Raw genomic sequence first — 72089 nt, forward strand, 5'->3', positions numbered from 1 at the left:
TAATAACCTGTTCAAGTTTTTTGCCGGTTTTTTTAAGTGGGTTAACATATTATGAATTAGAGGTTCTATTCTATTTTATGTTGAATTCAACAAGGTTCATGTATTTTGTATTGTTCACTGTGTAGTGTGTAGTGAATGGTCTTGTATTTAATTCTGTAGATAAATTTACTAAAATGTATTTTGTATTGTTCACTGTGTACTGTGTAGTGAATGGTCTTGTTTTTAATTCTGTAGATAAATTTACTAAAATGTATTTTGTATTGTTCACTGTGTACTGTGTAGTGAATGGTCTTGTATTTAATTCTGTAGATAAATTTACTAAAATGTATTATTATTATTATCAGACAGAGTTAAAGTTTATTGGCTAGCATTTTAGTTCTTCAAAAATCAGACAAAAAAATCTATTTTGATTTTTGAAAAGAGCTTTATCCCCCCACCCCTTTGCTCTCCATTTTAACCTGTATTTAGATAAATCAAAATGCTATTTATGACGACAAAATTTGCAAGACATTTACAGTGATGTAGCATTCACTAAAATCTTACAACCGTTTTCAAATAATTCACATTTACACTAAGCAATGCACAGAAAATATAATAGGAATGTACATGATATGTTTTTAATAATATTGTGTACATTTTAATTATAAACTTTAATAATTTTAAAAATAATTCCCAACGCTTACAATACGGAAACTTTAAGGTTATCAAACACATTCATATCGCAAGAAAAAAAGATCGTAATTTTAATTACACCTTCAATTGAAGAGTGACATAAACAACATAAAGACTGTGAATTGTTTATGGCATTCCTTTTGTACAGATGTACTTAAAGTAACAGTAATAATTCCCTTTAATAAAAATTAAATGTTTACAGTAAAGTCAAGTCTATTCAAAATCTGAATTATGTTGTTAACAATTAATCATTCCATTTAATGCAAATTTTTATTTTAGTTATTACTTTTCTCGCTTCAAGAATGCAATGGAAAATAAATATTTTTTTTTAAAACCCAGCTTATTTTGCAATTGCATCCATGTCTAAAGTAATTGACTTATCATATTGCTTATTAATAAAAGAAAATACTCATCATTTCTTAACTTTTGTATTACTATTTTATTTGATAAAGAATGTTGCTAAACATGTATTTTGTTCTTAATATTGTTTAAATCTGTGTTCATTTCTCAAATAATCGCTTTATCATTAATGCTTTTAACCTTTTATTGTATATTCTAGGGCACAAAAATCTCAAAGGCTTCTCTGTAATGTAATTTATAAATTGGAATTAAAATTTAAATCAAAACTTTAAAAATGCTGCTTGAAAAGTCAAGAACCTAAAGATTAAATGATCAATAAAAGAAAAATTGGGAATTACCTTATTAATTCTTTTGGAGAGAAAAATTGCGCAATTATCTTGAACAGTTTCAATTAGTTCGCGCATTAACTATCAAATGAGACCTAACTCAAGTTATTAACATTCAATTATATCAATATGCACACTGTTCCTGGCTCTGATCAGAATTTTTGTTCTGATCTTTAATTCTGGTTTTGTGACATTATGTAAATTGTAAACCCATCGCTATATTAATATAATAAGTTGGAATTTTCTAAACCTTGAATCTTAAAATCCACCTCAATAATCAGGTTAACGCATATCAAAAATGTACTGAATTTAATTCCGATTTTACTGTTTCAAGGTTTTCTAAAAAAAATCCAACCACGCTTTTTAATCTTATCATTCTTGTTAATAATAATTATATCAATATTTTCTACAGCACACGACAATATGAAAGAAAATAATCTTCTCTCTATCTATCTCTCTATCTTGAATATTTCAGACCTGAATATAATGATTATCCCTATCAGATGCTTCACCTGTGGAAAGGTAAGAACTTCAGTGGGAGAAGAGGGGGGGGGGGGGTCAGTTTTGGCCGTAAAAATGACAGAATTTAAATGGTTTCTAGACCGAAGTTTTCATTGTATCTGCAAGGCTTTTAGAGGACTAAAGATGTGATTTCAAATGGTCCTATATTTACAGAATGACCGAGATATTAGTCGTTTTCTGTAAAAAAAATGATTATTTTAGTTGTTTTCTGTGTTTCAAGGACTTGCATTTATGCTAAGTACGTTGGTAAACAGATAAAGGTTTAAATGTAAATTTAAATCACTCCCAAAATGGAGGGACACTTGAAGTTGCATCTTCAATGATATAATGATGTTAAAGCGTACTTGGTAATTTAAGTACTTTAGAAACTAGTAAAGAGAGTAAGTTTTTTTCATGTGGGAGGGGGATAATTTGTCCAGAAAATATATACCCGGACAATGTAATATATCAGGTTATCGGGAACAAATGGGAAGCATATCTGGGACTCCTGCAGGCTGAATACCAGGAGGGGGACGCACTTGATGCGTTGGGACTCAAGAGGTTAGTATGTCTAGTTGAATATATGAGTAGGACGCACTAGATGGTCTAGAACTTGAGAGGTTAGTATGTCTAGTTAAATATATGAGTAGGACGCACTAGATGGTGAAGAACTTGAGAGGTTAGTATGACTAGTTGAATATATGAGTAGGATGCACTATAGATGGTCTAGAACTTGAGAGGTTAGTATGACTAGTTGAATATATGAGTAGGACGTACTAGATGGTGTAGAACTTGAGAGGTTAGTATGTCTAGTTAAATGTATGAGAAGGACGCACTAGATGGCCTAGAACTTGAAGGATGGTATGTCTGGTTGAATATATGAGTAGAACGCACTAGGTGGCCTAGAACTTGAGAGAATGGTATGTCTAGTTAAATATATAAGTAGGACGCACTAGATGGTTTAGAACTTGAGAGGATAGTATGTCTAGTTTAATATATAAGTAGGACGCAATAGATGGTCTAGAGCTTGAGAGGATTGTATGTCCAGTTTAATATATAAGTACAAGTTTTTGTATTGTTTTCGTATAAATATGAGTTTTTGCTTTAAACAATCAACGATATTTAAAGGCAAGCTTTCTCATTTCATCCTGGCGTGACGTTTAATTATTACACCCAGTGTTGGTAGTTTTGCACCTCTGAATAATTATGACACTTTCCATACACGAATGCATTGATAAACACCTGCTAAACTTTAATATATAGTTAGATACGTTCTTAATTTAGCAATATTAGAAAAGAATCAAAAACTGAATTTTCAAAACTTTATTATTTAAAATATTTTAAAACTCAAGATTTAAGACCGACATACAGTAACCCCGGCCCCTGCAGTATCTCAATCCCGATGTCATGCATGGAGCGGACTCATGCATGGGGCGGACTCCCCATAAAGTTGTTTTAGCCATTTCAACACAACGTTCGACAAAAAAAGCAATGTTATGACATTTCCGATATTTATTAATGTATTTTGATTTGAAAAGCACACTACAAATTATCTATGTCTCGAGTAAATTTTAATGGTTTGATAAATTGAAAGGAAGACCACATTCAAGAGTAAATAATCTTTTTTGCCTTTACCTCCTTTAAAATACATTTAAGAACTAAATGTGTATTTAATAAAAGTCAAATAATAATTTGTAATGTTTAACATTGCTTTTTATGTCTAACATTGTGTTAAAATGGTTAAAACTTCAGGAGTCGAGTCCGCCCCATGCGATATTCCAACCATGCAGGACACTGGACACTTTTTAACTTGACACCGCGCCGGCTTAAAACTTCATTGGGTCATGTAGGTCCCATAATACAATCGGCTCAGTCTGTTCAATTTTCATTATATTTAGCAAGGATCACAAATATATATATATGAATAAAATGTTATAAGAAGATTGTTGCGTTTCAACTGATATATATATACCCCGGAGCGAGCCAAGCAACGTGCAGTACCGTCAAGCGGGGTGCAATTATACTCGGGCTTAAGCTTCCGTACATTCTGCCTCCTCCATCGTACGTAAACCTGGGGGTCGCGGGGTGCAATTCAAACTGCCCTTAAATATATATATATATTTATTGTCTCACATTTTATTGGGGAACTCGGGAAACCCACGGGAATGTTATTAGCTAAGGTTTGAGATCCAAAGTTGAGTAATTCAACTGTTAACGAGAAAAAATCGTAATTTACGACAAGGGGCGGGTAAACGGTTGGATTAACTATGACCCCCGTGGGTTCCCAAGCTAGTAAAAATATTAAAATGTTTAGATATTGCTGCAGACGAATGTTGCTGGGTCACGTTGATCTCATCGAGAAGCTTCTCAATTATTCACCTCTAGAGAAGAACGAGAAATAATTTAGGATTTCTCAAAATTCATTCAGATTCATTTTTTCTAATTTTTTCTTAATAAATACTTTAAATATCAACTAACACATTTCTTATTGAATTGTTTTTTAATTTGTGATTCTTTATGTTAAATTCTAAAGGTAAGTTGTAAAATTCATTTATTTATCTTGGTATTTCTTGCCAATAGAAACATTTCAAGTATTTTCCTAACAAAATGAATCAGTTATTTAGTTTGAGTTTTGCGTGAATGGCGACAATGTGTATAATTTTGAAATTTTTCATTGATTATTCGATTTGCTATTAAGAACGTAAACGTTCCAAGCAAAGTAGGGTTCGCTACCGCTGCCTTACTACGAATTATTATTTTTAACAATAGAAATTTATTGAAATTTAACTGAAAATAAACAGTCTTCTCTACACTGTATTAAATTACGGTTAACAGTGTATATAAAAGGATTAATGAGTGTCTTGTGGGTCTTATTGTAACTCTTTCCTGACAAACCAAACCAAAAAAAATAAAAAATATCATAGCTTAAATAATTAACTTTTTAAGGAACAGCCGACGTATATCCCTAGTTAAATAATTAACTTTTTAAGGAACAGCCGACGTATATCCCTAGTTAAATAATTAACTTTTTAAGGAACAGCCGACGTATACCCCTAGTTAAAAATGTACATTCCCGAGTCGAGTCCCGGTTTACCCTGTAAACCTTAGTTTGAGTAATAATTAGGAAGATAAAGTCATTTTTCTTTCTAAAAATTGTTCAAGTTTTATAAAGAAATTAAAATTTTTGTTAGTTCAGATAGAAGGAAGTGGATATCTTCTACCTTTTTTACTAGAAAAGTTTGGTGCTTTTGGTAATCATGCATGCCCCTCATAACTGGAACATAGCATGCACACTACACACTACACTACACACTACACTACACTACACACAACGAAAGGATTCATTTTCATTGTCTTGATAAAAAAATTTAAAGTTATTTTGATTTTTTTTAATATTATTGATTGATCAAGATTTTAGAAACTAATTTTGGTTGGTTTCCTGTGTTTCATCCTTTGTTCAGTTCTAGCATTTTCTGTAGCTTTCCAGTCAATATTTACTTTCTCCGTGGGCGTATCACCTGAACAAAAAAAGAGGGTTTATTTATGAAAAGGCAAAGTTTTTAAATAAATATTTGTTACAAAAATTAATTAAAGGGGTGTGACCGGTAATGTATGGTAGTTGAACGGAGAATGTATAGTATTGTGGAGAAATTTTTCAGGTATCATTTTAGACCCATGAGACGTTTTTACGGTGCATATTTGTTCAGCAAGAGTGCAAATTCTATCCTAAAAATCCTCGTAGTTTCTTCATTTTTGAGGGATGATTTTGAAAATCGGTTTTTAAAAAATTATTTAATAACGCAACGAAAATTGTAGTAAACATTCTACAGTAAACAAATTGGTTTTTTAGGAACAGGTTGATAAAAAACATTTACTTTCATCAAAAATAAAAGTAATATTATTCAGTTATTGGTTTCTGTAATGTCTCATTGTTCACAACCATTTTCTGTAGATTTCCTCGAATTTATTGAAAAGACTTTTGAAGAATTTGAAGAAATCTGCCATCAAATTCTTAACAAGAAAATTCAATTTAAGGATGAAAATGAAATGATTTATTCCAACTTTGATTTGTTGAGAAAAGAACCTGTCAAATCATTCGTTGGGATGTTTAGAAAGATGAAAATTTCAAAGCAATATTTATTAATACTTATTTTGACTCAAACTCTTAACTAAATGAATACAGAAAAAATATCCCGGTTTAAGAAAGTTTTAGATAGATATTTGCAATCATCCAGAACAAAAAGTTTTATCAAAAATTAAACTTAAAAAGTTTTAAAGAAGTTTTAAAAAATATGCAAAAAAAAATCATTCTGACACCCCTAGGCTTTGTACGCCAATATAATTCACCAAAACCATACTGCAGTCCTTCAATTATCATACAGGGAAATTTTCATCTTTCTAAACATCCCAACGAATGATTTGACAGGTTCTTTTATTTGAAAAATATGTTCCTAAACATCTAATTAGTTTACTTTAGAATTTTTTAAACATTTTTTGTCGTCAATATTTAATAATTTAATTAAATAATTGATTCTCATAACGTAACCACCAAAATGGGTAATATTGAAAGTCGACTTTGCTCTCAAACTCAGTAATTATACATCATGAAAACATTATATATGTCTCAAATAAATCCTTCTCCACAATACTACGTTCTTAGTACAACTATCATACATTGCGGGTCACTCCCTTTAAGTATGAAATTAAGTATATAGATAGTTAAGAATTTGTCTCAATACAAAACTTTCCTGTTGATCTTCAATAAATAAGAGTGTTTTCTTATAAGAACAAGACTCTGAAGAAAACTATTCAATTGTATCTTTTAAATATAATGCAAGGAAAGTTATTTCAGAGGTGTACGCATCTTTTGTACTGTCTCTGGGGGGGGTAATGTAAACTCTCAAGACGGATGTCACAGCCTGACATGGGATCCATCTTTCATATAAAAAATCAATAAAATACACTGGTCAAAGGAAACTATTATGTTAATTATCAAAATCATCAAATATAAATGCTTTTATCCTCCATGGATACTTAAAAAAACTGATACATCTATTCTCGTTTACAATTTCCGCCAAGAGAGAACTGGTTTTAATGTGTATGCTGAGTATACACAACTGCAATTAACTTTCCTTACATTATAACCTTGAGCTAGACCACAGTAAATTTTGTGAGCTTTAACACCTCTGTTGTTTAAGTCTCATTCTTTGTAAATTAACAATAAGATTACCATATCCGCTGGAGCTGGCAATACTCTCTCTTCTAGAGTATATATCATCAGAATCCAGGCTTTCTAGGTCCAGCCCTTCAATCAATTAATTCTTTATTATGCTGAAGATACAATTCTCCTAATCAATTTTTCAGACTTTCGAGATAATAGTCTTCAATCAATCAATTAAAAAAACTAGCCTAATCTTCAATCTACTGATAATTTTTTGACTTAAGATACAATTCTTCAAATAAAATTTTCAGACTTTCAAGATGACATTTTTTGATTAATAAATCAATTTTTCAGACTTACCAAGTACAGCCCTTCAATCAATTGATAAATTCTTTTTTCAGACTTTCAAGATATAATCCTTTAATCAATTAATCAATTTTTCAGACTTTCTAAGTACAAATCAATTAATATACAGATACATAAGATACAATCCTTTAATTAATTAATAAATTGGTTTTTCAGACTTTCAAGGTATAATCCTTTAATCAATTAAACAATCTTTCAGACTTTCTAAGTACAAATCAATTAATATACAGATACATAAGATACAATCCTTTATTTAATTAATAAATTGGTTTTTCAAACTTTCAAGATACAATCGTTCAATCAATCAATATATTTTACAGAAACAAGATAATATCCTTTAATAAGTTATCAGTTTTTCAGACTTTCAAAATACAACCCTTCAATCAATCAAACAGTTAAACCAACCTTTTATGGTCCAGTCCTTCAATCAATTAGTTAAAAGTTCAGAGTTTTAATATTTATTCCTTCAATCAATAGATTAATTTAAAAGTCCATTTAATCAATTAATCACTTAGTCTAGAGTATCAGGTTTAGTCTTTCAATCAATTTATCAAATAAAACTTGCTTTTAAGGATTAGTTCTTCAATTAATGAATCAGTTAAACCAGAGTTTCAAGGTTTAGTACTTTAATTTACATATTAAACAATTTTATCAATTTTTTAAGGTCCTTTAATTGATCAATTTAAGTATTGAACATTTACCTCCAGTGGCGATGAGATTACAGAACCCTCGGTCCTTTCCATATTTAGCATATATTCTAGGCTCACTAACCATTCTTACAGGTTTATCAACTATAATTATCATATTATCAAGGCGATAAGCCTAGTTTTCAAAAGACAATAATTTTTCTAGATTTTTGAAGATCTGGGGGAAAAAAGAAAAGTTATACATAAAAAGGCAGGTTATTTTATCCTTCTTCACAGTTCAGAATTTTTTTGTTTTCCTCCAAAAATGTTTTTTTTCCCCAATTCAGTGAAATGTTAACTTTATATAACACTATTATTTTGGTTCGCAGTGTTATAAAGTTTTTGGACAGAAATGTTGTCCCTCGCTGAGGGACAACATACGATCTAAAAGGGCGCGAGCCTTCAAGATATAGAGAAAATTTAGGTCCAAAAACTTTTTAGCATGTTTTGCCAAAATAATAGTGTTATAAGTAATTTTATGAAACATTTGTGTACTTGTCTTATTTCAATAGCTAATTCTAGATCAAACAAGCTTTGAAACAAAGCAAAAGTCAAAATACAAAGTTGATTTCAATTTAATTTTTATTTTAATTGAAAAAAATATTTTGGAAATATCTTAAAAATTTTTGGAGAAAATCCGGTAACCAAATAAAACTTTATAGGACATGTGCTATAATGTACAGCTAATTTAACATTTTAGCACGATGATTACTTTCCAGCACATTTATTATGAAATTCACAATGAAGTGGTTAATAATGATAAAACCCCTGACAATTTTGGCGCTCAATTAACATAACTAACTTTAAGAGAAAAATTGATTTTAATGAGGGGGGGTTATTTTTCAGAAAATAAACACCCCTGCCTAGTATTAAATTGAAAATGTACCTAGGCACACAGTGCACCATCCATTGACTTCTTTCATCTCGTAGTTTAACATCTTCCACTCCTTGGTGGTAGGGTTGTACACCTCTATAGTTGATAGGTCAGAATCCACACCCATGCCACCCACCACATAGATTCTAGGAAAGACAACTTTACCACAAATTTTGTATTCAAGTTAAGTATTCAGTTAAGTATTCTATATAGATGTTAACTTAATGACACATGTCTTTGTAATTAACTACTCCAGGACTCCTATTTGGAATGTTTGTAGGTGGAACATTACTCCAAGTGCACCTGTCTTATATAGTTAACCACTTCAGAACTCCTTCTTGTGATGTTCATAGGTGACACAAAACTCCTAGTCTACCTATCTAGTCTCTATATAGTTAACCACTCAAGGACTCATTCTTGTGATGTTCATAGGTGACACAGTACCACTCCAGGACTTCTTGTGATTTTTATAGGTTACACAGTACTACTAGTCTACGGTCTATATAGTTAACCACTCCAGGAGTCCTTTTTTTGTGATGTTCATAGTTGACACAGTACTTCTAGTCTACCTGTCTTTATAGGTAACCACTCCAGGACTCCTTCTTGGGATGTTCATAGGGGGGATAGTACTCCAGGAATCTGTACTTGGAGTGTATTTCTCCACACTGAAAGTATAAAGCAATTATGAAGATAAAATTATCAATACAATTGGTCTATGACAAGTGACCACCTCTATTTGGTTTAAATACAAGTTCAGTATATTCTGGCATTCTCTAATTCATTTAAACATTTTGTGGAATATCACACTTTTTAAATGTTTTTTTTTCAAAAGATTAGATTTGAATTTCAGTTTTCATGTTTATTGGAAAGCAATTTAGACAGTATGAAATATGAATATGAGATTCAAACTGACCTCATTAAAATTTATTCATTTTCCCAAATTTCTGGATTATATTTGACAAATTTTAGAGATAGGGGAAATCAAGGTTATAATGCAAGGAAAGTTAATTGCAGTTGTGTATACTCTGCGTACATATTGAAACCAGTTCTCTCTGGGCAGAATTTGTAAACAAAAATAGATGGATCAGTGTTTCTTTTAGTTTAGTATCCGAGGAGGTTTACAGCACTTAAGTTTAATAATTCACATAATAGCTTCCTATGGACAAAATATTTCATTGATTTTTTATGCGAAAGATTGATCCCATGTCAGGCTGTGACATCCGTCTTGTGTTTACATTACCGCCCAGAGACAGTACACTGCAGTACAAAAGATGCATTATAACCTTGGGGCAAATTAGAACTTGACTTAAGTTTTGAAACAGATGATAATAAAGAGCAAGGTTGTTTATTAATGTTAGAACAATTGGAGAAAAGCTCCCCTCTCCAGCAACGTTGTCACCATCTGCCGCTAATAATCCAATGAGGATTTTAAGTGTCCATTGGTATGAAGAAGAAATTTGTAGTACATTGGAGTGCATCCAGAGTATTTAACCATGTATTTAACCCAGCAAACAAAAACTTTGTTAAAATCTAGTAAAACTTCGCTAATGCCTTTCAGAAGTGGAATTTTCACCTGCAATAGTCATGCCATATCTGGCTTTAAACTTGACTTTTCAACAAGTTGGGGGTTGTTAAAATCGATGTCAACTGGATGATTTTTGGATGATTTCTGGATGATATTTGGGTAATATCTGGATGATGAGAAGTGGAGTCTTAATCGGATATTAAAGTGGAGTTTTTTGCTCCATCTTTGGGTTAAAACTTGTCTTTTCATCAAGTGGGGGGTTGTAAAAAATATCGACCGGGTGATTTTTGGATATGTGGGTGATATTTGGATGATATTTGTATGATATGTGGGTGATATTTGGACGATATCTGTGGTTGATATATGGATGATATCTGGATGATATGTGGGTGATTTTTGGATAATATGTGGGTGATATCTGGATGATATCACCCACATATCATCCAGATATCACCAATCCAATCTGGTATTCTTGTTTAAAAATTCACCACATCATCATTCCTCCATCTGTATAAATTTAAATTAACTCGCATACATACATGCAGAACACTTCTGTAACAATTACATATTCAATATATGTTTTACTGTATTCACTTACTGTTATACCTGATACAAGACTGTCGAAGTGGAACTTCTTTTTATCAAAAAATCAAGAATTTACTGACATTGATTCTAATGATAACATGGATTTACTCCAAAATGAAACTGGGATTCAAAAAGTTTAGTTTAAGTTGAGTTTTTGCACCCAGATTTTAACAAGTTATTGACTTGGTTAAGACTAGGATTTAAAAAATCGAGTTTAAGTCGAATTTAGGCACCCAGATTTCACCCAGTTGGTGACTTGAGTTTAAGTGTGAAGTTAAAGTCAAGTTTAAGTCGATTTTTGAAGTTGATATTTGAAATCCAAGTTTTCACCCTGACTTGTTAAGAACTGGGATTAAAAAAGTTATGTTTAAGTCAAGTTTATGCATCCAGATTTCATCCAGTTGGTGACAGGAGTTTAACAGTGGAGTTTAAGTCAAGTTAAAGTGGAGTTTGAAGTGGATATTTGAACTCCAATTTTTCACCCTGACTTGGTAAAAACTGGGATTCAAAAATTCGAGTCTAGGTCGAGTTTATGCACCCAGATTTCAACCAGTTGGTGACTTGGTAAAAACTGGGATTTAAAAAGTCGAGTTTAAGTCGAGTTTATGCACCCAGATTTTAGTGCTGTTTCTACCTGTTAAGGTACTTGTTGCTAAGATTATCATATCCTCCAACTGAATATATTTCTCCATTTACAACTGCCTGACCCTGAAATTGATTAAATTTAATTTTTATGATCTTTTTGAAGCAACAGTATCTAGATACAGTGTGCCCCAATAAACATGGGAATTCAGTGGCGAATTTGAAATCGTCTTAGTCAAGAATTAGCATCCTAATAACTGATTTCAAAAGCCATAATATTATTATGTCTGCTATAGTTTATTTTGTGAAAACAGTAAATTTCTGTAAAGATTTGCCTATAATCTCTCTGCAAGATGAACAGTAAAGACTAGTGTTTCCATTTTTCCAGAACAAAACTTCCATTTTGGAAATGGAATGATCAAAAAATTTGTTGCGTAAGCTGGAATTCCGGGATAATTCCGAATCAAATAGACACCGGAATATTTACAGTTTATGTGATGTAATCCAGAATTTTTTTTACGGAATTGAAACCGTAAAATTTCCGCTACATTTAAGACCTCACCAGCTGCCAGTCTCTACGCAGGCATCCCACAGATATTATTTTTCTGGATCTACAAAATTCAGTCCCCCTCTCTCTGTTTTGGAATTTCACAGAGCATTGAGTGCAACAGAGAATGGCAACTGCCTGTTTATTGGTACACCCTATACAACTGAGATTGCAGAGTTTATGTAAATCAAGGGAAATTAAAGAGTTGTTTATCAATTTACATGTTTATAGACACCGCTTTGTTAAATAGTTATTTTTTTTAATTGATAATGGTTTCTTTTATCAAAGAATTTTTGAATACCTGAGAATCTCTTTTGCTTAAAGATTTTGAAGCTTCACTAAACTTCCCTGTTTCTGGATTCCAAACCTATTTAAACTTGATTTACAATGTTGTAAAATAAAGTACAAGAAACTCCTGAGAGCAGAAGGGAGGGGGGGGCGGGTTCTAGAAAAATATACCCCTGTTCCAAAGTTTAGTTTTTAGTAAATAGTTACATTTTGGTATTTAACTTTAGAAACTTTCTCTTTTAAAGATTCAGACAGAATTTATTATAAAATGCAAATATTATCCTGTTTTCAAAATTTGAAAAAAACTTGGAGAAGATATTGAGATGAGGGGGGGGGGTTACTATAAGACTTTACTCTTGTAGACACTGCATTGGAGGTTTTCTGGATTTTTTAAAATGCTGTAGTTGAAAATTCTTCACTAGAGCAGTCTTCAATATTCTTATAAATCTAACCTCTGTAGTTGAAAACTCTCAAAAAGGCAACCTCCAATATTTTTGTAATACTTACCTCTGTAGTAGAAAACTCTTCTCTAAGGCAGCCTCCAATATTTTTATAAATTATACCTCTGTGGTTGAAAACTTTTCACAAAGGCAGCCTCCAATCTAGAGCTGTTATACATCTAACCTCAGAAGTTGAAAACTCTTCACTAAGGCAGCCTCCAATATTTTTATAAATCTTACCTCTGTAGTTGAAAACTCTTCACTAAGGCAGCCTCCAATGCTGTATACCTTTCCATTCACAGCAGCAGACCCTAAGAAGCTTCGTCCCTGGACCGGTCAACATTTAAAAAAAGTGTTTTTGGACAAAAATTGTTCTGTTTTATGCTTATTTTGTAATCGAATTATTTGTATGGGGAGGGGTAGAAGAAAGGAGTTACCTGAGGGAAAAAAATATAAATGAGTTCTTTTTTTGCGGGGAAAATTGCACATTTTTCAAGAGTATGAATTTTTTATATCAAATGTGTCCGTTCCTCTTTCATGGTCCCTGCCACCTTCCAATCATGAAGGATTTTACTATTCTCATCTAATTCAATCATCTCCATCTCATACAGACCAGGACCAAAGTTTGCATTTGCCTTAGCTGATCCTCCAGTCACAAAAATCTAAACAAAATGGCAATGCTTTCTTGTTGAAAATGAGATGAGAAACTTGTAAGATGACTTGACAAAGAAATATTGAAAAATGTGGAATAGAAAATTACTAGAAGACTTAATGGATGATTTTTAATTTTTGTTTTTATTTTGTTATCATAAATTTATTAAATGAATAACTTATTCCGAATAATTTAAGTTCAAGAGTTGCATATATTAGGGATCAGCAATTTAACATTTTTCAAAGCGTGATTTTTGGNTTAATATTTGGTTTGGTGATATACCTGGTTTCCGTACGTAGTTACTCCGTGTGCTACTCGACAATGTCATGTTTCCCCCTTAATATTTGGTTTGGTGATATACCTGGTTTCCGTACGTAGTTACTCCGTGTGCTACTCGACAATGTCGAAGACTTGGAAAGAAATCCTGAGGGAGAAGATATATTTATAAGTTAATTTGGAGATATAAAAACTTTATTCTTGCATGGAGTTCCTAAGACACCCAACTTTTTGTTAAACAAATGATGTGTTAAAAATATTATTATCTTCTGCTTACAGTGATAACCAGAAAATTCTAGAATATAAAGATAACTTTTAGAATCAACTTATAACTTAAAAAATATCAGCAAGCATGAGACACACAATTGTGCTGTATAAACACACCCATTTCACTAAATTGGATGATTTTAAAAATGTCTAGTAAAACTATTTGCGTCGTAACAAGATCAAATACACTTCAGAGTCCGCTCTCCCCATAAAAATGTATGAACAGTGCTTGCACTTTGGAGGACGATAGTTTGGCCGCCAGATGTCTCATCATGCTGAATTCTTATCTGATAGATAGATAACTCAGTCGACCACAATTAAGAGACGTCATATGGTCGACCAATGTTATGATAAAAGGAATGGCCTCAGTTTTGGTTTATTGTCGTCATCCTATTCAATTGTTTTCTGGTTATCACTGCATACCTTCCACTTTTATTTTTCTAAATCAAAATGATTTCATTTTACGACATTTTTTTAAAGTCTTTTTTCGGATTGAAATAGGATAAATTGGTGGCCCAAAACTGAAGAAAATTACATGAAAAGATTAAAAAATGAAAATTTCTCCTTCCTTCCATTCATCTTTTTCTAAATCATACTGATCCACGGATTTAGACTGAACACCACCTAAATCAGAACACTTTTAAATCAAACTCATAGCCAAGCAACCTTTTAACAGTTTTTCATGTGACGCTAAAGTACGTGTGGTCCAAAATTGCAAAGTTTATTTTGTTTTATTTTTTGAATTTGTAATATGCCGTAAAAATCCTTGAATTGAAATGCAGATAAATTATCCATTTGTTGTCTACTGGTGGAGGATCTTTATTTCAATTCACAAAATTAAATAATGCTCTATCTAAGGTATTGTAATCTGAAAAAGAAAAGAATGAATTATATTTTTATTACAAACTAACCAATTGTGTAGAGCTTTCCATGAAGACAACACATTGAAGATCCAAATACATAACCTAAGAACATGATTTGTAGAAAAAAGTTAGAATTTACCAAATTTAATCGCGGGTCCAACCAATATAAGATTACAAAGTAAAAGTATTAAAATATTCATGGAGTAGAGTTTCTTGTTATGAATTACTAGATCGAAGAAACTTTTGGGAAATCATATTTGAATCCTAAGATTTTTCATTTCATGTGCCTTCCCCCCCCCCCCCTTCTCTTCGGTACAGTACCTGGTTTTTCTGTAATAATAAACGAGTTCTCTTCTTCAAAATCATAACATTCAATCAGCTTCTCAGCATAGGACAACGCAGCCAGCAGTTTTGGCCATCTTCAGAAGAATATTAATGAAGTGTTAAAAATGTTTATATTGAGTAAACGATTCCTTACTTCTGTAATCTTTAATGTATTTCAATCCTCTCACAGATTAACGTCGGGGAGAAGAAATAAAATAAATGGATGTATTCATGTATCATGAAAATTATTTGTTTTCCCTTATTCAGTTAGAAAGACCTAAATACCTAAAACACTGACTTATAGGATAAAAATTAATTTCGAAACATCGACAGAAAATTTGCTGAAATATTCATGGGATTAGGCTGTATCTCTGTTTTTATTAGATTCTAAACGTAAAATTCTTATTAGGGGCTTAATTGACTTCCATGGATATTCATATTTATTTTTAGGTTATAAATATATTAAGGTTTGAATTCCAAGTAGTAAACTGATAAAAAGATAATTTTAAAAGAAAATTAGTTATCTTTAGCTAAAATTATAACATATTTACATACTTTTCAGTATAGGTATAAAAAGTACATATTATGCAAGAATAAAAAGCCAAATTTATCCGACTAATATTGTTTGCTCGTCTAGCATTATTTCACTCTCCATACAGATTTTAAATTGAAGAAAGGAAAAATACGAAAACTTTTTTTCTCCTCGAACGAGGTCGATCATTCATTCAAAATAAATCGCCCGTAAAACTGCTTGATGAAATATCTAAACGGAATGGGATGCGGGCATCATGTGAAAATTTAGATTGATTTAATATTTACTATTTTTCATTAAATATTCAAAACATTTTTTCGTGTATAAAATGACTAAATTTAAAAATAAAAATTGAAGTTAAAAAATTTTATTTCTAATTTGTTCCTAAAACAAATTTATTAATTATTTGTTCATTATTTAACTAGTTTGGGAACCCAGCGTTGCCCAGGGTACTCCCGCGCTTTGTTGATTTTACTGCAGAAAACTAAATTTTCGCTATAAAAGTTGACCAACTCAGTTTAGAATCTTAAAACCAAGCTAAAAACATTCCCCTGGCTCTCCCGAGTTCCCCAACCAAAATTTGAGGCAAATCAGCTCAAGGGTGTCTGAGTTATGATCGGACAAACAAACAGACAAAAAGAGATATTACAACTATAGTATATATATTTAGAAGAAGATTATACCTGGAAGGTTTTTCATTTTCTTTCCAATAGTTTATCTTTTCCTCGTAGCTAAATAAAAATTGGAATATTTGTATTCTAAAGTAACTGATAATTTTATAATCCCGAGATCTTTTCAATCCGTTGGTGTTGCTACACTATTTGATTTAGCAGAATTTATGATTTGAAATATCTTCAGGGTGTCCCAAAAAACATGGGAATTCAATGACGAATTCGATTTCGTCTTTGTTATGAATTAACATTGTAATACCTAATTTCAAAAGCCATAACATTATAATGTCTGCTAGAGTTTATTCAATGAAAACGGTAGATGGTTGTAAAGATGTGTCATAATGTCTCCGCAAGATGAACAGTGAAGAAGGACAAGTTTACACTGTTAGTATACTGCAATTTTCTTGTTTTATAAAGTACAACCGTATGCAGTCAAAACATAAACAAACAAAATCTGAACATAGCAGACAGATTACAGCTTTCACTATAGTGAATCAAAGAATTATTTATAAAGACGATATTGAATTCGTCACTCAATTCCCATGTTTATTGGGACACCCTGTACATCAACAGGGCATGGAGTAAAGTTACAAATTTACACTATTTGATTTAGCTGAATTTAAGAGTTGAAATATCTACATCAACAGAACATGGATGGATTCCAAAATAAGACTATGAGGAGAGTAATCAAATCCAGAATACAGAAAACTCTGAAATAGGAAGACGACTTTATAGTGTATTAGATTTTGTCACAGAGTAAAAATAGTCTTACTAGACTCTTAATAAATCACAACTATTACGTAAATTTGGTCTGTTTACACTGCTCAATTACTGCGTCTAACGCTCAATGGAATATTTAAAGTCATATACTTAAGTCTAAAAATCTTCTTCGATCAAGTTCCTATTTCACTGCAGACAAAATATTTTAATATTTACCTCATATTAAAATATTCCTCAGCCTTCTCCATAATCCTAAAATTAAAACTTCTTGTTAAACATTTTTTGGGGGAATTAAAGAAATTTGCAGAGTTGTGTTCGTTTTTAAAGTTTCTCTGTATTTTGATTGTCTGAATTGTATGGTTTGTTAGTATCCAATAAACGTAAGAACAGTTGGTTTTATGAATTATGAAAAAAAGGTTTGCAACTTAAATTCCGTTATGTTTACGAGAAAAAGAGGCGCGTACGTACTAGCCTAGTTCATTTACGAAAAAATTGAACAAATAGCTTTAAGAACATAGTTAAGCTGTAAATAATTAAAATGGGATGAAAAATGTTAAAAATGGAAAGAAAAATTCATTTTCCAATAACATAAAACGGAAACAAAATTCATTTTTCCCATTTTAGAAACTGACCTGGCACACCGTTTGTCCTCCATAACAAAAGGATCATTGATAGTATCTGAGTAGTATTTGGGAGTTCTGCAAGGTTCAATATCAACCCAGATATAAAGAAGTTTGTGAAGTGTTTTTATTTTTGATTAAAGCTCTAGGAGGATCATGAATATTTTTCTAGTTTGACATCTCACACTGCTTATATCTCCGGGGATATTAAACGCACCAAAAAGGCAGACCACATTTTGAAAATGGCAGGGCTAGGGCTATTTTTTTATTATCGTTCAATCAATCATATCTGAATATTTGTAAAATAAGATTTACAAATGAATGCCGTATAACATAAAAAAGAAACTGATATGAATTTTTAAACGGAAGTCATAAATTCATACTGACTTTTATCATGACTTAATAGAATAGAAAACAACTTTTTGAGAACAATCTAAACGTAACATGCCTAAAGTTGCATATATACATATCTTTATATATTCAACATCACCCCCCGGCCCCACCTCTCTTACATAACAAGATGTTTTTTTGATTAAATTTTGCAATTTAAAAATTCAATATTTTGTGAGAGACAGAAAGGTCAGCTATAATTAACTTTAAACGTATTTAGGCGGATATTTTAAAACTTTAAAATTTTAGAATTAGAATTGACATTTTCCTTATTAGGGGCCACTGAATCTCCTAAAAATAAATTGAACATCAATTTCATTAAAAGAGTTGAGATTTTTATACTTTAGCAGTCTGTCATATATGCCAGGAAATTTGTGTACATATTTTACTGTAACGATTAATACTTGCTTATTGTTTTATGTAAACAATAACAAATTCTGAAGTGCGGGCCCGTACAATGCTTGTTTCCGATTTACAGTTTAAACTGTACTATCACGTGAGAGTGAAATGTAAAGAAACCATATATCCCCTCCCTTTGGTATTCTTATTCTTAAATGCAATTTTACATCAAACTTAAGTTAATTTTATTTTGGATTAATTCCTACCAGTGGGTTCGTTCTTCTGAAGTTCTGATAAAAAGTACTGAGGCCGAATTTAAAGAATTTAAGTCGCGGCTTAAATCCGCCAAAACCCGGTTTAAATTGAGCACCGGCTTAAATATTGAAACATTTGATACAATTTTAAGTGAAACCAACCATAATTAAGCCGCGGCTTAAATTTAAACCGCAGCTCAAATTCTTTAAATTCGGCCAATGGACTCCTTATTTGTAAGTTGTAACCCACAAAATTTAGCGAATGCTAAATGTAATAATATTGCTTATGATAATGTAAGATCAAAAGTGAATAATTTAATATTAAATAATTCCACATAAATGGAGTTAATGACTTTTTTCCATGAACAGTTTAATTAGTTAATTACATGTACTTACCTTGAATAAACTGTGTAAGTGTTCTCTTCTTGTACATGAATCAATAAGAACCCAGGTCATCACTGCATCATACACCTGCTCTTCATACTGTACACTAAACATTATTGTTTATGTACATTGTACATGAATCAATAAGAACCCAGGTCATCACTGCATCATACACCTGCTCTTCATACTGTACACTAAACAAAAATGCTTATGTACAGTTGTGCATGAATAAGAACGTTGTACACCTGATTCTCAGAGATTATGTACAATATACATGCACACGGATCCCAAAACTTAAGACAGGGTATCGTTATGAAAACCAGTTATAAAGCCCGGGTTTTACGAATGGGGTTAGGCAGTTTTGTGGATATCAATATTTTTGTTATGAAATAGTTTTTTATTTAGTTTCTTCATATTCTCCATTTGTCGAATATCTTAAATCAAAATCTACAAAATTTTAAGACCCCAAAAAAGGAAACTCGAGAATTTCGTTCAACGATACACTTTTAAATTTCGGGCTCCCGAGTTTTCTTTTTTGGGTTTTAACATTTGTGTAGATTTTGATTTAAGAGATTCGAAAAAAGGAGAATATAAACATACTGAAAAAAATAAAACTTCATTACAAAAATATTGAAATTTACAAAACTGCTTAGCCCCATTCGTGAAACCCTTGGTTTAAAATGGTTTTCATAATGACACCCTGTCTTAAGTTTTGGGCTCGAGTGTCACGGTAAATTCCGGTATTGGGCCGATCAGCTGGAGTAATTTGTACAATATAAAGTACACAGACTATATTCACTATATAAGTCAGTACAGTACATAAAAAAATTATCCCCTTCTATAGTATAAGATAAATGCGGTTTAATCCCTTTGTATGTTAACATATATTTCTAATACAGGCTGTATTTTTTAATTTAGGTCAGTGCATAGTACTGACCTGAAATGTCAATATTGTACTAACTTGATATTAGGGTTGCAGAGAATTGATTTGAAAAGATCTGAATCTAAAAGTTTAAACATGGCCGAGGACTTCAACAAAGTATCAAAATGTTGAACAATAAAATCTCTAAACCAAACTATCTAAAAATCTAGAGAAGAAATATTTTTCAAATGATTTGTTTTCATGGTTTCCAATAATAACAGATTATTTACTAGGTATGCCACTTAAAGGGACTGTCAACATAATTTCAAGGGACCCTCTATGTCCAATTCACAACGGTGCCCTTTAAATCTTTTTTTCTGACCAAGAATGAATTAGATATCCATGTTTTGTTTTTAATTACTGAAACTTCATTTTTTCTTTTCAAAAGTGACAATTGCGCATTTATGGCCAAAGAAACAATGCAATGAAGATATTAACAGAATTACATATTTTCAAGGTGTAAAGAACTTTCAAAAGTTTTATTTTTCAGATGGTTTCCTGATTTCATGAGCTAGAGATTCCCAGTTAGGTTTAGCACAAGCCAGGATATACCGCCTATATTCAAATAATATTAAATGAATTAGATTTCCAAGCTAGGGTGCTTCCCGCCTCTCTTTTTTGTAGTGTTTTACTTTTTATATGTTCATTAAGGCACTAAAATCCTTACAGATTTACTAAGTTTTTTCATTAACATAAATTTAGATATTTCTAGAATTAACTCTAGGCAAGTATTTGGAAAGTTTAGGATATTTGGGATGATTTTGTAAATGTTCAATAATTTGTTCTTAATTTCAGTTAATTTTCCTAATACAGTTTTTTGTTGAAAGATGTTCAGTTAAATATTTAAAGCATTCGGCTTCAACACTCACCATGACGAGCAGATCTAAAAATTTTAATTAAAATAATTTTTTTAAGTTGTTTAATATATATTTTATATGTATATATATATATTTACATTTTATATATATATATATTTAATAGATATATATATATATATATATATATAACTTTTAAATTTTGGCTCCTCATTTTATAAAATTTTCGCTGATTTTTCTTTTAAAAATGGCAAAATGTCAAAATGTTGGATTTCAAATTTGTTTCATGCATCGAGATCATTGTGAGACAACATTTGTTAATTCTGACCGGCCAGTAACTATGCCTTGGGTCTATCATGTGAGATTCTACAAAATCTTGAGCCGATCGGTTTCAAGACTTTTTGCCGTTTATTGCTACCAACCAAGGTTGTATTATCATGGTTGGTTACTCTTGCTGCGCTTCAATGTACGGAGAATGTCGTCTCCCAACAGAGATAGTTAAAAACTGACGTCACTATAGAGGCGAGAGTTATACGTCATATGATGTTTTTATCTATCTAACTTAGGAGACGACATTTTCCATACATTGGAGAGCATCGAGAGTAACCTGGCTTATTATACAACCTTAAAACAAAGAGAAAAGCCAAAGAAAGCCAAATAGATTGTAATGGTACCTGAAGCGTAAAGAAGCTGTTTTACATTCTGTTCATGAACTTTTAATACACCTGGGGCACAAAATAAACTATCAGAGCTGTGAACTTTAGAATGGGTTACCTTTAATCCCGACTTCTTAATCCGAGTTTCCATGCAATGTGGACACTTTTTATTTCGTACTTAATCTACTCTTTATTGAATAAAATACAGAAAAATAAAAAAAGGAAAAATAGAGAGTTACTCCTGTTTCTGTATATTAATATTAATTGGCGCTCAAAATTTTTAACTTCCCGGCTTCTGATACGCGACTCTGAGTGGTTGAATTGTGTACACTTTTTTGGATACAGTGCAAGATTAGGTTAGTCTCGAGATTAAAAAAGAAAGGATCAAGCATTGATCTCGATATCCACCATTCTTAAGTTCTCAGCTCAGATTAAACAAAAGATAATATAGATTATATTGATTTGTAATTGCAACTAAAACACAAAACTAAAACTAAAAAAAGCCTGAGATTGGAACTTTTGTGTAGAGTATCGTTAATCTTAAACGCTTGATCTTAATATCCAAAATTAGGATCAAACGCTAGATCTTAATATCCAAAATTAGGATCAAACTCTAGATCTTAATATCCAAAATTAGGATCAAACGCTTGATTATAGTATTGAAATAAGGATCAAACGCTAGATCTTAATATCGAAAATTAGGATCAAACGCTTGATTTTAGTATTCAAATAATGATCAAACGCTAGATCTTAATATCCAAAATTAGGATCAAACGCTTGATCTTAATATCCAAATTAGGATCAAACGCTAGATCTAGTATAAAAAATTAGGATCAAACGCTTGATTTTAGTATTCAAATAAGGATCAAACACTTGATCTTAATATCGAAGTTAGGATCAATCGTCTCATCTTATTATCCAAATTAGGATCAAACGCTCGATCTGAATACCCAAAATTACAATTAATTACGCTTGATCTTAGTATCCAAGTTAGGATCAAACTCTTGATCTTAATATCCAAATTAGGATCAAACGCTTGATCTTTATAATATCCAAGTTAGGATCAAACGCTTGATCTTAATATCCAAATTAGGATCAAACGCTTGATCTTAATATCCAAATTAGGATCAAACTCTTGATCTTAATATCCAAATTAGGATCAAACGCTTGATCTTAATATTCAAATTAGGATCAAACGCTTGATCATTTATATATATATACATATGTCTACCTGAATAAAGAAAATCTACTATTGTGGTCATCGTGATGAAATTTATTAACGCTAGAGGTTCCTGAAAATTTATTTTACATAATTTATAAAGTTTTTATAAACGAAATTATTCAAGAAAGGAAATAAGTTTTTTTAGACGGAAACTTATTCCTGTATCTTTGCAACCTGATCATGTAAACCTTTTACGTTTCAAAATTAGATTATTTGTTCTAACAAAATTTATAGTTTGAAACATCTAAGGTCTACGAGTAGGGTTTCCACGAAATGGCTAAATCTTTTGCGCAAAATTTATGAGTTTCGCAAAAGCGGAATAGGGCAATTTTTGCGCGAAATGACTTTTGCGAATGATTGCGCAAATTGTTGTTTTTTCGCGCAAAATTGATGCGCAAAGAAAGAAAAATATTGCGTTTCGTTCCGCAAAAATTGCGCAAAAGTTTTGCGAATGGAAACCCTATCTACGAGATTGGGTTGCAAATATGAAAGGCCTAGAAAATGAGAGCTCGTGGAAAGACTCAATTCCATTGTAAGGATGACTGCATAGATATGGTGGAACTATAGGTACGGGTGGTTAAAACAGCTGTTGGTATAAGGTGGTTAAAACATCTGTTGGTATAAGGTGGTTCAAACAGCTGTTGGTATAAGGTGGTTCAAACAGCTGTTGGTATTAGGTGGTTCGAACAGCTGTTGGTATAAGGTGGTTCAAACAGCTGTTGGTATAAGGTGATTCAAACAGCTGTTGGTATTAGGTGGTTCGAACAGCTGTTGGTATAAGATGGTTCAAACAGCTGTTGGTATAAGGTGGTTCAAACAGCTGTTGGTATAAGGTGGTTCAAAAAGCTGTTGGTATTAGGTGGTTCGAACAGCTGTTGGTATAAGATGGTTCAAACAGCTGTTGGTATTAGGTGGTTCAAACAGCTGTTGGTATAAGGTGGTTCAGCATTCCAATTGATTGAAAGTATAAAACTTCTAGAGTTGAGTGATGAAATAAAATTTGCATTTGTACTTAAAGCGTTTAGTATATATATATAGATTTGTATGTATATATTTGAAAATATAGATATATATATATATATGTTAGCCATAGTTGGCAAAACGGCTGACCGCTGGACCGAATTGGCTGACATTACAATTTTTCATTCAAAATTATATTTTTTTTAATTCCACGAGCAACGCCAGAGCCGGGCACTTCAGGTAATTAATTCGATATAAATCATAAAAATGTAAATCTGAGAGAAAAAAATTTGTTACAATAAAAAATTTTAAAAAAACGAAAATTACTTGTAAGTGTAGAACTTCTAAGATTTGTAAGTTTTATGTAAAATATTTGAAAATTAGTCCCATTACTAAAGTTGACCTGGAGGGGCAGTATAATATGTTTAGTTGATGTGAATCTGTTAAAATGTTAAAAGTCGACTTAAATTTCAGTGTAATATATATGATACAGAGTGGCTCTCATTTTCTTTAAGCTTATAGACAAAAAGAACTGATTATTTTTCTGTTAAAAATTTAAATTTTAAATTTAAATATATATCTTACACGATTTAAATTCCTAAGTTTTAAATACGTATGCATCCAATAATGTTTATTGTCTTGTAAATAGTTAACACATTTTTTGCTAATTTTATTTTTACAAGCTTTAAAAAAAACTAGCTGTCAGTAAAATGCACTTGCTTAACATTCTCAATTAATTTTTTGGATTCAAACTTTTTTTAAATGTTAAAATACCTTCAATGCAGCTTAAATTTGTTCGCTCGAAATGTGTATTTATTGTAAATGTAAACTTAAAGTGAGTGTTTACGTAATTTAAAGTGTGGTTCTAATGTGCAATGTTGGATTCAAAACAATACCCTTTAAATCCATACCTAAACAACAATTGGGAAAAGTGTTCAATCCTGTAAATTATGTAAATTGTAAGTTCCATAAAATACGCACTTCATTATTATAGCGAACACTTAATTAGAAATAATCAGTATATGCACACTCCTGTTGCCGGGTCCATTAGCGCCTGATCCAATCAGGGTTCAGTCATGTGTTTGTTGTCTATTCTGAACCAATAGAAATACATGTATCTTTATATCTATCTCTGTATCCAATTATAAATGAATCCTTCAATCAGTAAATGGAAATATTTACTTCTACTGAAACTATAGGGTTTCCCAAAAAACATGGGAATTCAGTGACGAATTCGATATCGTCTTTTCAAATAATTCTTTGATTTAGTATAGTGATACCTACTGAGAAAGCTGTAATCTGTAAGAGTTTCGTCTGCTATGTTTACATTTTGTTTGTTTATGTTTTGACTGCAACCGGTTGTACTTAGTAAAACAAGAAAATTACAGTATACAAACAGCGTAAACTTGTCCGTATTCACTGTTCATCATGCGGAGACATTATAGACACATCTTTGCAGTCTTTTACCCTTTTCATTAAATAAACTCTAGCAGACATAATAATATTATGGCTTTTGAAATTAGGTATTACAGTGATAATTCATAACAAAGACGATATCCAATTCGTCACTGAATTCCCATGTTTTTTGGGACACACTGTATAGTGTGCAGATAGATAAACAAAGATATTTTCATCATTTTTGATCCAGGATTATATTAAAAGGTACAGGTGGGAATCTGGCAACTCTTAAAATATAATGTTACATAAGAAAATAAGTTGGCAGTCCCTTAAATTCATAAAAACAACGTTGACAGTCCCTTAAATTCATGAAAACAACGTTAAAAGTTGACCTGCTGCCTTTCCTCTGGAATATCATCTCCTTCCAGCCCCTTGTGTTTTAATATAATTGTCTCTAGAAATTAGAATTATGTTTTTACAATATATATCAGTATTATTTTGAAAGTGCAGCAAAGAAATTGAGTCTTTGCCACAAACCACTATTTTTTTAAATCTCTATATTTGTGCAACCAAATACTGTAGACCATAGATATTTAAAATTGTGAATTCTGTCATATCAAGTCATCTAAGTTTGAAATATCAAAAGTTTACGTCAATAGGTTTCAAAGATATAGGAATTTGAAATTTTGAGTTTCTGACAAAGACTCAATTCCTTTCTGATAAATTATACTGAGATTTTATGTGTTTTAAAATCAGTGTTTTTTTTGTGTAATTTCAGGCTTTTTAAAGTGATTTTTTTTTCTCTAAAATATTAAAAATGGTGTCTCATAATTTCTTTTAGATGTGAATACCTTGTGAATTATCAAAATGCTGGAATATTTGGAAGAAATATTTGGAATGTTCGCACAATAACTCCTCGCTGAAAAGAAAACAATTAAAAAAACTAATTTATTTATAATTTTTTAATTGAATTGAATCAATTTGAATTGTCTGAGCTCCGTTAGATTTATTCTTTTTTCTGTAAAATTTCAATTTGATAAGATCTAACTTTATTTTAGCCAATCAGAAATCAGAAATCAGAAATATTTTTTAGAAACATTTGCCTTGGAAATTAATCCTTTATATCACATAGGGAACCAAGGCCTTGGAGAGTAAAATAAATGTAACCTTAATCTCATGCCCATTGACATATCAATATTGTGAGATGCAAAAAATAAATAGACTGTTCCCTAAAAGCATATGTGCCCAAATAATCATCTTTTTCCTAGTTTTTATAATAATAAATTTGTAAAAACTGATCTCAACAAATTAAAAAAAGATCTCTATTATTGGTGGCGATGTCTTTTCTGAAAAACAAAATTTTCGAAAGTATCATATTTCTTCGAAAATTGAAATTTTTCCATTATATTGTTTTTAAAAGATTTAAAGGAATAGATTATAATTCAGAATTAAATTAAACATTAGATATAATCAAAATTGAACAATTAATTACTTAATTCATAAATTAATTAATGATTAATTACCTGACTGATATAGTCCTGCCTTGAACTACAAGCTCGATCTCGTCATCTTTACACTCGTCCTTTATATGCAGAATGTAAATAAATCTTTACTCTCGTCCTTTATAGAATGTAAATAAATCTTTACACTCGTCCTTTATAAGTAGAATGTAAATAAATCTTTACTCTCGTTCTTTATATGTAGAATGTAAATAAATCTTTACACTCGTACTTTATACGTTGAATGTAGATAATTCTTTACACTTGTCCTTCATATGTTGAAAGTAGAAAAATCTTTACATTCGTTCTTTATATATAGAATGTAGATTGTAGATACATCTTTACACTCGTCCTTTATACGTTGAATGTAGATCATTCTTTACACTTTGTTATTGGTAGAAATTGTGATGTAAAGCTTAAGTCCTTAATATGTAACACAATAGAAATTTATTCCTTCTCATTCGTCCAGACTCAGTTCGTCCTATCCAGTATCCGTGCACCATTTAAATTCAAATGTTAAAACTCGTCCTTCGTTCGAATGGCAAATAACAGGGCAAAGATGAATAAAAGGAAGACTATTTTGATAGAAGTAGACTAAAGACAAGAGAGAAAAAGCAAAAAATATATCTTTTAAATACAAAAATAAAATATAAAAAATTGAAAAAAAATGAAAAAAATGTTTAAATTGATAGCATAGCATGTAAAAAAAATTTAAAAATCGAATTAAAAAGATGAAAAATAACTTACCTCTTCCTCAACATCCTCAGAGAAGTATTTCTCGCAGGAAACAGAACCCATTGTAACACTCAGTATTGATCTACTACTCAAGTAGCAAAATTATAAAAATAAACCTATAGTAGCACTCAGATTAGATCTGCTACTCAAGTAGCAAAATTATATCAATAAACCTGTAGTAGCACTCAGATTAGATCTGCTAATCAAGTAGCAAAATTATATAAATAAACCTATAGTAGCACTCAGATTAGATGCTAATCAAGTGGCAAAATTATATAAATAAACCTGTAGTAGCACTCAGATAAGATCTGCTAATCAAGTAACAAAATTATATAAATAAACCTATAGTAGCACTCAGATTAGATGCTAATCAAGTAGCAAAATTATATAAATAAACCTATAGTGGCACTCAGATTAGATCTGCTACTCAAGTAGCAAAATTATATAAATAAACATATAGTAGCACTCAGATTAGATGCTAATCAAGTAGCAAAATTATATAAATAAACCTGTAGTAGCACTCAGATTAGATCTGCTAATCAAGTAGCAAAATTATATAAATAAACCTATAGTAGCACTTAGATTAGATCTACTACTCAAGTAGCAAAATTATATCAATAAACCTATAGTAGCACTCAGATTAGATCTGCTACTCAAGTAGCAAAATTATATAAATAAACTTGTAGTAGCACTCAGATTAGATCTGCTACTCAAGTAGCAAAATTATAAAAATAAATCTGTAGTAGCACTCAGATTAGATCTGCTACTCAAGTAGCAAAATCATATAAATAAACCTATAGTAGCACTTAGATTAGATCTACTAATCAATTAGTGCAATTATATATTAAACATCTAGTATTAATCAGGTTAGATCTGCTGGTTAGATCTGCTACTCAAGTAGCGAAATTAAATAAATAAATTGTAGCAATCAGATTAGATCTAGGTTAGTTAAGCCACAACATTTGCAGACCTAGGTTACTTAAGTAGCGAAAAGACGACCTTAATATTTGTATCTAAATTTTATTCGTTTTGCTAGAACTTTCCTTTATTTTGAAGAAGATTAAAGCAACATCTTTGATTGCAATTTGCAGCGCAGGCATGTTCTATAATTCTCCTCTTTGACCAGAATGAGACAGATATCAAGTTGAGGGTTCAGGCCAAGGATATATAAAATGCTGACATTTTCAATTCTGAAACTATATACATGTAGTTAACATAATTTCATACGGAATCTATATAATGCATAAGTTTGAAAAATACTGATTAATCGCCTCAATCTATAATGTTCTATATTCCCTATGTATTATTGCAACTTGATTCAGTCATTCTTGAAGGGAGTTCAAGTTGGAAAATTAGAGTACGAGAAGATTGATCAATTCCTTAGATTTTGTGTGTGAACTTTTATTAAATTTATCAATTTAATTCTTTTTAAAACAAATTTAAATCTTTCACATTTTTCATTCATCAAACTTACTAACTTGTGGACTCACCGCTGCCCAGTTTAATAAAAGTTACTCTCACTGTATTTCTAAACTAGAGAAGGTACGAGGTGACAAAGTCCGAGATAATGTAGTGGAATGTAATAATATTTCTAAAAGTAACATATGTTGAAACAACATGTTCATGTTCGGATTTAAATAGGAAATTTTTAATCCGTCAATTTTTCTCAACCTAACTTATGACGTTCTTTCACATGAGGTCAAGACTGTTGTATATTAATCTGTTGTTTGAGCACAATTTGACAGTTTCTACCCCTACACAGGATAAAACCTCTGATATATCATTGAGAGTTTTAAGTTCATCCACGGGTTTAATTTTTTATTCCAAAGTTTCTAAATAGAAGTTTATGAAAAAATTAGAAATGCTTATGATTAAATGTCAAGGTAATATTTACTAATGATGATTAATGATAGAAATAATATTTGCTGTTAGATTTGTCAAGGTGTTTATCTATACTGTGATCTACAATATTTAATTCAGGGAGTAAACTTGATTACTTTTTCAAGCTATAGCTGTCAATACTTACCATGGGCCTTAGCTGTCACTATGGTAAGCGGGGTCTTAGCTGTCCACATTTCTTAGCTGTCCAAACTTACCAGGGCCGGGTCCTATAAGCTGTTAATACTAAATAAGATAAGATAACATAAAATTTATTGCTAAAATACACGTATCTGTATACAGATAGAGTTTACAATTACAAATTGATGATTATATTAACAGTACTAGTATAAAGCAATTAGGTGAAAAATAGCTCTTGGCTGTTTTGATTATTTTTTCCACCTAATTTAAATAATAATAACAAAACTTTTCAATTAAATAGATTTAAGGAGAACTTGTAGAGATCAGGGTGCGAATTTATCTTATGCAAAATAGTTTATACATTAATTCGAATAACTATAGTTTAAAGTAATTTTCTGACATGTACACAACAAATATCAAAGCTTATTAAAACTTACCTGGGTCTTAGCTCTCAACACTTACCTGGGTCTTAGCTGTCCACATTTCTTAGCTGTCAATACTTACCAGGGTCTAAGCTGTCACTTTACCTGGGTCTTAGCTGTCCACATTTCTTAGCTGTCAATACTTACCTGGGTCTTAGCTGTCAACCCTTCTTAGCTTTCCATACTTACCAGAGTCTTAGCTGTCAATACTTACCAGGGTCTTAGCTGTCAATACTTACCCAGGGTCTTCGCTGTCAATATTTTTACAACGTTATTAATATAGTTAACGAATGGCTTCCGAGCCGCATTTCTGTCACTTAAGGGATTAACGGCAGTATGCTCAAATTTAATGCTTCCTAGCCCTCCCGCCCTCACCCAATCATAACCGTATGTCTAGACAGTTTCTTACTACTGCCACCAAAAAAATATGGAATAGAAAGACGACTGTTTGACTCAAGTTATAAATTAAATTAGTCCAATCAACAGGTAACACAACAATTGTGAATTGTACACAGACTTATTTCACTTAAATGTCATCTTCTATTTCAACAATTTTTTGTGGCGCAATGTACTTGTTCTTAATTCAAAAAGAAAATGTTTTTATGCCTATAACACTGCAAGAATTTCAAAAGATTATAACTAATTATGTTTGCAACTTAAATTGTCAGCTAATATTTCACAAGATTGAGTCCGCTGATAAATTTAACTCTATTTAACTGCTGTAGGGTGAGCAAAGAGTGTTTTTGTTGTTGTTGTTCTTTATTGATCAGAATACAAAAGAAAGAATTTGCATTTTCTTCCTCTTCACATTAAGGGCTTTTAAAAGGAATTGAGTCTTTGTTACAAATTTAGATTTTCTTATCCCTACATCTTTGCAACCCAATTTTGTAGACCTTAAATATTTCAAACTATAAATTCTTTTAGATCAAATAATCTATAAGTTTGAAATTATAAAAGTTATACGTCATTAGGTTGCAACGGTAAATGAAATAGAAAATGTGAGAATGTGACAAAGATACAATTCCCTAGAAGAAAAAAAATGTAAATGAAATTAAAACGGCACTGCGGGGGATCGCATTTTGAAAATGGGTTTCAAAATTATACCATCCGTACATAAAATGGCCAATAGGGTTAAGCATATTTTTTTGCTACGCAAAAGATTTTCATTGAGAATCGTTTATAAAAATTGTTTAATAATAAGAAATTTAAATTAACCTTTATCACACTCTATAACTATAATAGAAAGGAATACAAGCACACACCGAGGGATTTCTATTTTCTTCGTAAAAAGAGTAATTTTTTCAAACATACTTTTTAGTTTTTATAAACATTTTATAAACATATAACATACTGAACACACTGTGTGAAGTCCTGGTATAAACTGCAGTGTAAAGTTTGGGTGTATTCCAACATCTAGTTTCAAAATATGGAATGCTTGCAATAGCTTTCTGATATTTTACATAGAGTTCCGAGATATATATATATATATATATTTAACATTTAACATTTACAAGGATAAATTCCATTTTTTTAAATGATAATGTTCTAATTTCCCTTAAAGAATGTATATTATATAGCCTTATCTCTGCATGGGAACCTTAACACCTTTCCCCCCCCCCCCCCCCCTTTTATATAAAGCAAGAATTGGGTTCAAAGAGATTAAATTCATTTAATTTAATATTATTTTTGGTGTTCAAAAATGTTTCTTTAAATGAGTATTTATTGAAAATCTAAAACCATCATAATCCATTATCAAAATTCAAATATACCCACCGAAAACTTTATGAAGTTTTTTTCACAGGAATTTCTTGGATCCGTTGCTAACGGTATAACTTAATATACTATAAAAAAATATTTCCCCAATTAAAAGGAATATAGTTCAAATATTTTTTATGATTTCTTGTTGTAAACGTACATTTACAAAAAAAAGTTAACATTTAAATCATGAGGTCTTCAGAATTGTGTTAGTAATCAAGCTTTGAAATAATATTATGCCAATAAATCAAGGTCTTCAAAATTGTGTTAGTAATCAAGCTTTGAAATAATATTATGCCAATAAATCAAGGTCTTCAGAATTGTGTTAGTAATCAAGCTTTGAAATAATATTATGCCAATAAATCAATTGATCATATATTTTGAAATAATTTTATGCCAATAAATCAAGGATCATATATTTTGATTATAATGATTTTATGACTAGTCCTGAATCAATTAAAATTATAAAAGCAAAAGTAATATTGTAATATTGTATAAAATAATATATATCTTATAATAATAAAGTCTTGTAATCTCTCTTTGGTTGCTTGTTTGACTGTTTTTGTGTCCAATCATAACTCAAGAAACAGCAGAGGGAAAAATAAACATTATGTACATACAGGGTGTCCCTCGAAACATGACAGTTTGTGAATAGTTTTGAATGTCTTCTTCCACATACTGTATTAGATATTAAAGACTTTTTGCAGTTTATTTCTTTAAAAAATGTTTAACTCATATATTTTTAACTTTATCAATTTTTATTCATAATTTTTTATAAAACAAATTAATTGATACATCTATTTAATGCAGAATGCAGATACTTATTTTTCCAATCTTCTTGTTTCCTTGCTGTCCTGTTTTGCTCATTTAATTAGCTGCATGCCCCCGCCCCCCCCCCCAGGAGGGTTAATATGCAGTTTAGAGAGCTGATCAGGCAATTTGTAGTATTTCAATATCAGCTCTTGAGTTTCTATATTTATTCCATTTGTTTTTAATATCGGCCATCTATGCAGGTTTATTGCTGCCATTGTTGTAATGAGAACTTCCCTTTGTCAGCTGCATTACATGTATCAGTGTCTTGCAGTAATTTAGAAAGAAATTAGAAGACCTCCTAGCCTTAACTGCATTCGGCTAGGTTCAAGGTGATTTGGGTGTACCCCCTAGGAAAGGAACACCCATGATACCAATGATGATCTCTCTCAGAAAGTTTTGATTAACTCATATATATTTTACTGTGAAATCAATTTTACTATAATATAACTGTCATAAAAAAAAAATTATTAGTCTCTTTATAGTTTCAAACAACTTATCAAACTATGGAGAAGACATTTCAAACTATTCACCAACTGTCATGTTAAATGGGACGCCCTAAATACAATACATGTATTTTATCATTCATAATTCGGTGTTTTATTTGAATAATTAACCGAGGATGCATTGATTCCTAAATTCCCCGTTTAAGTTAAATCATATTTAATTAATTACAAAGCCCCACCCCCAAAAAAAATACATGGCTGCCATATACCTCCTTAGTGAAACTTGAAAATCAGGGTGACACAAAAATCTTTGAATTTTTTTTTCTTAAGGGAAAAATTAGGATTTTTAAAAAACAAATATTAAAAATGCGTCCTCGATAATTCAAATAGCTATTATTTAGGACACTGCACATTGTTTTAAAATAAAGAATTAAATTTTTTCACCAATTTGTAAAATTATTGTTAAGAAAATTGGGTAGATTTTTACTGATAACTTTTTGCAAGTTTAAATTTAAGTAATTTAATTGTAAATTGTGATATGATAAATATTTTTTATTTTTTTCATACAGAGGGTGTCCCAATTAACATGAGAATTGAGAGACAACTTGAATATCGTCTTTGATTTCCAAATAATTGATAAATGACATAAAATAATCTAAAATTATTATTTTCTTAGTTTTTGACCAATGAAATCCTAGAGGGGGGGTGTTCACTGTTCAGTGATATTGGATTTCTACTGAACAAATTTAACCTGAGGCTGATATCTCTGTCAATTTTGAAGGTATAAAAAATGGTAGACCACATTTAGGAAATCCCGAGACTTATAATGTTAGTTTTCGATGTCAAATGTTTTACTGGGATATTACAAAATTATATTAAAGAAATAATCCCGCATAGAACTGCAAAGATGATTTTGAAGTCGTCATTATTCGCATAGGTTTATAATTGGGACACTCTGTATTCATGATCTTTCAAAAAATAGAAGGTAAAAACATATATAACAAATATGAAAAATTACTTTTCGTTTAACTTTAGATAAAAAACGACCATGGGAGGAGAACTCCCGGCCCCCCTCCCGAAAATTAACAATTTGCCTGATCGTTTTCTAAAAAAATAATAAAAAAATGGTTTTTGGTTATTAAATTTTTTTAGAAAAAAAGAATATTTTGATGTGCAATATTCAATTATTTCTTTAATTATTACATTTTTCCTCTTAAACATTGAATTGCAAGTTCCCGTGTTTTCTCCTGAAATTTTTACAATCTGCCGCAATTGGTTTAAACAGTTTGTGAAAGTGAATGCTTATCTCTGATTGGTCCGCTCCCCCTACCTGCCTCTCAGATACCGGTATCTATCTATCTATCTATCTATCTACACATTTGCGAACAAGGGTTTCAAAAGTTGAAACATAACAGGGGCTCAGCCGAAACTCGGAATCAACATGAGTTTCTCGAGCGATGAAGTGAATTTTCTCGTCTACAGATATCTTCAAGAATCAGGCTTTGTCCATTCAGCTTTCGTTTTCGGCGCCGAATCCTTGATTGCTCAATCCAACATTAATGGAGCCTTAGTTCCTCCATCCTCCCTCATCTCCATTATACAGAAGGGATTAATGTATGTCGAAGCTGAGATAAGTACAGCTGAAGATGGAACTGAGCGACATATTGACACACTATCCCTAATTGATGCAGTAATGCCGGATGTTGTGACAAGCCGGAAACAAATTGAGAGCAACGGCAAGTGTCCTGGGATAAAAGAGGAAACTGCCGGCGGATCGGCCGACCATGGCGAAGGTCTGGGTGAATCTATGGATGTTGATGTCGAGATCCCGGCCGAAAAATCCACAATTCTCAAAGGTCATGAGAGTGAAGTTTTTATTTGTGCCTGGAACCCTAAACAGGACTTGCTTGCATCCGGTTCTGGAGATTCCACCGCCCGCATCTGGAATCTGACCAATCCCGACCAGCCGGCGACAACAGAGGTTCTACAGCACTGCATCAAGATGGAGGGTAAGGAGGTTCCGAGCAACAAGGATGTCACCTCGTTGGATTGGAATTGTACAGGTAGCCTCCTGGCTACTGGATCCTACGACGGTTTTGCTAGAATCTGGTCAACCACTGGCAAGCTAGAGAAGACCCTGGGTCAGCACAAAGGACCGATATTTGCGCTGAAATGGAATAAAACTGGAAATTACATACTCAGTGCTGGTGTGGATCGGACGACTATTATCTGGGAAGCAAGTACTGGAACTTGTAAACAACAGTTTGGTTTCCATACTGCTCCGGCCCTGGATGTTGACTGGAAATCTGAAGATAGTTTTGCCTCCTGTTCTACAGATAAACAGATCCATGTTTGTCAGCTGAATCATGACAAACCTATTAAATCCTTCCAGGGGCACACTAACGAGGTGAACGCTATCAAGTGGGACCCCCAGGGTAAGTTTCTGGCGTCATGCAGTGATGATATGACCCTGAAAATCTGGAGTATGGACCGGGATAAGTGTCTCCATGATCTGCAGGCCCATCAGAAGGAGATTTATACAATAAAATGGAGTCCAACAGGACCTGGGACAAATAATCCAAACATGAATTTGGTTCTTGCCAGCGCTTCATTTGATTCTACAGTTCGTCTGTGGGATGTCGAGCAAGGAACCTGCCTACACACCCTGACCAGGCACAAGGAACCCGTATACAGTGTCGCGTTCTCGCCTGACGGGAAATTTCTGGCCAGCGGGAGTTTTGATAAATGTGTTCACATTTGGAGCACCCAGACCGGGCATTTAGTTCATTCTTATTCTGGAACCGGTGGGATCTTTGAAGTTTGCTGGAATTCAAAAGGAGATAAAGTCGGCGCTTCGGCCGCCGACGGAACCGTTTTCGTTCTTGATCTTCGGAAGTAAAGGATTTTATCAGCATTGTAGTGAACTTGATTTTATTGCTCAAGTAATTGTTGCACACTGTGAGTTAAAACATTGAATAACATAAATGTTAATGTTTAGTTTAAAATTAAAAAGTACCTTTTTAACGCATCAAGAACCCGTGAATTTTCTCAGAAATGAAAAATCTTTCTTTTAGATTTTAATTTTTACTCGTCAAGCAGTTAAGTTCTGACAAACATGAAAAGCATAGTTAAATCAATTTTATGTTTTGAACATTTTTCTGCATTCGGCAGAATTGCAAACGTCACAAATGATATTTTAATTTTTTTGCATTTGCATGCATTATACAATTTTTATGTTTTATTCAACATCAAAGTCCAACTTGGATTTTATTTTTCCTCCGTGGAAATTTTAATTTTACCTGAACCAAAGTGAAAATGTTTACAAGCTAATCTGATTCTAGGGCTTGTAAAATAATTTATCAATTATTTTGTGATATCTTTAGAATTCATCCCGAAGTACAAACTGTCTTTTAACTGCATTAAAAAGTTTACAGAGATTTAAATAAACTTTTTGACCGAAATTTTTTATTTTTTATTTTTTGTGTTTGAATATGTTGATATTGTATGGTTGTTTGTCCTTTTTTCCAAAGTTTTTCTTTCTTTTTTTTCAAACAAATATCTTCTTTGTCGCATTTGTTCATTAGAAAATCATAATATTGTTAGAAATCTTAATGCTTTTCTCATGGGTACAATTCAAGGAGTATGAATATTTCTTATACAAATGGAGTACCCGTCTGCAATTTCTATTTCATACTCCTTGGTTAATTCCTGTAAGAAAAGATTGAATTACATTTTATTTGGGGCAGTAATTGTAAATATGTCTTTTTTCTCCAAACTTTTTCAATTCATTTTCTAGATAATTAATTGTTCTATTAATACTAATGCTTATTAGTAGAAAAATGTTGTGTGGTTTTGCATTGTGCCTTTTTTGTTTTAAAGTTGAATTTTTTATTTGATTTTCAAAAAATACTGCGATATTTCATGAAAAGAAAAATTATGTGGCCGTGTGCGTCTTTGCAAAAGACCTTTTCCTGAAGTCAGGGGTGTATATTTTGCAGGGGGGGGGGAGCTGAAGAATTGAACATTTAAAGGCCACTTTTTTGTTGTCTTTGATACTTTTCACCTAAAAATTCATTGATTTTTCTCTAAATATCAACCCATAATTCTTGTATTCTAGGATTATTGAGGGAAAAATTATTTTCAAAAAGGGGTGGGGGAGAAAAACTATTTTTGAGAAAATATGCATCCCTGTCTAAAATTAGTTTAATCTTTTCTATGATGAATCATTTGTGATGCTTAATTTGTTAGTCTCCTCAGCGTAATCTAACGTTCTCTTAAAAGCGTATTACATATTTCATATTTTTATTCTACTACAAAGCAAGAGATAATACAAATAATAAATCACAATTTACTATGTAGTTTAGACCCGCCTAACCAGAGTTAGTTGTTTTGATTGGTTGGCCCATTATAAGCGAATAAAAATTGTAAATAAACAGATTGATGTACACTGTGTACATTTTAAACAAAACAATGATGATAAATTTATTTACTTAGCTTAAACTTAACCACTGCACTGGTGATATAGATATATCATAATTCTAAACAAAAGCTAAAGAAAAAAGCAAGATATTGGGGAAATTTGTACAGGAACCTTTCCCCCTGAACAAATATCTACCGTTAGTTTAAAAATCTGGAAAATATAATGGGTTTGTATAATGTGTACTCCGTTGCGAGAGTTGTGTGTACTAGAGGGCTGAGGCTTTATTGACTTCATTTGAACGACGATGCATATGTTTTGTGTACTGGTGTATATTGTGTACTCATGACTTTATATTAGTGTACTCGTGTAATTACGTTTGTGTACTAATGTCTGTATGATTGTGTACTCTTATATAATGTACGTCGTCTACTCATGTCGATATGTTTATGTGCTCATGTCTTCATGATTGTGAACTCATGTCTATATATTTGTGTACATGATTGTGTATGTTTGCTAATGTTGGTTTGTTTGTCTATCATGTTTATGATCAAATGCTATTTATATTTGCTTGTGGACTCATGTTTAAAGTTTGGTTACCATGTCTTTATGTTTGCATATTCGTTTCTATAAATTTCTGCTTGTCTGTGTTTTCACGTCTTTATTTTTGTATACTCATGTCTAAGTTTTAAAACTCATGTCTATATGTGTACTTGCGTCTATGTGGTTGAATAATAATGTCCACATATGTGTGTACTCAAGTATGTATTTATGCTAATGTACTCATTCTATAAATTTGTTTTCAAATGTCTGTATGTTTGTGTACTATAGCGTCTATATTGTTATATACTCCCGTCTATATGGTTATGTACTCCCGTCTATTTGTTTGTATACTCATGTCTATATGTATGTATGCTCGTGTTTATAAGTTTCTGTAATTTTGTCTATATGTCTCGATCGCTGTACTAATGTCTATATGTTTATGTAATAATTTCTGCATGTGTTGGTACTCATGTATGTATAATGTTGGTGTTTTTCTGTATGGGTTTCTGTATGTTTGTGTACTCATGTTTATGTTTTCTGTAATCATGTCTGCATGTTTCTTTACTCTTTCATGTCTTTTTATGTAATATTTCTATATGTTTGTTATTATACTCCTGTCTATCTATATGTCTGTATATAATCAAATCTATTTGTTTCCTACTCTTGTCTGTATGTTTGTATATTCACGCCTCATGTCTATGTTCAAAGAAGCAAGCCTTTTAATTGCAATTCATATACAAATCGACGGAAATAAAAATGTAAGAATGGAACATAATTGAAATTAATTTTTCTTAACATTATGGAGACTATGGATGGCCATCGTATTGAGCTTTGATTAAAGATATTCACCAAAACAAAAGATTTATCTTAAAAATCTAAATTTTTAATGTTTAAAAACGGTGCCATTAATATCTAGAGCTAGTTGAACTTGCATCTTGGAAGGAGAAGCTAAAATGTTGTTATTGTTTTTATCAAGAAAATTAGTTCCAAGAGCGCTCCAACTATAACTACCCTCAACTAAGCTTTCGGTGTGTTCTGCAGTAATTTGTAGTACTCTGACCGAAGAAATAGTCGAGTCTAAGTGGAGAGTGTAACAATTGTAAATATTAACAACCCTTCTTCTACTTTCATTGCTTTAGGGTAAATCCTATATAATAGATAGATATGTTGATTGTTCATAATCAGGAAAGAGAAAGTTGTTATTATATACATATATTATACACAGGGGTTCATTATTTCAACCCTTGAAATAATTGATATTATGATATACAGATAATAATGGTGTCTGAGCCAACGTGTGTCGGAATACACTGATCTTATCAATACAGAGGGACCTAAAACTGTGGAAAAGTAAACAGTTTAAAAGTTTTCCAGTTTGTATAGCTTGGTTTTAGCCAAAATAGACTGGGGGGGGGGGGTCACAATGAACTGGCCGCCCCTCCTTTATTTCCCTCAATTGCGATACAAATCTCTAACATTTGTTACATTTTTTAAAAGCCCTTGGGCCCTACTTCTATGATCTTAACCCTATNGAGAGTACATGTATTGGGGGAGGGGGTTCAAGGGTAAAATTAGAAATTTGAAAATGGGGTTACATAGTACTTGAAATTGAAGGCGCTTTGTGGCCTTTTTTCCTGGTACCAAATTCGACAAGTGTATTTTAATATTACAACCACCAAGCCCATCTTTTGGACACCACACAACGGAACATATCTAAACAAAACATATCCCATTCCCAACGGAACATATCAAAACATAACATATAACCCATTCCCAACGGAACATATCAAAATAAAACATATCCCATTCCCAACGGAACATAGCAAAACAAAACATATATCCCATTCCCAACAGAACATATAAAAACAAAACATATATCCCATTCCCAACGAAACATATCAAGTAACCAAGTAAGTAACAAAAAATTGTTTCTACAAAACATATCATTAAAAAACAAATCAAATGACGTAGAAAACACATATTAAAATACAAACATATATCAACAACAAAACACATCAAAAACAAAACAGATGAATACATTAAACATAATTTTTCAAATGAGCAAAAAAAATCGTTCAAATAAGCCAAAATGATCGTTCAAATAAGCCAAAAACAATAGTTCAAATAAGCTAAAATAATAGTTCAAATAAGCCAAAAATAATAGTTCAAATGAGCAAAAAAATTTATAATTAGGAACCAAAAATCACTCCGTAGGCGAAAATTTTTTTTGACTTAAAAGACTCAAAAAGAGTCAAAATTAATGACTAAAGACTTAAAAAACTAGATTTTTAACTTTTCACACATTATAGTTTGACAGATATATTTTCTGTTTTGCACTAGGGTTTCTGTCCCTTAAGCATGCTATTGAGAAGCTATTCTGAAAAAAGGAACAAAAAATTCCAAATTCAGGGGTGGGGCTACGCCCCTCCCTGAATCTACAGTTGACTAAGGTCAGAAGAAGAAGAAGGACATATATTTAATAGTAATTGGTACAGGGGTACATCAACAAGGGGACTTTATTCACATTTTTATATTATATATTTAAAGATTTGATTTATTTAATAATATAATATAAGGTTATATTTAATAATATAATTATGGACTTTGTAATTTAACAGTTTTTAACAGCTAATTACAGGAAGATGAAACTCTAAGAATTTAACAAACTGTCGTCTAGTCTCATCCTTTATGAAAACCTTACATAAATGAAAAGCAAAAATGCATATTTTTTGTCATTCTGTTTACTAAAACTCTGTTAAATAAAAAGCTGTTTAATAAAACTCTGTTTAATAAAATTCTGTTTAATAAAACTCTGTTTAATAAAACTCTGTTTGATAAAACTCTTTTTAATAAAACTCTGTTTAATAAAACTCTGTTTAATAAAACTCTGTTTACTAAAACTCTTTTTAATAAAACTCTGATTATGAAAACTCTGTTTGATAAAACTCTGTTTAAGAAAACTCTGTTTAATAAAACTCTGTTTAATATTTAATAAAACTCTGTTTAATAAAACTCTGTTTACTAAAACTCTTTTTAATAAAACTCTGATTATGAAAACTCTGTTTGATAAAACTCTGTTTAAGAAAACTCTGTTTAATAAAACTCTGTTTAATATTTAATAAAACTCTGTTTAATATTCAAAAAAACTCTGTTTAATAAAACTCTGTTTAATAAAACTCTTTTTAATAAAACTCTGATTATTAAAACTCTGTTTAAGAAAACTCTGTTTAATAAAACTCTGTTGAATATTTAATAAAACTCTGTTTAATAAAACTCTATTTAATAAAACACTGCTGAAAAAAACTCTGTTTAATAAATCTCTCTATAATAATAATATCTTTTCGCATTTCCAAATAAGCTTGATCCCAACTCTAGCTGTACAATCTCAATTCTGTTTAAACTCTAAGAATTAAACAAACTGTCGCCTTTAAAGTCTCACCCTTTATGAAAACCTTACATAAATGAAAAGCAAAAATGCATATTTTTTGTCATTCTGTTTTGATAAATATCTGTTTAATGAAACTCTGTTTAATGAATATTGTTTACTAAAACTCTGTTTAATAAAACTCTGTTTAATAAAACTCTGTTTAATAAAACTCTGATTAATAAAACGCTGTTTAATAAAACTCTGTTTAATAAAACTCTGTTTAATAAAACTCTATTTAATAAAACACTGCTTAATAAAACTCTGTTTAATAAAACTCTGCTTAATATTTAATAAAACTCTGTTTAATAAATCTCTCTTTAATAATAATATCTTTTCGCATTTCCAAATACGCTTGATCCCAACTCTAGCTGTACAATCTCAATTCTGTTTAATCCTCTAAGTTTGTTTAATCCCAAGTCTGTTTAAAATCAAGTCAGTTTAATCCCACCTCTATTTAATCCCAACTCTTTATAGAACCAACCCTTTATAATCCCACAAATTTATAACACCAACTCTTTTTAGTCAAAACAAGTTTTTTCGAACTATATTTATTCCCAATTCTGTTTAATCCCATCACTTTTTACTCCCAACTCTGTCTAATCCCAGCTATATATAATCCCAAAAATCTAAAATACCAACTCTTTTTAGTCTCAATTTGGCTTAATATAGAACCAGTTTTTTTCCAACTCTATTTTTTTCCAATTTTGTTTAATTCCAATTGAGCTAGTTTAATCCCATTTTTTGTTTATTCCCAACTCTGTTGAATCCCAACTCTATTAAGTCACAACTCTGGATAAGGCTATTTTTTAACAATCCCAACTTTGTTTAATCCCAACTCTGTTTAATCCCAAGTTAATTAGAAGTGTTAACCGTGTTCATGAATTTTGTATTTGAGAAATGATGTTGCTCCCTGTATCGAGGATATTACTGAGTATACTCTGTGTATCCTCTGTATCCGGTTGCCTTCCACCCAACTTCTTCCAGGCCTTGTTCCAACCACAAGTTATTGTAACAACGACAACAACAACAACAACAACGTCATCAATATCAACAGGAACAACAACAAGTACTTCTAGTTCTTCTTCATCATCGGTCAGTACTGAAGAACCATTGACAGGAAAACTCAGGAATGCGACAGGTTATTTTTTTTAGCTTACAGACAAATATTTTTTCTTCTTTCTGAGTGAACAATGAACATGCTATATGCAGTAACATACCGAATATACCGAATATAACTGTTACAGGGAATGACTTTTGATACAGTGGGACTTATAAAACTTTGGAAAACAAAGACGACATTAAAGCAATCTATATATTCAATATTCAACATTTTATTGGCATTGGACAATTTCCTAATTATTTCCGCCAATTTTAAATGTTTTTAAATGGCGGACCACATTTGGAAATCCCACAATCAGAAGTTTTAGATATTACTTAATTTCCATGTTCATTGAGACACCCTGTACTTCAGGTTGTGGTCTCCTAGGGACCCCGCCTAATAAAAGACAACTCAGGAAAGCATTAAATAAACGGAAGAAAAATAAAGTGAAGGTAACCTTTTAACAATTTTTTATATTCTTTTATACTGAATATCTTCATTAGATAGATGTCGTTGAGGCCTAGGCCCAAGTTTGTACGATAAGAAGCGAATTTTTGTTGCAAGTTCAAACTTGGCCAAAACTTGAAAAACTTAAGTTTTTTTAAAATATTTTTTTCCAAGATGTTGCCAAGTTGTGAACTTGTACATTTAAAAGCTAGATCGCATTCTTAAAATATTTACAAGTATTGTTCCAAGTTCAAACTTTGCCAAAACCTAGATGGAATCTCGAGTTTTTTTTATAAGCTTTTGTTCCAAGACATTGCCAAAACTTGGATGAGAAACGCAAATTTTTCACAAAGATTTGTTCTAAGATATTGCCAAGTGTAAACTTGGCCAAGACTTGTATAAAACCTAGAGTTCAGGACTGGAATTCTAAAGTCGAGATATTCTTGACATTTTTTCCCGGGATTTTAAGTTTAAAGTTTTGCCAAACTTGAAGTTTTGTAAGTTTTTGATGCCAAGTGCATGACTTTAGCATTAAAAAGTCGGCATAATATTTTCATACTTTGAAGTAGAAAATATACTGTTCAAGAACCCTGAAGATGATACGAGGATAGTTGGAGGGGTGGCGACCTATGAAAATGAGTTCCCCTGGCAGTGCAGTATATTAAATCGGTAAGCTTTCACAACAACTAATTTCTTGCCTTATAAAATAAGAATCCACGAAATTTTTGGAAAACATCGCAAAAGTAACACTAAATGGCATTTTTTCATTGCGCTCGTTCATCGTTTTTTAACGGTTCATTTCGTTCTTACTTTTTTTGATTTTTCAAACTAAATTATTGTTTTCATTCTCAAAATTATTGTTCATTTTCCATCTTTTTCATTCCGATCGATCAGTTTAAAATCATTCGTTTGTGTTCTTTAAAAACTAACCTTATTTTTTAGAGTTTGTTTCAAATAACCGGTCGTTTTTTTCAATCTTTTAGAAAATTTGTTTGTTCAGTAAAAATTTATCGTTTTTTTTAATTTGTTACAAAAATTTTAATTTGGTCGTTTTTTATCTGTAGTTTTAAAAAAACTATATATTTTTCATTTCTCTGAACGATCCAAGTCGTTCGTTCATTGCTAGTTTTTCAGCACAACCTCCAAATATCAGGCATGTACAGTTTGCTGAAGTGTGGCTGGACCATGTATATAAATAGTGTTGATGTGCAGGGACAATTCCTGGTATGGATGTGGAGCTTCAATCCTGAGCTGTGACCCTGTTCTTATAATAACAGCTGCTCATTGTGTATATAATAGATTTGCTGACGAAAACAACATTAATGGAGAAATAAAGGTAAAAAAAACTATAATTGGTGCCAGTAGGCTATTTATGAATTTAGTGAATGAAAAACTCTTATGCGCTGCGTTGTATAAACCTATAATATTTCAAACTTAGAATATCTGATCTGACATTCACAGTTTGACATATCCATATCATATTAGAAATTTTCAATCTAATCTAAAGGGTGGACGAGAAAAAACCTGTTTTTTTAGTTTTTAGTCCTTAAACCATTGATTTTGGACAAAATTAATCTTTAAATCGGCAATGAAGTTACTGCGTGTAATAGGAAAGATATTAAAACATTCCTTGGAAAATTCTGATTTCAAATGTGCCCTAACGAGGTATTTATAATGCTGTACCTCATGATATCCTGGGCTGCTGCTAGCATAAAGGGATCTTATTAAAAGACGAATTCAGTTTAAGTGTTCGAATTTTCATCAGAACCATTAAAAAACTTTATAAAAATTATTTCTACCAGAGAACAATAAAGTTTAATGAATATATATGATTCTACAAAATCCTTCCTGCTATAGAATAAGAAAAAAGCTGCCCAGGGGAACAAAGATAGACAAAGAATATGCGAATTAAGGAATGCAGATTGAAGGCAGCAGGAGAGATCATTAAAAAACGTTGCTCTTAGAGTACTACTGCATTACTAAAACATTCAAAAATGTAAAAAAATGTTTCTTAATATATAAAACTAAAAAAATATTTAAAGGAATTGAGTTTTTGCAACAAACTCAAATTGTTAACTTCTATATCTTTACAACCTTTGATATTTCAAACTTAGATTATCTGATATAAAAGAATTAAAAGTTTAAAGATTGTAAAGTTGTAAAGATATAGGGATTAGAAAATCAGATTTTGTGGCAATAACTCAATTCCTTTATCAAAAGAGAGACCAGGTAAAGAGTGTTTTAAAGATCCCAAAACTGTTTGAATAATAAAGCTTGCAATAAACTACAAAATATGGCAACATGATCAAAACTGATGTTTTATGAAATCAAATATTTTTCATCAAGAAATACTATTAAACCATTTGAGTTGGTCTTTAAGCCTTCGTCAAGTAATTTTTAAAGATTATATATATAATGAATTCATGTCAAAATTTTTGCTGAACTGCAGATGATCTATAACTGAGATTACTTTTGTGATACTGCAAATTCTATGAATTTGCTGGTAGCTGGGATATTAAGAAAATTGCGCTTTGACCGGCTCGCGAGTACACATTTTTCATCAGAATGTATTATGGAATGTTTAATCCAAGTTCTAAAAATTTGAACCATTTTTTCAGAATTTGTTTAAAAGTTTATTGTAGGAGGCCAAAATAGTAAAAATACAGGTTTTCGAGTCCATCCTTTACCTGCCGCTAAATTAATATAAAATTTTGACTTTCTGATTAACATTATTATTTATATAATTATAACTAGCTGAATAGCACGGCGTTTTGAAAAAAAAAATTGAAAAAATATTTTGAAAAAAAATATTCTCGATTTTTTTAGCCTATGACACCCCATATTTCAGCCCAATCGGTCCAGCCGTTTGGCCGGCTAATAGGAAACATATATATACGAATGTCTTCTTTTATTATGTAGATTATTATCAATATTAATACAGATATGTGAATTTGTTCTTGGTTCTTGTTTGTGTTAGATTTTAATAGTGATTACAAAAAATATATGTAGGTTTCCTGTGGCGATCATTTTACAACTGGGTTAGATACCAATGAGAAAAGAGCGAGTGTGACCAAAATTACTATTCATGAATCATACAATTCTGACACATTTGAGGTAAATATTAAATAAAAAAATCGATTTTGAAATTCATATATTTTGATTTTTAAACTTATGAATGCCCTTTGGATTTACAGCTGAAGCTGGTGATTTGATCAATCAAATGTCAACAGGGTTTCCATGGAATGGCATTTTTCTTCGCGATTCGTTGCGCTAAATTTAGGATATTAAACAGTACCAATGCGCAATAATGCTATAAAGCAAAATCACAACAAAGCAATAGCACAGAATTCATATCCGCAATGGCAGCTTTTCGCGCAATATATATTACGAATCAATGTGCAAAAATGTCAATATTGCGCGCAACCCTAATGCGCGCAATGATATTCCGATTGGAAACCCTACCTTTAAATCAACGGATTATTCCTTCCTAGAGGGAATACAAATATTTATCCAAATTATGAATTTCCCATGATGTGATAACCATAAATGATTTTTAGAATGATATTGCCATTCTTCATGTCTCCAGTGGAATCACATGCTCCCAGGGCAAGATCTGGCCAGCCTGCCTTCCAAACGCACAGGTAGAAAAAAAATGAGGGAAAAATAATAGATTGTAAAAAATCGTATTAAAAACGATTGCTTATTGTTTTTATAAATTATTGTTTTCAAAAATTATCGTTATTTGTTTTCTAAAAGATAAAAACGAGTAAATATCGTTTTCAAAAACAATCTTTTTTTCCGAAAACGAAACGCTAGTTTTGAGAAAAACCGAAAAACGAAATGGAAAACGATAGTTTTTTTGATCGTTTTCAAAAAGGATTATAACAACCATACTTTCATGTCATTAAAATATGCATGACATATATAGGCTCATAAAGCTTCCCATGCAATTAATTTTATAACTTTTTTTACAATTTACTTACCAGAGCCTAACAGTTTGCTGGGTATCTTATGAGTTTTTGTAATTTTGTGATCCTCAAAATGAGTTTTGATTTAAGTTGAATTTGAAATTTTTATTAATATCTTTGGGCAATTTGCATCCAGTGTAAGATTTTTTTTTATTAATTATTTATCTTTTTTTACCCCATCAGTTGAAGTAAATACAGTTTCATTTAATGGCTTTACACATTACTAAAACCAGCCAATTAAAATATCTTTTTTTAACTTTATAACCTTTTTTGTTGTGGGAAAATTAGGACAATTTTTTTGCATGCAGTATTCCAGTGTTGGGTTTAAGGAGGTATGCAACCAAACTTGTATCTGTTGAGACTAAAATATTTTTTATTGATGTTAATTTTTCTGATTTATTTTCCCTAACCATTTTATTTGTTGTACGCTACTAGACGTACAGTATGGTAGGATGGACTGATGCCTATGTATCTGGCTGGGGAACTACATCTGAGGGAGGACAGGTTTCAGATATATTAAGAAAGGTAAAAAAAGATGAAATGAAAACTTTATTTATCAATTTTGTTACCTTCAATGTTCAGCATAGTTACTCAAATACTCAATACTCAAATTTGTGATCTAACAGAAAAATATTTTTTTTTAGCTAGTAACCCAATTTTCAATTTCCATAAATCTTAAAGTAGTATAAACATCATGGAGTGATTAGAACATGAACCATGCAATTTTAATGAATGAGGAGACGCGGTTTAGCTATGTCTTACAATTCATTAAATATGTTCCTTTGGTGCATAATTGACTCAAGAGTACACTCTAGTATGCCGAGTCCATTAGCCCCTGATCCAATCAGGGTTCAGTCATATGTTTGGTGTCTATTCTGAACCAATAGAAATTGCATGGCGGTAACATCTAACTTTCTATCTAGCTCATTATACAATTACAGATAAATCCTTATATCGGCGCTATAACATTAAATGGAAATATTTACTTCTATTGAAACTATAGGGAGTAGGGTTTCTAAAAAACAAAATTCTGTTGCGTGAACTTGCACGGAATCATGCGAAAAAACGCGGAATTGTTTTAAAATTGCGCGGAAATACAGGGATCGCAATTGCGCAAAAGTAAAATCCAATAGCCCCAGAAACCCTTCTCAACACAGGTACCTTATAGGATCTTACATTGATTACAACTGTCAGCTTTAAGTAAATAAACCAATTGACATGCTTGGGAACCCAGCGTTCCCCAGGTTAATCACCTTTTACCCGCGTCTGGCCTAAATTACGATTTAAAAGCTATATATCCCTATAATAGACGACCCATTCAACTTATAACCTCAAATCCAGGCTAAGACCATACCCGTGGTTCTCCCGAGTTCCACAATCAAATTTGAGGCAAATCAGTCATGGGACGTACTCCTATAAATTATGATCGGACATATAACAAAAAACAGAGATTAAAACTTTTTTATATAGATACTTGATTTAATTCCTACATATTCTCTTTAGGTTCAGAGTCCTATAGTATCCGACTCGACATGCAAAGCGTTTTATGGTAGTTCTGAAATCAAAGATAATATGATCTGCGCTGGTTTAGCAGAGGGAGGAGTAGATGCCTGCCAGGTCAGTACTATAATACATGCTCCGGGAGGAGTAGATGCCTGCAAGGTCAGTACTATATAATACATGCTCCAGGAGGAGTAGATGCCTGCCAGGTCAGTACTATAATACATGCTCCGGGAGGAGTAGATGCCTGGGTAAAAATGCCCCACCTAAAATTACAAAAAAGTTGTAACAATGAGATACTCTAATGTACAGTTTACACTGTACACTTACAGGGTGATATCGGAGGATCTTTAATGACACTGTACAGGGTGATAGCGGTGGACCTCTAGTAGCACGTGGCAGTACTGCAGTTGGATACAGCCTGGTGGGAGTTGTCAGCTGGGGAAACGGTTGTGCAAGGAATAAATTAATTCAAAAATATCGGATAGAGGAAATAGATTTTAAAAAGACATTAAATCCATTTTGGAATTTTCAAAACCCTTCAAATATGATGTTTCCTTTTCCAAAGTACACTGTACATTTTATTGAATATCAGCATATACTTTCAAGATTAGAAATCAAATCTTTCCTGTCTATGATTAAATCCTTGATTTTGAAATTAATGTATCCCCGTGTTAGGCCTGGTTACTATGGAGTATACGCAGAAGTTTCCAAGTTTCTGACTTGGATTGAATATTATATGGATTAATAAAATAAAAAAAAATATGTCTAGATATAGAATTCAAAGTTAGGAAACGGAAATGGTTTCCGTAGTTTCCAAGATTGGAACGGATAGAATCTCATGAATAATATATTTGTAACTGTTATTTATTGCTTTAGTATTTATTTTTCAATAAAATTTTGATTATTAAATATTGCTTAGATTACTTCTATTTTATAAATGCTTATTCTACAAGAAGTGGACATTAAATTTAATTTACGATATGTGTATTTTGGACTTGAGTTATACATGCTAGTTTGAGTGCTATAGTACGTTTTTATGTTTACATTTTTTTCTAAAGCAAAGTTGATTTATGATATGGAAATTAACCCAAGAAAAGGGATAAACTATTCGTAAATTTTAGAAATGTGCCTAGATACTGTTTGGTTCCTTAAAGAGCACTTACATATAGATATCCCTTAAAGTTAGTCATTTGAACTTGGTTTACAGTGAGAGGCGGTTCTTGTAATTTCAAGTGCACCCGCAATTAAAAAGGCACATGCCTGATTCTTAACAGTACCCTTAAAGGGACAGACCGGCTATGTAAGGTAGCTGAACTGAGTATCCAGTGTTGTGGACAAATTCTTTAGGGTTCATTTGAGACATATGAACTTTTTAAAAATCTGTAAATCCTGAGTTTGAGCACAAAGTCGACGTTCAAAATCATTAATTTGGGTAATTATACGTAATTATACATCGTGAAAACGTCTTATATGTCTCAACTGAATCCTAAAGAATTTTTCCACAACACTGCATACTAAGTTTTACTACCTTACATAGGCGGTCTGTCCCTTTAAACTCTTTATATGATCAAACAAATATCTAGCTTGAAACTGTTAAATTCTGATAATTCCGAAACTGTTTTCCTGAAACACAAAGCAGAAGTAAATCACTTTAATAAACGTTATAGCAGACCCTTCAATAACCATTTTTTTTCCCTCGCTAACAAACATGTGTATACTATCGATACTGTGTTGAATCGGACATGCTACTAGAAATGAAGGTTTACTAGAAATTACGACTAAATTCTGTTTAAGTTAAACACATTTGACTGCAAGTTCCCAATTGGGGAAACATGAACTGTGTGAAAATGTCGTATTCTTCCTAACTTTTCTAATGATAAGACGTCGTTAATAAATATATGAAGTAATTCAAGATTTTGTGTATGAAGTAAGACATTGGCGAAGTAAAAAAATATTTTTCTAAAATTAAAAAATGCACCAGTAAATTCAGCTGATAAATTACAAATGAAAATTATAAGTAAAAAAACGTTCTCCATACTTGATCAGACAACAGTTTTATGGATACTGTCGTGAATCGGACAGTGCCATCATTAAATTACTCTTACAGTCCTTTTAGGTTTATGATACACTTTTTTCCAGTCAATCAATGGACTCATACAGGGTGTAACACAAAACATGATTTGTTAAGTTGTTTAATACCAAAGACAATAATAAACATATTATATAGGAGTCATATTATAGTAAAATGATTTTCAAAGTAAAATATATTTGAGCAATCGAAATAAACTGCAAACAGCCTGTAATATCTAATATCTAATGTATGGAGGACGACATTCAAAATTAGTTACCAACTGTCATGTTTCGTGGGACACCATGTAGTTGACATTTATCTAAACCATGGGTGGACATTTATCCCTTGTAACATTCATCCTAAGAACCACAGAACCATCAAGTTCATTTATTTATGCAGTGTTGCACTGATGCACGCTGCAAGGTTGGTGTATGTTTATTGCATAAATATAGCTTGACACTATTTACATGTGACATAATAACACTTGACACATGACAGTCACGATTATATACATCATATCACTGCTCAGGACTACAGGGTATCATGTTTTATTATCAATTGTTACTTGTATTTCTTAAAAACTAGGGTTATATAAACATCTAAAATAGGCAAACGACTTTTAGGCCCAATCATGACTTTAAACATATACCTATGAACATGAGATAAAACAATTATAAATAATAAGAGATTTATTAGTAACACTATTTGCATTCACCAGCATCAAATGCACTTAATTATTGCTTAAATTTCGTCTTCCTAGTCCACAGTTTTCTGTAAATAAGATTTGACGTTCAGCCTGGCTTTGAATCTTTGTAAATATTTTACCATTAACCCTATCCAGATTAGGCTATTTGTGTCTAATAAAGCTGGGGGGGGGGGGTCACAATGAACTGGCCGCCCCTCCTTTATTTCCCTCAATTGCGATACAAATCTCTAACATTTGTTACATTTTTTAAAAGCCCTTGGGCCCTACTTCTATGATCTTAACCCTATATTTGCTGGGGTATTTGAAAACCAGGATATGGATGGTGTTCAAAAATACAAACAGTTCTTGATAACATGGATGGTGTTCAAAAATACAAACAGTTCGTGATATCATGGATGGTGTCCAAAATACAAACAATCTTTGATAATATGGACGGTGTCCAAAACTACAAACATCTCTAGATATTATGGATGGTGTCCAATAATACAAACAATTCTTTATAATATGGATGGTGTCCAAAATACAAACAACTCTAGATATTATGGATGGTGTCCAAAACTACAAACGTCCTTTAAAATACACTATAGTTTCAGTAGAGTAAATATTTCCATCTAAAGATAGATGTTACCGCCAAGTAATTTCTATTGGTTCAGAATAAACAACAAACACATGACTGAACCCTGATTGGATCAGGCGCTAAAGGACTCGGCATACAAGAGTGAAAGTGAAGGGTGTCCGAAAATACAACAATCCTTTATAATATGAAGGGTGTCCAAAAATACAAACAATCCTTAATAATCTGGATGGTTGCAGAATATTTGGACTGGATAGAAATGTTTTCTGAAGTTTCTCCTGAGCTGAAAACTTTAGAATGGTGGATATCAGGATTAAGGCTTAAACCACTCTTTTTCTTAATATCCAGTTTAAATATTGCTTGTTCTCCACATGAATTTAAACTCCAGAAAAAGGAACCAATCTGATATCTGGATATTTCATTCTAAAGTTTTCAGCTCTGACCAGTAATGTTCTGCTGCAGCTCATACTTCAGGATTATCCACGATTCTTGGCCTGTTGAAAAAGGAGGATTGTTTCTTTTCTTTCATATGGGGGATATTTTTAATGACTGGAATATAAAATTACAGAGTCTTAGGAATTTTTTGGCTGATTTTTCCTTTAATTTTAGCAGATTTTAACAAATCTATAAATGATTTTAAATTGCCATTTCAATAGAAAGACCCTAGGTAAATAAATTGAATCAATTCACAGTAGGCGGACTAGACCCGAGAAAAAATTTAAGAGACGAAAGTATACAGCATATGAGTGAATGCTGAGACAGAAATATAACGTACATGGAACTTTAGATTATTGTTTATATATTTTGTTTACAGTATGTAATGTGCGAAATCCCTGCCTAAACATTAATAATTTTTGGAATTTTTTGAATCACCCTAAACCAGTGTGTAACTGTATTGTACTTAATGTCCGCGTGAATACCCTTAAGATATATCTTATTCCTTACTTTAAATAGAAATGTTTTTGTTTAACTTTGAAATGGTTCACAATTGATAAACGTTTTAACTCCGTCATCGGAGAACAAGGAAGAAAGGCGGGCTGAAATTGTTTGGTTTGGATTCTTGTCTCCGAGAGGAGCATTTAAGTTGAAGACGATATTACATAAACTGTGGGGGGGGGTCTTAATGTTAATGGTTGACAAGTTTTTAAAAGGGAAGAGGCTGCAAAACACAACCCCCCTCTCCCGCAATCGTTCGTGATAGGGATAAGCAAAAACACTCGAAATTCATTTTTGGTATTAAATAATTGCAAATAATTGCATCGACCTATAAAAAAAAGATTAAAGGATACAGCAACAGGAAAAAACAAAGGGGAAAAGAGAAGAAGGAGAGATATATAAAAATTAAAGGATACAGCAACAGGAAAAAAACAAAGGGGAAAAGAGAAGAAGGAGAGAGATATAAAAAAGATTAAAGGATACAGCACCAGGAAAAAAACGCTGGGGAAAAGAGAAAAAGGATAGAGATATAAAAAACTAAGAATGCTGATTGCTGAATGTTGATCGCGTATAAAGAAGAATTAGGCATAAAAGGAGGAATTTTTGATTTGCTGAATAAGAATTTTATACAGTGTGTCCTTATAAACATTAACATCACAAAGATTTGCTGTAATGTGGCCTTTTTTGTTATCGTTTTTATTTGTTAAAGGGGGTGTTCGCGAAAAATGAAAGGGGATATGGGCTTACGGCGAAAGTAATCGCTTTTGATCGCAACTAATCTTACTTCTATCTGTTGCATCTATAAGAAGAGAATTGTTAAAAACGACTTATTCTGAAGAATGTAGCGTCCATACAAAGTCAGAAAGTTGCAATTTATACGACTCGAATTGTAAAATAATCAATTTCATTTTAAACAAATCATTCAGATATTGCAACCTATGGTCATCAAATATTTTTCGACGCATTCGTATACAGTTAATGTTTCATAATTTTTTATTCGTTTCGTCCACTGAAAACGTTGAAATAGTTGGCCGCCAGATGTCTCTGCTATCGATGCAGCTTTGTTTGATTAAAGGTGGCAGAGACACCTAGAGGAAAAAAGTCGTTTTAAGTGAATTGTATATAAAACAGATAACAAATATATCAGTATAAGTCGTTTTAAACAATTTTTTCCCAATAAACGCAACAGTTAGAAAAAGATTAGTAGCAATCAAAAGCGATTATTTTTCGCCGTACGCCTATACCCCCTTCATTTTTCGCGAACACTTCTTTTAAGTCCTTTTGATATCAATTTTTTAAAGCTGATTATTAAGTAGATCCTGTATTTGTGCAACAAAAATTCAATTAAAGTTGGAAAGACAAGACAAATTGGGTCTAGTCACTCAACTCTTATGTTTATTTGAAGACACTGTATTATGCAAAATTGATTTGAATCTGTTTGAACTCAACAGTTTTTATCATCATTCTGTTTAGTGGGTAGACAGTGCAGAAGAAAAATTCAACTAAATCAGAGAAATATATGCATCAGGAACACAGAAAGGAACTGAGGTGGCTTCAGATGGGGGGGGGGGGCTTGTATGATTAAATCATACAAATTAATATTCTCCTTATAGTACAGCAATTGGTTTGTAGAAATTCGATGAGGCTCAGAGCAGGAAAAGGAGAAGGACTCACTTCTTCATGTAACCTATCTGACAGACGTTCTTATATGCCCATCTTCGTAAGATAATTTACTTAATTTCAAAATACAATGTGATGAGTTCCGAACCAATATTACTTCATTTCTCTTACCTGTAAGGTCTCAAGGAAGAAAACATGGCTTAAGAATATTTTTCGCCATGGAGATTTCTGGGATTACTAATACTAATATTTTCCTCTGGAAATTGAGAAAAGGTTTTAGAAAAATGAAATTTTTTAAGAAAAAAGTGATATAGTAAACTGCTCAATTTCAGGGTTTAATAATAGTAAATCAAGGTGTACATTCTCACTAAAATTTGGCGCTTTTCGCGCGCACAGAAAAAGTTTAATCTTCATTATCCGCCACAGTGATCAAAATGTTGCACGCTCTCACGCATAAATATATTTGAAAACTTTCCCAATTTATACTTCTTTAAACAAATTTAAAACTATTATTTATACAATAAAAATGTCTATGGCTACAAAAAATATAAATCCTGTTAAATGAGATAAATTCAAAGGCTAAAGCATTGCGACACTTCAAAGATTACCCAGTCTTTAAAATTTATTTAACAGTTGATAGCAGTTTGGATCTTTGTGCCGCCCCTTGCAGTCAAATAAGAACCCAAAGGAATAGAGTTTTCGCCACAAGCTTAAATTTTCTAATCCTTCTATCTTTGCAACTTGACGGTGCAAACCTTTTATATTTTAAACTCAGACTATTTAATCTAACATAATTTATAGTTTGAAATATCAGAGGTCTACAACATCAAGTTTCAAAGATATAGCGATTAGAAAATCAGAGTTTGTGGCAGAAACTCAATTTCTTTAGGAGCTTTAAGGAATTAACTCAGTGATTTTAGATCAAGCTACAAAAACTGACCATCATGTCAAACAATAAATTTATCTACATATTCAATCCACTTCAAGATTCTGAGTATATAGCTGCAGTGTTGGAGAACGTGTAATTTTACTGTCTTAAAAAAATGTATATCACAAAAGTTTCACAGCATAAAAGCTCTCCATCACGTGTTTAATTCCGTTCTAAAAAGTTTTCTCCATCGTTTTCCTGCACTTTGTCATTAGATTGTTCATGGCATTATGTCATATATTATAAACTATATAAACCCTGGGAAAAATTGTATTTGAGTAAATTACTGCAGAGCAAAACACTATTAAACACATTGTTTAATTAGTTTTAAAATCGTATTTATTGAAATATGATTGATGTCATATAATTTTTACTTTTTTCTTCCAAATTTCTAATTTCTTCTAAAATTCACTAAATTATAAAATCTTTAATTTTCTAAATAAATTAAACCACACCATTAAAATATATATGTTATCATATGTAACCTCATTCGTTTTAATAATATGAAAATAATTTCAATTGGACAAAAGGGAGGATTTGTAAAAACAGCGTCAAGCTGCCCTGCTGAAGTAATTTCAAATATGTTTTTATTTTTACTTGTATATATTGTCTAGTTTGTTATTATGTTTGCTGCATAAAAAATATGATTTGATTTGATGGATTTATCTTTGTTTACAAAATAAGTGTACGCTTTGCACTTTCTGCAGTTGATGTTTTTGCAACAGTTAGCTGGAGGGTGAGGTGAATGTACTTTATATATTTTAATCAGTTCTGAGAATATTTGCAAAAAAACACCTGTCCCTGTTTCGGCCTTGCCTGGTTAAAGGAAATGTCGGCCTAATTTCAGCTAATTCTCCTGAAGTTTATTTTTATATGTAATTAACTAGAAACTGAGTTTAAACAACAAACTCATGTTCTAATCCCATAACTTTGCAACCTGGGACTGTTTGATCTAATGGAATTCAAACTATGAAATATCAAAGGTCTACGACATCGGTTTGCAGAGATGTAAAGATTTTCTTTGTGGCAAGAACTCAGGGGTTTTACCCTTTAAACTTATTGACATTTGACACTAGAAACTAGACATAAGACAATTTACACACGAGACACTAGACACTTTAGAAACTTGAAACTTTTGACACTAGACACCTTTAACAATAGACCCTATGGACACTAGACGCTTTAGACACTAGACACTTTAAACACTAAACACTTTAGACAATAGACACTTTAGACAATAGACACTTTATACACTAGACAATTTAGACACTATACACTTTAGACACTTGACACTTTAGACACTTGACAAATTAGACAATAGACACTTTAAACAATTTAGACACCAAACACTTTAGACACTAAACACCTAAGACAACAAACACTTACAATTCTAGACATTGCAGACACTAGACACTAGACATTACACACTATACACTAGACACTAAACACTAGACACTAGACACTAGACACTAGACACTAGACACTAGACACTAGACACTAGACACTAGACATAGACACTAGACACTAGACACTAGACACTAGACACTAGACACTAGACACTAGACACTAGACACTAGACACTAGACACTAGACACTATAGACGCTAGACACTACTAGACACTGTAGACAATAGACACTAGACACTAGACACGAGTAGCAGTGAGGAATGGCATGTCATTAGTTTTTCCATTAAAACCCGCTGAAAACCAAATGGATATTTATGCACTTTTTTCGGAACCATCTCAATTTAATCTCAACATAAATACAGTGATGGTCAAAATTATGCGGAATGAAAGACGTCTTCAGTTCAGTCTTTTAGTTGAATACAGGTTTTGTATTCTAAATAATAAGACCAATTAAAAATCAGTTTATAAACAATAAACTTACTGTTAACATTTTATTTGTGAAGTAAAAAAATGTATTTCCTTTTTTAGATTTAAATTTTCTAATTCACGATTTATTAGTATTACAATCAGACTTTTTCATTTTTAAATGTTTAAGAAGCAAATTAAAATTCATAAGTTTTTAATTTTTAGTAAATTTTTGGAATCGTATTTGTATTCATAGTTTATAACCATGTTTCTATTAATATTTTTGGAATCGTTATTGTATATTTAAAAAACAAAGAAATTGAGTCTAGCTCTATAATTGACACAAACAGAAATTTTCTAATTCCTATATCTTTGCAATCTGGTGTATAACTTTGACATTTCAAGCGTAAACTTTTATTAAATAAACAAAATTCGCAGTTTGAAATATTACAAGTTTACGTTATTAGGTTGCAAAGATAAAGGGCTTAGACAATTAGAGTTTGTGGCAAAGCCTCAATTCCTTTGTTTTCTAACTTTGTGAAACATATTTGCATGATGATATATTTTCATTATGAAGATCAAATAAATTTTCATTTTTCACTATTATTAATTTTTTGCATTAGTCATATCTTCTGAATGAATTGCATGCAGATGTTATTCTTATTGTTATTCATTTTTAAAGAGAAATATACTCTGCATAATTATTACAAAAACAAAATAATGATATTCTGCAGCTGTCACTTAATTATTGCGAATTCTAAACTTTTTATTTTTGCAAAACTATTTTGAAAGTTAGAAAACTGACACTTTCTGTTAAATGCAAATACATATTTGCATATTTCCATTTTGCAACAAACTAAACTTAGTAAGGTATATCAAGGATTTTTCGCTAAAACCCAATTTTTCTTCGGTCAGGATCCATTCTGGACTGCACCATACCAGTGGGAGATGCGTTCGTTCGTGATGAATAATTCGCTTTTATGGTCTGTATAATTCAATAATTTCTAAATATATGGAGTTACCTTTTAATACTTTTCCATTTAAAGCGCATCTGTTGACAACAAAACTAATTTTTGTTATTTTGTCAAATTTTGATCGAAAGTCATAGCATGAAACAAACTGTAAAATCAGTGAGGCCGACCCTTCCTCTACATAATAATATCAAAAATCAGTTAATCAGCTGACAGATATTTGCCGTATACAATGACCAAAATCTGAGGTTTGAGGAATAAAAAAACTAATAAAAGTATAAACAGATATGTAATGTAATAATGCTTGAAAATAAATAGATATCAATAATAATTTATCTTTTTTTATGATTAATTGTGATTGTTTTCATTAATCAAGCGTTTTTCTTGAATACCATACATTCAAAAATCAATCTTTGTGGTTCGTTTAGTTAGGAATATGGGATAGAGAAAACACAGTTTAGTTAGGAATATGGGATAGAGAAAACACAGTTTAGTTAGGAATATGGGATAGAGAAAACACAGTTTTCCAATTTGTATTAATGGAAATTTTGAGCTAATGGTATAATAAATATTTTCATATTAACAACACAAAAACCAAAACATTACTGAATATTGATTTAAAGTCGAAATTTAGAATAATTGGAATGATTAAAAAAATCAAGGCCCAAGAAAACTATTTAGAATTTTTTAAATGAAAAATTATCTTTAATGTTTTTTATGTAAAAGGAATTGAGTCTTTGCCACAAACTCTGATTTTCAAATCCCTATATCTGAGCAACCAAATAGTCTAAGTTTAAAATGTCATTAGGTTGCAAAGATATATTCATTGGGATATTTAATTAGTGGCAAAGACTCCTTAAAATAAATTCAATAACATTATAAAATGTGCCAATTACTTTTTTGAAAAATGAAATTTTGTGAAAAAATCACGAAACCTTGCAAACAAGTTCATTCTCATTCTTTCCATTTAACATAAAAACATGAAGCAAGATTTTATAGTTTTAAATATATATTTATATAAGTAGGTTATTTAAGGATATATTTATATTTAAAATTTTTATAAGTTCATAGAAACATATCTGAATTCATATTTTTCATAATTTTACTTTTTCTGTTTTGATAAAACATAAGTTCTAAGATAATTCCTAATGTTGAAAATGAGATCAGAGTGTTATAAATAATGCTTCTATAAATTTGCATAAACAATTTGTTTGATTTCTTTATCAGAATCAAATTAATTTGTACAAGCCCACAGATGTCAAAGACTTTGGTATGACTTGTAAATTATAAATTTTTAGGAGAATGTTTACATGCAATGCAATAGAGAAATTATCAAAAAAAGTCCAGCGCATGGAATTTTCCAAAACAAAGTATGAACCCATTTTGAACTGCCCGATCTTGGTATGCATTTGTTGGGAATTTTCTAAATGGCCTCCCCTTTATCTTTTATTTGTTCAACCAGTTGCCAATCTTAATTGTGGAGATCCAGGGTGTCCCAAAAAATATGTATTCATATGTAACGACAATTTTACAGTGTCTGTGATCCACGCATCATTTTTTTCAAAAAAGTTGTGTTAACTACCTAAACAATAAATTAACTAATGAAAACTTTTAACCTAGAAAGTTCTTAAATGTGATCTGGCAACATATGTACATTCAGAATCAGTGGCGTAAATAAGGGGGGTTATTGGGGTTACTTACCCCCCCCTAGAATCCTGGGGGTAATTACCCCCCTAGAATCTTGGGGACACAAATATCCCCGTTTAGTAACTTGATCTCCATTCTCCATGTCCATGTTTATCATTAATTCTTTATCAAAGTAACATAGATAAATTTTACCCAAAAATCGAGTTTTTTAATGCAGTAGCGTACTTCCACTATATGTCAAATTAAGTATAAAGCTCTTCCGGGGGGGGGGGGGGAATAAACTGTTAAAAGATCAAGATTATTAAGAATTAGATTTTAAAAAGTAAGACATTTCTCTTTAAATATAGTGAAAGTAGCATATTTATTTAGTACATTGACGACAAGAAAATTTCAGAAATTAGAAATTAGAAAATAAACAAAGACAATATTTTTTCAAAGTTTTGCAGAGTAGCTTTTTTAAGATTTAAAAAAGTTACATCTTTTTCTTCTTAGAGTAAAACTATTTTTTATGTTACTTAAAATAAATTCAGTTTTTTTACAGATCTTTGTAGTTAATGTAAAATGAACGACTATAGTGAAGGATTCAAAACAAGGTGAAAGCTGAAAGGTTGGAAATGAAGTCTTTATTAGATTGAGTTTATAAATGCCAGAAATGAGTGGAAAATGCAAATCAAACCCAACTAAAACCAATAATTTGATATACATCATGATATTTTTCTGGGGGGGGGGGGGTAAAAATAAAATTCGCCACATTAAAAAAAGTTACCCCCCCCCTACAGAATCCTTACTTACGCCCCTGTTCAGAATTAACAAGAAAATTGAGAAGTTGGTTTAAATATCTGTTATCCCCACAAAGAATGAGAATTTAGAGACGATTTTTAGTCTTGTTCTTTGTCAAGTCATTTAGTGTATTATCCTTAACAATGAGTTCTCCGTTGTAAAGTCTTCTTTAACCTTAATTTTCTCTCGGAGACCACCAAACCAAACCTTACCTCCCAGATATCATAAACAAACCTCACGTGCAGCGACTCTATTTCAAAAAGTTAAACAAAAGAATAATATTCATAAAAAATAGTGATTTACATTGATAATCAATTGCCATTTATTTCAGAAGTCAAAAACGTCTTTTTAATACTGTTTATACCATAATTTGTACCCGCCTTCAATCTACTAGATTGTAAGGATTTTTTCATTATAAAGATTATTTTTTTCACTATTTGTACTCACAATAACCAAATGTAATTTTTCAGGAAATAAAGAGATTTCATTTATTATCGATTTCTTTGAAGACGGTTTTGTTCTGTTTGTGTTGCAGCCGCTGTAATTGAGATCAATATTTGGGAAAACAAATACCCTTCAAATTACAACCTGTGCTGCCCTGTTTTGTCATTTATTTCCAGAAACACCTTTCTTGGGGCCAACAACTATATATAAGGTAGTAGACAAAAAGTATTGAGTCTTTGCCCCAAACACTGATTTTCTGATCCCTATATCTTTGCAACCCAATAGACCCTGGATATATAAAGCTATAACTTCGGTTAGATCAAATAATATGAATTTGAAATATCAAAGGTTTACACCATCAGGTTGCACAGATATAGAGATTAGTAAATTTGAGTTTTAGGCAAAAACTCAACTCCTTTGTTTTAAAGATAAATGTCATATTTAAAAAACAAATAAGAGTTTCAGATCGTCATTGATGTCTCATCCTTTTAGGTCCTCCGGTAACCCTGTTATGTATTTCCTTAAAATCCAACTTTTTTTTTGGCTATATTGTATTATTGTTATTAAATGTGGAATCTTTTTCTACGCTTGATTTGAAAAATAGAATCCATATTTTAAGTTCAAGTTTAGAATTACAAAATAATGAAACGTCTTTAAAATTTAGAAAGCTAATGAGCATTAAATTAAAAATATTTTGCCTTTCATCGAACTTTCTCTTTTAAAGGCTTGCAAGTTCCCATGTTTGTAAATTTAAGTTAATAGTAAATGTCGTCTTGAAAATTTTGACATTTTAATGTTTCTTTTTCGTACTTTATGTCATTGAGGGACAGGGGCGATTACAGGATTATAGTGAGTGGGGAGAGACGAGACGAGAACTGAAGAAGCTGACATGAGAAGGACTAAACTAACTTAAATTTCTCTCTACAGAACTCATGTACACCACAAGTACTCAATGACATAAGAACAGTCAATGTTCACAACCGACCTAGTTAATCTATAAATAGGAATATCTTTTAAACATCTCTGTACATTTATACAGGGTGTCCCACGAAACATGACAGTTGATGAATAGTTTAGAATGTCTTTTTCCATTATTTGTTCAGTTGTTTGATATCTAAGATCAATAAAAATATTATAATGGAGTCATGTTATATTAAAATTGATTTCAATTTTTCCCTTGTTTTTTTGTATACTACTAATGTTTCTTTTTATAATTTAAAAACTGTCCCTTTTAAAAATAAATTAAAATATAAATGTAGCCTTTTTGGTGGAGACAAGTGGTTTTTATGTACTGAACTACAGACCATGCTATATCTATATAATAAAACAAGACATTCGTATATTTATATGTTGCCTATAGCCGGCCAAACGGCTGGACTTATTGGGCTGACATTTTTTTTCAGACACTCATGGTTGGTTGGGGGGTCCCGGGGCGCTATAGGCTAAACAAATCGTTTTTTTCCACGGGCAACGCTGGGCCTTTCAGCTAGTTTTTTTTATAAGAATACGGTTATATATAGTTTACACAAATACTGTTTTCTTAAAAGAAATATAAAACGCCACAAACAACTTGTTATATCACATCATAGATAGGAAGAAATATCGTACTTGAGAGAAGGAACAAAGCCATGATAGGTCAGCTGAGCAAATGGAATTTAGGAACAAGGTCAAAAAAGAAAGAACTAGAAACATTATAGGTTCATAAAAAAGGAACAATACAATAACACGAATGTTGGGTGAGTAAGGAACAAAAAAGAAAGTACAATATTAGGAACATCAAAAGAGGATTGAGGAGCAAAAAACTATAAAATGAAAACTATAACAGGAACATATTTGACAAAGAGCCAGCTAGGATGTCCTGAAAGAGGAGAGCTTTATAACCTCATCCCTGAAGATGGAAAATGCGAACCTAGAGATGAATCCTCATTTCTGAGCCTCCTGGAATCTGCCGATGTATCCGTGGAATCCAACCTAAGCTAAGAATTCTGATGATCCGGAGTATGATCCTTCTGCCTTCACCTTACCGAACATAGACTCTCTTCTCTGATTAACTCTCCGGGAACAGAAGTTGTTTGATCTCCTCATCAAGCAAAACCGTCGGGTTCGTGCAGGAGTTCTCCGTAATAATGTACGGAGGGTTCTAGATACGCTCTCTGGAGATCTCTATCTGCTCCATCATACCCGGGATTATGTAGATAATCTTATTCTGGAGTTTCTACCCCCCTCCGACCCCTGGTTCTTGTTAATCTCCACCTAAAACAATAGGATTAGTGTAGCATGCGATTTATATGCTTTCTTGTATTTACATATATATTATTAATAATGCAATGTAAGGTCATTTTTGTCACAGTTCTAAATTAAGGATTAAGACACATTTTTGATTCAGAGTCTTTATTTTGACTAATATAAAAAGATAAACAAATATGTAAAATTTATAAAACTTTTAATGTATGTAAACATCTTAAAAATACAATCATGGTAAATCCGTGGCCAAAAACCGAACTTTTTTGAGTATCCCTGTAAGGAAGTACAGTGTAGTGTATGTTTACATATGTAAAAGGCAAGAAGTAGGCGCGCGGCTTAGCACTCTTATTATATATCATGAAGTTACAGTTCAGTTATTACGTAAAATAGGGTGATTTCACGTTCGGAAGTTTTGGGTCGCGGAAATACAATTTTTATTAACAAAATCTTTTAACCCTATCTCTGCTGGGGTACTTACTTGAAAACCAGGATATGCTGGGGGGGGGGTCAATTTGACNCAGGGGGGTGCAAAGAAGCGCACCGCAGGCGAAATTTTTTTTAAAGCAATGCTTGGTTTGTTTTTACGGTGGTATATGGTTTTCTTTATTACATTATCAATGTACGCTATAAAGACTAACCTTTTTAACAAGTGTATTTAAGCTTTTAAGGGTTACATTTTAGTGTCTGAAAAACACACACTCCCACTTTTAATGAGTAACACACAATAAGATTATAATTTCGTTTGGGAAGGGAATCAACTCTTGCTTGAGCTATATTATTGGTAACTAGATTTTGGAAAATTATGAGAAACAATTTCTTTCATATGGGACTGGGGGGGGGGGGGCAAATTCGTCATTGCACCCCCCTTTCAGAAGAAATGGGGGTGCACCTTCACCCTTGCATCCCCTTTCTTCTGAAAGGGGGGTGCACCTGCATTAATTTCCAATAACTGAGCGAACTTTAAAGTGTCGCAACTCCTTGATCTTTGATTTTACCTCGCTAGCTTACTTTCATATTTTTAATAACCCTAAATAGGTGCATTTAATTAGCGCTTTTCACGCTTTGTCTTAAAAGTTGTATGAAAAGCTCTCATCGATACACTGAGGCCCGTAACCAGGATTTTTCCAGAAGCGCGCCGCCGGCGAAATTTTTTTTTTTTTTTTTAAGCAATGCTTGGTTTGTTTTTACGGTGGTATATGGTTTTCTTTATTACATTGTCAATGTACGGTATAAAGACTAACCTTTTTAACAAGTGTATTTAAGCTTTTAAGGGTTACATTTTAGTGTCTGAAACTTTTCAGTTTACATATACAATATACATAAAAAATAAATGAATAGTACTTTAGCTTAAGGAAAAAAATCATTATTTAAAATCAAGTCTTCTCGTCCCTCGGCCTCATCATGATATTATGAAGATGAATAAAAAATAAAATTTCTAATATTTTGTTTAAAAGAGTTTATTTATTGACATTGAGACATTGAGACATTCTTAGTGAATTTTTGAGTACTCAAAAAACCCCTTCTACTTTGACTAAAAATGACAAATATCCTCGCTTAAAAGAATGTTTTTGAAACTCCCAAAAATGGCTATTATAATTGGTAACACACTTTAAGATTATAATTTGATTTGGGAAGAGAATCAACTCTTGCTTGAGCTAAATTATTGGTAACTAGATTTTAGAAAATTATGAAAAACAATTTCTTTTATATGGGACTGGGGGGGGGGTGCAAATTCGTGCACCTGCACCCTTGCACCCCCCCCCCTGGTTACGGGCCTTAATACGCTAATGATACACTTTTTCTCTGTCCCAATTTTTACAATAGGAATTGTTTGTGTAGAAATGATAAATTGTTAAATATTATTTAATCTATTTACTGCATTGCTTGCTTTAATTTTCTTTACTTTTAATTTCATATTTATTGCGTCTTACCCTGCATTACTCAGCACAAAGAAAAAGGGAGTCTGAGAATAAAGAAGATTAAAGTTCTGAAATAAAGGGAGGGGAGAGGGGGAGATACAGATTCTTTATAAACAAAGAGAAGCGGAGAAAATACTAAAGTTTTAATATACATATGTAAATACTTACATATATGTAACACAGGAATGAAATCATAGGATAAGGCGTGGGACGTGTAAAACTAACTATATCAAAGTGTGTCCTGTTTGTATAGGAATTCATATTTTAATTTCTCATTCCAAAAACGTCAAAAATAGCGTAAAGCACGTTAAACGATTAATTAAATAAAATGCATAGCCCAACACAAAAATAGAAAATAGCAATTATGAAAAATGTTCATTTAATTGGTGACAATGGGCTCCGACAAAAATTGAAATATTTTTTTTCCCAAAAAATGCAGCTGCACCTGCAAAATTTCAGCCAAATAGGAGAAGTCATTTCTGGAGGTTGTCCGCCTTGTTTTTGACTGAAGGTATCCCAGATAGATCGCAAATATATCTAGACCTTTTGAGCGCTAGCTATAGCGCGCTGGTAGAAGAACCAGAGGATGACCAAAAGCCACCTGTCGGAAAAATTTGAAAAAACGATTTTTGAGAAACTTGGCTTCGCTCTTTAAGAGGCTGAAACTGTTGCTCAAGATAGACGGAAGAAGATGGAGGAGCTCACTGAAGCCTCTTACTCCGACATGGAGGAGCTCACTGAAGCCTCTTACTCCGACATGGAGGTCTGAGTCAATAAGCACATTTCTCCAAGTGTTTAAAGGGTCTTTTACTGTTTCGAACGGCCGGCAATATGATTATTAACAAAGCACAAGCAGACGACGGATGTCTGGGTTTAATTAAATAAAATCTATAATTTAAACCCTGCCATTGATGAACTGACATTTTGCAGACTGAATAAGGGTTGCACACCGGTTGCATGACGATTGATGCATTGCTAATAAAAAATTTGCCAATTTTTGATGCAAGACGGTGTTTCCGGTGTTTGGTTCTCTATTTACCTTCTCAATTCCTGATTGTACAAATCTTGCTGTTTCATGTATTTCATTCTCATGGGGTTTCAATTCATTTTTTTGCACAGGTTGTCACAAAACATAACTTGTATCAAGGAGTTTATTGCATCGAAGTGAATTATGTGCAAATTTTTCAATTTGGCGTGACATTTTCATGTTCTCAACTTTTTCTGATTAGTTTTAAATATTAAAAGGTCTGGAAACATTAAGGGATGGACAGTTTTAACTTTTTGAAAAGTGTTTGTTTCGTTTTGTTCAAGATGAAAACAATCTGAACACAAAACGATTAATTTAATTAGAACACTATCGTTTTTGAAACTATAAGTTATGATAGTTTTTAGGAGGAAAAAAAGAAACCATCGTTTTCAAAACGATTGTTCTTGAAAACGATAGTTTTCAATACGTTCGTTTTCAACAATGGAAAAACGCGGTTTAATATGGAAACGATCGTTTTGGAATGAAATCAATAGTTTGAAAATGATCGTTTGGGAATAAAAACGGCAAATAAAAACTATGACCATCCCTATAAACGCAATAAGCAAGTTACCATCCATGCAAAGATGGCTATTCCAGATTCACAAAAGCGGTAGCTTGAAAACCTTTGTTTGATCAAGTATGAATTGAACATCAATATTATAATTTTGAATAAGGATAATTACAATTGTGTTTTCTTTACATTTACAAATGTGAACTGCGCATTTCTACTGGAGGAGAAACTTAAGAGCAATTAATAAGATTTAACACACATAGCCTAGTCAAACGACAATATCTTCCACATTGCTGATCATATAAAGGTTTCAATGGTACCGTTGTGAATCTAGCCTTGTCATCGTTGTATGGAGGGTTACTAAACAACTACACTTACACTCCCATTAAGTAATTTTTACCGTGCTTATGCTTGAATATCGTCTTCTTATTCCACACTGAATGCTGTATACTAAATACTGTATACTGTATTCTGTATACTGTATCTAGGTATTACTTATATTACTTATTTTTAAATATGATTAAGCTCTTCTGCCTTAAAAAAGTCCTACTTGCTATGCAAAATCTCAAGTCTAATAATTTCCCCACGGCTTGTTTAATGTCTTACTCAATGTATTCTATAAACCTGTATTATATACATACCTGGATATATATATATATTCATGATTCAACTCCCCTTTAATATATACAATATAATGTATCTCAGACATAGATCTAATTCGAATTGCGATACATGATACAGCTTAGTATATTTGCAGATATTGAGCAATGAAAAAGTTCATAAAATTGTTCAATATTTTCACATATGAAATTTATTGATAAGGTACTTAGGATACAGGGTGTCCCACGAAACATGACATTTATGGTGAATAAAATATTTTAAACTAATCACCACTGCTCTATACAATTTCTAGCTATTCACCAACTGCCATTTTTCGTGGGACACCCTGTAGCTCAGAAATAAAGTTCAAAAAGCTCATCTAATAAAGATTCGGCATTCGAAAAATTACACACATAATTAAAAAAAAATTCAAAACAGAAGAAACATTTAAAACGGAAAACCATTCATTACGAAAAACTTTCTTATAAAAAAACACATTATAATAATGGAAAACAACGCAATGATTGTCGTCCTAGTTCTTACTTTTGTTTAAAAACCCTTCCAGAATTTTATTATTAATACTTATTCGAGTTTTTATATCTCCAATAATGTCATAGATTTAATTGCAAAGATGAAACCCCATGACAAAGGAATTGATGCTTTGTCACAAAATCTGATTCTCGAATCCCTATATCTTTGTAGTCTAATGGCGTAGATATATTTTAAACTCTGTTAGAGTAAATAATCCATACGAGTGTACAGATTATCATAAGTTATTGCAAAGATACAGGGCTAATAAAAATTTAGTTTGTGGCAAAGGCTTAAATCCTTTCTTTGAGAATACTGTGCACCGCGGGGGGGGGGGGGTATCCTCCCCCCATTCTCTAGATTGTACTGACTGTCAATTAGTATATTAAAAAAATGAATCTAAAATAAAATCCTATAAAGAACGCGAAGCTTCCTTTCCATTTAATTTTGGAAGTTCTATAAGAAGAAAATAGAAGCCTCAGATATAATTTCATCAATGAAAACTTTTCAAAAATTTGATTTTTTAAATTATTTATCGAAAAGAATAAGAGTTGGATGAATGTATTTGAACTGAAAATATTTTTGTTTTTCTTTCTTAATATTTGAGTTGAACCTAGGATTGTAGCAAACCTGAATACTAAACTCTAGATTCAAGATGTATCCGTATATACGCTCTAGTATATTAACCTTATCTATCCGGGCATCTTTATCTATCTCCCCTCCACCCTTTTTCAAAGGAGCATTTTCACATTTAGTTAACCATATAAAGATCGGAGGGGGGGGGGAGAGATATTGTCCACCCCCACCCCCATGTGATTTTTTCTAAATAACTTAAAAACGACTTACATTAGAACGATAACATTTCTTTATTTCTTGACTATGCAAATGTATCACACTCTCCTTTCTCAACTCTCAAGCTAAATCATAAGGGGGGGGGGAGGGAAAACACCCCTTTTCATCCAGATTAAACAAAAAAATCCCAATCTGCTGGAATAGGGTTAAAGAAATTGAGCCTTTGCCACAAACACAAATTTTCTAACCCATTTGGTGAATACGTTTGATATTTCAAACTTGGATTATTCAATCTATCAGAATTCATAGGTTTGAAATGTATAAAATCTACGAAATCGGGCTGCAAAGATATAGGGATTAGAAAATCAAAGTTTGTCGCAAATACTCTATACAGTGTTACGCAAAAAGAAAGAATCTTCAATGACTTTCAAGAAGTCTGTTAACATGACTTATCTAAATATTTACAGTAGTGGTGTCCTATATCAATACAATCAAGACGACAATAGATTTCAATTTTATTTTACATCAATCATCTAAACAGCATGGATAGTGGATAGTGGATAGTGGAAACACATAATCAAAGAAAAGCTTCCGATTGGAAAAGCTTCTATTTGATTACTTCGAAAAAAGCTTGTAAACAATCAAAACTTAAACAATAAAGTCGTCATTGAATTGTATTGGTATAATTGTCAGCATTTTGCATAAAATAAAGATACTTACAGATATTTTACATCATTTTACGGCGATAAATAATCGCTTCTGATCGTTACTAATCTTACTTCTATCTGTTGCGTCTATATGAAGAAAATTGTTAAAAACGTCTTACACCGAAGAACGAAGCGATTATACAAATTGAGGTTGGCACGAAGTTGGAACATACGACCTGACTCGTAATAAAATCAAATTAATATCAAACAAATAGTTTAGATATTAAATCCTATATTCATCGATTATTTATCGCCGTAAGCCTATAATACCCTCTTTCATTTTTCGCGAACACTCCCTTTAGAGCTTCAGGGAACTTCAAATTTAAGCAAAAAAGGTTAGCCAACTATTTCCGTCATGTCGTCTCTTCAGGTAACCTTTTTTACTGATTTTTAAATAAATCTACCCATTAGATAATTCACAGAGCTTGGTGTGATAATAAAAAAAAGTTTACGGGACGATTATCCCATATGGAATTGATCCGGTATAAATGTCCCGTAAACTTGTTTTTTTTCAGCATGTAACACATAGTTCTGTGAAATATTTAGGAGGTAGATTTATTCTTTATTGGGTTTAGCTAGGTTACGCCGTTAATTTCCCAATTTTTTAATGGTTTCTAATTCTTGAGGAAAGGTTCCGTAAGATGTCCTTTACGGGTCCATTGATCCTTAATGATAACCTTGCAGGTTTATTCTTTTTTATAAAACCTTTCTCTAGACTAAAAGCGCAAAATCATTAAATATTCACTTTTCAGGCACCCGTTGTATTGCATCCCAATTTATACCCCCCCCCCTTCTAAAAATGTACAATTACCCCCTCCATTCAAGTTGCTGAATAATAGCCTGATACAAATATAATTTTAAATATTTTAGAATAAAGTACAGAACTTTGAAATTACATGAGCACTGCACGCAACCCAGAGGCGAGATCAGTTAATACTAGGGTTTTTCCGCGAAAAAGGATAAATCTTTTCGCGAAAATTTCTCATTTTTCGCGAAAGACTTTTTTTCGCCAGCAATTATCATTAATATTAAAAATAGGAATTTCCCAAAAACCCAGGCATTTGGAAAATTTCCCAGATACCCAGGCATTTGGAAAATTTCCCAGATACCCAGGCATTTGGAAAATTTCCCAGATACCCAGACATTTGGCAAATTTCTAAAATATTAAAACTGCACCACCATCAGATTCCAACATGAATTATGAAATTTCTAGAATTTCCCAAATGCCTGGGTATTTGGGAAATCCCTCAGATTCGCGAAATTCCTAATGGTGGTGTATTTGAAATATTTAAAAATTTCCCAAATGTCTGGGTATCTGGGAAATTTCTCAAATGCCTAGGTATCTAGGAAGTTTCTCAAATGCCTGGGTTTTTGGGAAATTCCCCAAATATACTGTCATTTGAAAAGTTTACAAAATTTTTAAAATACCATTAGCAATTTCCCATAGAAATTTGAGAAATTTCGGGAATTTCCCAAATGTCTGGGTATCTGGGAAATTCCTCAGATTCCCGAAATTTCTGTTGGAATCTGATGGTGGTGTATTTGAAATGTTTTAGAAATTTCCCAAATACCTGGGTATCTGGGAAATTTTCCAAATGCCTAGGTTTTTGGGAAATTCCTCACATATCCCGAAATCTATATATATTCTATGCTTTTGTGTTTGTTTCCAATAAACGTCAATATTACAAGTTACTACTTGTTATTTGTTTTAATGACTGCAAAAGACCGGGTGGTCCATAAACGCAGACTTCTTTTATTGTCCTCGCTGAAAAGAAATCAATCAAACTTGGCTTCTGTGCTTTACGTTTATCTCTCTGTCCCGTGGCCGAATTTAAAGAATTTGAGCGGCGGTTTAAATTTAAGCCGCGGCTTAAATATGGTTGGTTCCACTTAAAATTGTATCAAATGTTTCAAGATTTAAGCCGGCGCTAAATTTAAATCGGGTTTTGGCAGATTTTGGCGGATTTAAACCGCGGCTCAAATTCTTTAAATTCCATCTCTTGAAGTGCCAAACAAAAAGTCAAATTTTTTATTCAACCCTCCCCCCCCTCACCTCACAAGGGGAAGGGGGGGGGAGGGTAAATCTTAAAAATAAGAACCCTTGGGGAATAGTCTTGACCCATTTTCCTTCTCACCTCGCAGACTCGAAGTTTCTGTTGTTGATAACTCGAGGCCGGCACCGCGGCTCAAATTCTTTAAATTCCATCTCCGGGCACATAATAACCGATCGGGCACAATATTTTTGTGAGGCCTTGCATGACCCCAGGGAAGGTTTATGAATGATCAAAATATCAAAAATGTGTGTTAAAAAGTTTTTATTTTTGTAAATCTTTGAAAATGCACGAAAAAATATTATGACATTGGCAAACTTTTTAAATATTTTTTTTACACAGATAAATCCACAATTAAAAGTTAAAATACCAAGGCATTTAAGATATTCCCCAAATTCCTATTTTCTTCAAAAGTATAATTGCTGTCGGGTCATGATTTTTTCGCATTTCCTTTGCTTGTGTATAATGCGAAAATTTTCGTGAAAAAATAATTGCGATGATTTCGCGAAAAAAAACAATTGCGTACATGCAAAAATCTTGGGGGGAAAAAGCGGGAGTTTTGCAAAAAAAATACAGAAAAGAAATTATTTATTATGAAATAATAAAACTTTTAATGCTGAGATCTCAGAGCAGAGAATTCCACAAGTTTTTTGTGCAAAAAGTATTTTCGACAAATTTCGAATCTTTTTTGCATTTTTTGCTTTATTTTCAGTTTCACGAAAAAAGCGAAATTTCGAGAAAAAGTTTTCGTTCGCTGTAAACCCTAGTAAACACCATTTTTTAAACTCCTAGAAACTTACTAGTCTTAGATTACAATGAGATATCGTCGTTATTTACATTAAACGTGTTGAATTCTGACAAATATTCATTCATGATTTTTAAATGGATATTTTTTTTTAATATGAACAGTGGAGTAGCTGTCAAACTTTCTTTTAATTCATCGTTTAGTTAACC

General features: G+C 31.7%; 4 protein-coding genes and 1 long non-coding RNA gene across 5 annotated transcripts in view; 3 read left to right on the forward strand and 2 right to left on the reverse strand.

Moving 5' to 3' along the window:
• LOC111705330 (phosphatidylinositol 5-phosphate 4-kinase type-2 alpha) overlaps positions 1-1363 on the forward strand; it is a 12678-nt gene extending 11315 nt beyond the window's left edge. The window contains exon 12 of the mRNA XM_023477831.1: positions 1-1363. This exon is cut by the window's left edge and continues 837 nt beyond it. The gene's annotated coding sequence lies outside the window, so the exon portion shown is untranslated.
• Positions 1364-4609: 3246 nt separating this feature from the next.
• On the reverse strand, positions 4610-19391 carry LOC111705331 (kelch-like protein 3). The gene is made up of 19 exons (XM_023477832.1): positions 19218-19391; positions 18497-18519; positions 17851-17916; positions 17435-17470; positions 16511-16558; positions 15293-15390; positions 15020-15073; positions 14677-14732; positions 13927-13989; positions 13444-13575; positions 13154-13240; positions 12487-12552; positions 11691-11764; positions 9516-9611; positions 8959-9092; positions 8088-8177; positions 7090-7164; positions 5299-5377; positions 4610-4745 (listed from the first exon to the last, which is right to left on the reverse strand). The coding sequence occupies exons 1-19, from the start codon at positions 19317-19319 to the stop codon at positions 4730-4732; spliced, it is 1395 nt and encodes a 464-aa protein (XP_023333600.1). The 5' UTR covers positions 19320-19391; the 3' UTR covers positions 4610-4729.
• Positions 19392-27013: 7622 nt separating this feature from the next.
• Positions 27014-27936, reverse strand: LOC111705332 (uncharacterized). The gene is made up of 3 exons (XR_002765990.1): positions 27922-27936; positions 27425-27497; positions 27014-27029 (listed from the first exon to the last, which is right to left on the reverse strand). It is a non-coding gene; the product is annotated as an uncharacterized LOC111705332 (long non-coding RNA).
• A 6279-nt stretch (positions 27937-34215) lies between these two features.
• LOC111705334 (F-box-like/WD repeat-containing protein TBL1XR1-B) lies at positions 34216-35892 on the forward strand. The gene has a single exon (XM_023477833.1). It carries the CDS (start codon positions 34306-34308, stop codon positions 35761-35763), a length of 1458 nt encoding a protein of 485 aa, XP_023333601.1. The 5' UTR covers positions 34216-34305; the 3' UTR covers positions 35764-35892.
• Positions 35893-41558: 5666 nt separating this feature from the next.
• On the forward strand, positions 41559-49177 carry LOC111705335 (trypsin-1). Its single transcript, XM_023477834.1, has 10 exons — positions 41559-42389; positions 42723-42802; positions 43384-43466; positions 44010-44133; positions 45807-45911; positions 46355-46438; positions 47201-47290; positions 48269-48382; positions 48633-48724; positions 48944-49177. Exons 1-10 carry the CDS (start codon positions 42149-42151, stop codon positions 49011-49013), a joined length of 1083 nt encoding a protein of 360 aa, XP_023333602.1. The 5' UTR covers positions 41559-42148; the 3' UTR covers positions 49014-49177.
• The last annotated feature ends 22912 nt before the right edge of the window (positions 49178-72089 follow it).

Source organism: Eurytemora carolleeae, unplaced genomic scaffold, assembly GCF_000591075.1.
Source record: "Eurytemora carolleeae unplaced genomic scaffold, Eaff_2.0 scaffold651, whole genome shotgun sequence".
Classification (NCBI taxonomy): Eukaryota; Metazoa; Arthropoda; class Copepoda; order Calanoida; family Temoridae; genus Eurytemora; species Eurytemora carolleeae.

Coding starts and splice junctions, on each gene's coding strand:
- LOC111705331 (XM_023477832.1), bottom strand. CDS start 19,319: ATGTTTAGTGTACAGTATGAAGAGCAGGTGTATGATGCAGTGATGACC. Junction 15,391..16,510: donor GAAAATGAAAAACCTTCCAG/GTATAATCTTCT, acceptor ATTCTTCTGAAG/ATGGCCAAAACTGCTGGCTG. Junction 11,765..12,486: donor TAAGCAAAAGAGATTCTCAG/GTATTCAAAAAT, acceptor AATCAATTTCAG/GGTCAGGCAGTTGTAAATGG.
- LOC111705334 (XM_023477833.1), top strand. CDS start 34,306: ATGAGTTTCTCGAGCGATGAAGTGAATTTTCTCGTCTACAGATATCTT.
- LOC111705335 (XM_023477834.1), top strand. CDS start 42,149: ATGATGTTGCTCCCTGTATCGAGGATATTACTGAGTATACTCTGTGTA. Junction 42,390..42,722: donor AAAACTCAGGAATGCGACAG/GTTATTTTTTTT, acceptor CCTGTACTTCAG/GTTGTGGTCTCCTAGGGACC. Junction 48,725..48,943: donor TGGGGAAACGGTTGTGCAAG/GAATAAATTAAT, acceptor TCCCCGTGTTAG/GCCTGGTTACTATGGAGTAT.